The sequence below is a fragment of the Plectropomus leopardus genome, chromosome 12 (assembly GCF_008729295.1).
Source record: "Plectropomus leopardus isolate mb chromosome 12, YSFRI_Pleo_2.0, whole genome shotgun sequence".
Lineage (NCBI taxonomy): Eukaryota > Metazoa > Chordata > Actinopteri > Perciformes > Serranidae > Plectropomus > Plectropomus leopardus.
In genome coordinates this window covers 20,731,796-20,803,884 of record NC_056474.1, presented here as the reverse complement: position 1 = coordinate 20,803,884, position 72,089 = coordinate 20,731,796, and the positions used below count along the sequence as shown (strand labels likewise).

Genomic DNA, 72,089 nt, shown 5'->3' with positions numbered 1-72,089 from the left:
AACAGGGACTTGTGTGTGTAATAAATCATCAACAGAGCTTCTGTCAGAGGGCAGAAAATTCACAGTTTTGGTTGGCTGCACACGCCCGTATGACTGTCTTCCCCCCCATTTCTCTGCCTCCCTCTGCTGCGGTGACTAACTCAATCACAGCTTTTAATCCCAGTGCAGGGGCTCCAATACTTCCCCCGCAGGACACTGACATGCTCTCTTTGGTTTCTCCACTTAGTCCACCATTAATTGAACTTCTGTGTCAGACTGCGCTTTGATTGTAACGAGACCCCCTCAGTGTCAAGCTGAGTGAATTTGTACATTGAAGTATGTCATTATTGCCATTTTCCCCAAATGCTATGACAGAGGTTAATAAATGGGGTCCATTTCTAAAACTCTGACCACAAAGACCAAAAGTCACAAAGTGATTTGCAGGCAGACATGGTAAAGGGTAAGTTTGCTCAAACTACAAAAATGTTCTCACTTGAATAGTATCAAATTTAGATTTATTTGTCCTTCAGTTTGTCTTTCGAGCAGTTGTGCTTTTGTTACTCCTGATAATCAACAGACCAACAGTTTTCGTTTAAACTTTCCATTAGGGGTATGAATCACAAGTTTCATCACAATACGATATTATAGTAGTTGTTTGGACAACAATACGTTTGTCTGCTGTCACAATTTTGAGTTGATTTAGGGGACTGCTTATTGATATGAGACAATTGGTAAATGTCCTCATTATTTTTTTCTTGGCTGCTTGTCTGCTTGGTGCTAGGCCACTAGCACAGTGAAAGTCTAGGAAGACGATGTGACGCAGACGTTCCATGGGAATTTCAAGAAGCTTGAAGATGATAATGTTATAGTTTCAGTTAAAAAAAAAGGATCCAAATGCAGTACAGTGGGAAGGCAGGTAAACAATAAGCAAACTTTAATGCGGCTGGTGAAACACCTCCAAAACAAAAAGGCAACAAAACTGACTTATCAAAGTACGAAAGAAAGAAGCACCAAAAATAAACTGATAAAAAAAAAACAAGATGGCACGAAGAACATAGATGATGGATGAGCACATGGAAGCAATCCAACACAAGAGAGAAAAGAGAAAAGAAGTTATGTACAAAGATACTCTATAACAGAAAATACCTCATTACAAACTGAGCCAATCATACGAAATGGTATTCATTTCCGGTCTCCTAAGTGGGCATGGTCGTTTCTACCCCACTTACCCCTACCTTTTGTGTATGGATGAAATATGATTCAAAGCGATATAACAATTTATACAGTACAAATTTAATGTTTGTTGCTCATTTTGCAGCTTGTTTTTATCTGCTAGCCTAATTTCTAAAATCAACCGATGTCAGTTGTTGCCAAATCTTGTGAGAGTATATTGCAAAAAGATTGACATGTCTCAAAATAATTAAATTTATTCCTGATTTGTCTGTCTTAAAAAATACCATTTCAGTGTCAGTATGATCAGAAGCTCTGGGGTTTTTGAGAAAGGGGCCCAATATTTACTTAACTGACTATGGGACTAAGGAAATGTTCATAATCTGTACTTTCATTCACTTTTCCAATTGGAATAAATGGACTCAGGGCTGCCACTAGTCTCCTAAAGGGGCGTGGCGATGCGAATGGAGGAGGTGAATCTTAAGTGGGCCGTCTCAGTTAATCAGCTGTCTCAGGTATAAATACACAGAGAACCAAGAACAAGAATAAGACACAGCTGGGGTAGATGGGTACTGGCAATGGGAGGGAAACACAGTAATGGAGAGTATGGTACGTAGTGTGAGCAAACAAGACTAATAGAAGACACGTGTGCAAGGAAGACTCTGGGAAGGACTAACGAGACAGATACAAAGCAAGACATGACACATGAGGAGATTGACTTTCAAAGTAAAATTCAGTTTATTTATTTTTGACATCATATTTGAACTGCTCATTGACTTATGCAACCTGTGGTCCTATTTTGACTGACCCTGACTTGACCCTATTATGTACCAAATTGTTCTCCAACTGTTTTCATCAATCTGAAATTAATTAATTAACTAACTTTACACCCCTGCAATCTTAAAACAGACAAAACTTGTGTGTTATTATGTTTAACATAGCTGGAGACGAGTTCACAGAATGTTTAGTGGACAAATCTGCTACATATGCAAAATGCATATGCAAATCAAGGACAGAGGAACATTTACTCAATTATATCAGATTTCTTCAGGGAGTAGCCTTGAGGATAGGATAAACAACATGGACAGATATTATCATCTGAATGAATAAGAGCTGAATATATTTTAAAAACCTAAGAGATTTGGGATTTGGGACTTAAGAGAAAGCATTCAGGGCTGGAGCCGTAGAAGGCACTGCATTGAAGAAGGAAATAACGAGAATAACAGGTGAACTACCTTCAAAAGTAACATATTTTCTCTTTAAATAATTGCTGTGTAGTGGATCTGGTTTATACTAGTGTGAGGAGTGGTTTATATGGATTTCGAAAAGTAACATAATTATTTGGAAAAATTAAGTTTTAAATATTTCTAGAAATTGTAAAGTAGGGCTGCCCCTTGAAAGTCAGAGGCTTGTATCATCAATCGAAGACCCTCAGATGACTGAGATTGCTTCAAGTTGAGCAGTTGTTTTCTTCTGTACAGTGTACTGTACTTCTGGGAATGTTTTGGTCCCCAGATTTTGCTGTGGAGTGAGTGCTCTGGAAATTGGTATAGCTGTAGGTGGGGGAATGAGCGAATAGCTGTTTTACATTTACTTCAGTCGCAGTCTCTTAAAGGTCCGTAAAATCACGAGGAATGATTTGTGAACTCATCCTTTAACTGTTTTGATAATGAGCTTTGAGTGTTGTAAAGAGTACAAGAGATATGACAGGAAAAAAGTATGCTTTTAATTTCCTTTTTGTGGTTAAAAAAAAGGAACATCTGAAAATCTGTAAAAAAAAAAAAAAAAGATGAGTGCGTAAAGAATTACCTGATCTGCCTCAGCCTATAACCTCTGGTCAGGTCAAGCCACAGGTTTTCATCTACATCACATGCGGTATTGGCTCTGTCCGGGTAGCACATGTGCAGCCAGGAGAAGGATTTCCTGCTCATATGTCACATACCTTCGCCTGCTCAGAAAGCCCTTATGTCCTTGAACAATAACAAAGTGAAAGAAACAGATTTGTCATTTTAGGCATGTTTATAGCTTTGTGGTGTAAGACAGCAGCGTGAAAAACAAGAAGTGAAAAAACATGGCTGCTCCTCTGCTCCTGTTGAAACACACTATCCTGAGGAGCATTAGGGCAAATCATCACATGTGAGGTGGCAGGGTCGCGGAGGAGCCCACAGCGGCTCACAGTGTGCCGTTTCTTCCATGCCAGCACCGCTTTGTTAACAGTGTCACATGAGAACAGATATCAGGAGCATTTGTCAGGATAATTTATCTTAATTGTTTACAGCTTTTCTCGGGCGCCTGCAGAGGCTGCATGAAGGAATTGTGTCCCAGTCTGCACTTGGAATGTTTGTATCTGTTTTATTCTCATGGAAACACGCTCCCTCGTAACTGACTTGCAAATTTATTTGCTTGTGGAGTTGTGGAGTCAAAAAATTGTGAACTCTCTTGTGAACCTCTTGTGAAAGCAAAAGGTGTGGGTCATGTGCAGGTCCTGCGGGCTCTTTACAATGTTCTTTTTGTGCATATTCATTGGCTGCAATTACAGTCCCTTAAAAGCTCAACAGCTCCGCCTCTCTTCTCCAAGAACTGCGCATTTAAGCTTAAAGCCAAACACCAACTAATCCATTAATCTATAATATTTTCATGGTTTATTGGATACTTCTGAATTTTATTATAGGAGTAAGAAATTGTGTGCCGCTTTCCAATGAGATAATTGCATCCTGGTCATATTAAGCCCCTTTTTAAAGAAAATACCTACACACTTTTAAAACTGCTACCTCTTCAAAAAGAGAAGAAGAATGAAGAGGATTTTTTTTATTTAGTTACTGGCATCTTTTAATGAAGTAATTTATTTATACACGGCAGCTGGATACTTAGACGCTGGCATTTTTACAGCAGCCAATGCAGCCTTAACAAATGTGACATTTAAGAGCACTCTCTCAGTGTTTCTAATTACATCTTTAACATACATTTACAAGTGTGTGTGTGTGTGTGTGTGTGTGTGTGTTGACTGTTTAATGAGTCAATCTATTAAAAAGGATACTGAAGATGGTCTCTTTCTCTTCTGCCCCCCCCCCCAATCCCAGAGTCCATTATGGATGGAGACAGTCAGAGAGGCTGCTGGGGTGAGTCCTGTGTTACTTTTAGGTGCAGCTGTTGAATTAATTGTGGAGAAATACTCTAACATACACAGACTGTAAAACAGCTTTCTGACTTTTACTGTTTTTTCAGGGCTGCTTTTACAGACTTCAGACTGTTTATTGATTTTAGATCAGATGAGTGTGGAAATTAATGTGGCTGTGAGCGCGAAAGCATCACAGTAGGTCCAGAAACAGGATAGACTGTTTAAGGAACAGTGTAAATACTGTAGATAGACAAATTATTTTAGTGTGTTCAAAGAACTTTATCGCAGGTGTTTACAGTGTACTCAGTGGTGGGAGAATTTTACTGAGTATAAGTAGTAATACTACAGTGTATACTGTAGTGTACTCTGTTAAAATAAAACTCCAAAAGTATTATGTTCAAGTGATCGTTTTTCAGTTAAGTTTGGTTTGAATTAGTTATTTAATTCCACAAAAAGGGGGTTATCCACCTCGAAGGAGCTGTGTGTGCCAATCTTCAATGCCATCTTCAATGACTCTGTTCGCGATTGGTTGGACGGGTTTTTTGGCCAGAACTTCACGACCGAAGAGCTCAGTGCTGTGCAGACTCTGGTTTCGAATGATGCTACTAGCTCAAGATGGCAGTGGCCCTATCTCTGATATTTTGGCTTCACTTCAGTATAGCGGGGGTAATTGAGGATGTGTCATCCATCTTTATGCACAGTCTATGGTCTAATCTGTGTAATGGCAGCAACATAAAGTTTTCTTATTGGCAGGGAGTCGGGATTGTCCCGAGAGCTGGGGATTACACTTGCTGAAAACGACTTGCTACAGCTACTGACTGAAGGTCTGTGCCTTGCAAAGCCATTTGAGATGATACACTGTGATTCAGTGATTTAGCTGGTGAACATTAGCTATATGAACTTGAATTTGCTGCAGCTGTGAGTCTTTGGCTGCAGTTAGCAGATGGATAAACTATTCGCAACGTTTTGTCTTTCTCTTTTAAATATTTCCCCAGCAATGACATATTTTTTATTTAGTTTATTGCAGGACTCTATTTTCAACTTTTTTTGATGAGTCAGTCTTCCTTTTTTTGGGTTGCTGTGCAGTGTAGGGAGTTGTTGCAAATGTTGGAATAGCAACTTTCCCAGCAGGATTCTCCACAACTGAATCAGGTTTTCACCATCTGAAGGGACATGCACCCACATCTGCATTAGTAGAACAGCCAATAGGAATGCCCTCTTTCTGAAACGAGCTGTGATTGGTCAAATTCTCCTGTCACAGGCTAGATTTTTTAAAGTCTGAAAACGGAGCCAAGAGAAGGAGCAGATGTCTAGTGTTCTTTTTCCACTTAAATAACAAGGAAGCCAAAATAAAACTACCTATCCCAGCTTTAAACTACTAAAAGTAAAACTACTCATTATGCAGAATGGCCCATTCCACAATGATGTACAACATTTAATTGGATTCTAATTATTAATCTGTAAATCAGTTTAATGATGCAGCTGGTAAAAGTGGAGCTAATTGTGGTATGAATTTCCCCCCAGAGGATCAGTAAAGTCTTATCTTAACCTGTAATAATACATCATATTTTATTGCATTATTAATCTTAAGTAACGAAAGTTATCAAATAAATGTATTTAAGTAAAAAGTACAATGTTTCTATCTAATTAAAGTAGAGTCTAAGTCTATAGCAGAAAATGGAAAAACTTAAGGAAAGTATAAGTACCTCAAAATTGTCCTTTCATGCAGTACTTGAGTAAATAGTTTTAAATAGTTTTACATCCCACCACTGTTGATACTTGATGCTTTTAATTGTAAATATGAGCAGAGATCCTCAACATCAACACCAAATTATAACAGCAGCAGTCTACTTTAGATCTGAAACAATTAGTCCATTAGTGAGGGAATATTACTCTGCAACAATTTAGATAATCGCTTCATGATTTAACCAAAGAGGCCCCCTGAAGATGTCACCTTTGGTTTTAGGAAACTGTCATTTTTCCTTGTGTTTTATAGACTAAACTAGTGACTGAAAATTCATATTGAAAATAATCTCCAGTACAACAATCACAGCAGAGTGAAGTGAGAAGCATGAGCCCACTGGCAGTGTCTGGATGACTGTTACATATTCTGAGAATTTTTGGCAGCATATAACAAGCTGCATAAACTGTCAGCTGTTTTCAAGTGTTACATCAGTTTATATGGAGGTCATCTTCAAAAAGGCATAAAGAACAGATAAGTGCTTCAGGCTCAGAGTACAGCGAATAGAGATAAGTATGATATGGTACATTCTGTATAAACTCTGTCTTTCTTAAAAGAGGGACATCAGGAAATGAGGACATGTTTTGAGATGTGCTGTTGATCCTCGCTAAGGCGAGACAATTTTATTTGTATAGCATGTTTCGTACACCAGGATGATTCAATGTGCTTGACAGGGTAATAAAATGCAGCAGAGATAAGAGATTTACAATTTTAAGAAAAGTGTAAAGTAGAGAAAGTGATACAACAGAAGCACATTTTTAGAAGTGAGCTTGTGCAGTCAAGAGAAACTAAAAATAAAATCACTGAATTCATAATAGACTACAGTAAATACCCCCATATTTAGCTGCACACGTAAATTAAATGAGAAACAATTAATGGGTAGGGTATGCAATTTGAAAGAGAAACATGTTTAGCTTTCACTTTAAAGTGGTCAGAGTTTAGTTTAATATCATCTTGTTCCAGGTCTGTTGAATGACGACAAAATGCTGCTTCACCGTGATTTGTTCTAACTCTAGGGGCAACCAGTAGACCAGCCCCAGATGTCTTTAGGGACTGTACTTTTTTCCTTTCTTTTTTTTTTTTTTTTTTTTTAAATCTTGGCCGTCTCCGAAGCTACAAATATTTTTTTCTTTCCCTCCTTCCACCATAACTAATCACGGTTATTTTTTTTTTTACTCACAACAAATGTAGCTAGTATGAGAGCCAATGCAATGAGCAAACAACACGGAAGTAAGAGTTATCAAAAAATAAACAGCTTATTTCATAAGCAAAATGCAAGTCCTCCTAAAAAATGATGCGTCGAAAAGAGTGTCAAAAATTTTAAACATTTACGCTTCTGGCCATGAAAAGTGGTTTAATTTTAGTTGGTCTTAAAAGAAAAAAAATCCCTTTCAAACATGCCAGAGGAATTTGGGGTTCAGAGGGTATTTGAAATAAATACAAATTACAACCATTTAGAACTGTATGCCCCTCCCCTAAGATAAAATAAAAAACAGTCCCTCCCGAATGTTTAAAAAGTTATTTGACATGCCTCCCCTGTTTTGCACCACCACTCGCCCCACATAAATAACAAACAGTCCCTTAGGGTTCCTACAGGTTTATATGACACAAGCATATCAGAGAGATATTTGGGCCCAGCCTTTGTGTGACTTGTGTTAATATTTAAGGGTGGTCAATAACACAAACAGTTGTGGTTTATTTTTTACCACGGATGTTATCTTTATACTTTACCCTCTCCTTGAAGGGCAAGTTTTTCCCGTAAGCGTGAGAAAATTCAATGACCCTTGGACAAACCACTCAGAACTTAATTGGAACCCATTTCACAAACGATACTTCTTGTAATCAAGCTGAAAACAACACCGCTGTCTTGGTTTCTGAAAAGCAACAAATATTAAACGGAGTGTCATGCTGGTAGACTGCAGGACTGACACTGTGCAACACTGCTGGAGTTATAAACTCATGACAGGCTTGTGGTTGTGTCATTAAGCAGGCAGATTTCAATGAAGACAAAACAGAAAACACTGCATGACAGTGAACAGGGAGATTTCAGGATGACCTAACATAACCCCAGAGCCATGCAGGCTGTATACTGAAGCTAAAGTAGCTGCAGCGCGGCATGCTGGTGGTGCGGTTTAGCCGTCTGTCCTCCTCAACAGCTCAAAACGATGTAATCCATAATTATGTTTATCCCCTCTTTTGCAGAGGCTGTTAGACTTCCTGTCACTGCTGCTGACTGTAAGGAAAGGGCAGCAGTGACACTCTGTCGTACTACTACCTCTCCAAACTTGGGTAGAGGCTTTTTTTAGATTGGACCACAGTTTACAGAAGAGTACGTAGCAGGGGTGCCAGTGATACTGGCTCACTTCAACCACTGAGAGAATATGCACATTAGGAAATTCTTCAGAAAGGTCTGTCAGGGATCACACATAAAATAGACTCGACAACACAGTTAAAGGGACAGTTCACCCCAAAATCCAAAATAAATATCCTTCATAGTCTGTAGTGCTATTAAACATTGTAGATTGTTTCGGTGTGAGTTGCTGAGTGTTGGAGATATCTTCCATAGAGATGTCTGGCTTCTGTCCAGTATAATTGAACTAGATGTCACGTGGTTTGTGGAGCTCAAGGTCCCAAAAAATATATATTTGAAAACTCAACAGTAATGTCTGTTTCCAGAAATCATGACCTAGTGTTATTTGTGAAGAGGTGGGTGTGCCCATTTTCATACTTGTTTTCTGTGTTCTTTTTTTTTTATTGTGTTTTTGTGTGTGTGTGTGTGTGTGTGCGTGCGCCTCTCCTGGTGTCACCCTCCCTCTCTCGTCACCATGCAGAGTGATTGAGCACACCTATGCTCAATCTGCTGATTATGAGAATGCAGTATATAAGGGCTGAAGAAGCCCCGTGTCTGGGTCCTGATTTCTGGAGAGTGACATTGCTGCTGACTTTTTCAAATGCAGTTTTTTGAAACTTTGAGCACCACAAGCTGAGCGCCATTTAGTTCCATTATACTGGAGAGAAGACAGTCATCTCTGCTGCCGACTGATAAAAAACACTAAAGGCAGGAGGAAAATATGATTTGAGGTTGAACTGTCCTTTTAAGCATGCTAGTTTTGTTCTGCTCTTACGAATACTCCCAGCTGTGGTGAAACAACATCACAGCAGCAGGGAATACACAGAAGCATGATAAACAACACGCGGACAGCATAGCAAATAATCCCCCTTTGTATAATAAACACAAAATAAAGACTCTCCATTGAGGATGTATAAACAAATCCAGGGGACAGTCCGGGTGGGAGAAGCAGCAGTGAAATACAAGTCAGCATTATTGAGTTTACAATGTGAGTATGAAGGCCTTTAAGAAAATGTGACGGGGCAATACGCCTGCTGCATCGTAAGACTCAAAGTGTCCTGTCAGAACAAATTTATGGGTTAGACATTTCGGGAAAATCAACAACTATTTGATCCTGTGAAATTCTTATACAACTGTCTCTTTAGTTTTGGCTACTATATTGTTTTATTTCCCTTATTTGCTCTGCCATATAGTGAAGGTTCAGTTTTAGGCTCCTCTTCCAACATTACAAAAGTTCAGTGCGTTAGCTCCATCCTGCACGCACCACAGCCATCACAGTAACATGACAGCTTTGTTTACAAGCTCCCCTCCTGTGGGATAAAGCACTGGAGGCTCTATTTTGAGCCTGTGGCTGACTTTATACAAAATGAAACAAAATCTGACATTTTAACTCTGTCACCTATCTGGTCTTTTGTCAGCTAAACATGGATTACAACACACAACACAACTCAGTCAGTTGTAGTCTGAAAACTTGCCCCGAGGCCAGAATAAAATGATGTTTGTATGTGCAAACCGCAGATAAACTATGTCTTATTTATAACATAGTTCAGATTGCATGTGTATGAGCTGGATTTTCTGGCGGTTCTCATGCACTGTTCTTATGCATAGTACAAAAAGTAGTGCACTACAATTTGTATATAAGACACACTGACATGAGCCAATAATTTGTGTATAACCCGCGTACCCATGTACAACCTACCCTCGAGAAGGCTGCAGTCACAACAACCAATGACCAATGATCTGAGAGGATTTAAGAAAACAATAGTATAAGTCCGCAAGTCCACATTAGGATGCAGGTTAGGGTGGTGGATAAGTCAAACAAACACAGGACGTTCCCCCTGGAGACCAGTGTTTGTGTCCTGTGACAACTTATTATTTTAAGGTAAACCATCACCATGTTTCTTTTCCTACAACTAACCTACGTAACTTTACGTTAAGTACGTAACATGACCATGCCATTCATGGGGCGCTTATTCATTACATCATACAAATATGTGCTTAAGATATCATAAGAACTATTGTTTAAGGATCCGTTGTGTGACACCGAGGGGAGACAGTGGCCAAGCAGCAGATAGCAGCAGACCCCTCACAGCTGGCAACAGATGTATAACAGAGTATATTTCAGAGAGACGTTGGTATCCTCTGATGGACAGATGTTAAATTTTGGTTGTTATTTATTTTGTACTCACTAAACTTTTTGTTTAGACTTAATCATTTATTAATACATTTCAGCATTTGAAAACCTGTGACAGAACTTGTGTAACTCTAGTTTTATGCCAAAAAAAATCAGATTTAGTCTAACAAAATATTAGAATCATCCTAGAAAAACCCAACATGGTAATATTTGTGTATTATGTACCCCCTTTGTAGGCTACATTATAATCATTTATACAGGGCTCCTGCAGCTTAAGGGAAGTCAGATTTGAGACTTTTTTAAATGCCATTTGGAATGAAATTTAAGACCAATTTTACAATAACCAATATTGGAAGAATTTTAAATAATTTATACTAAAAGACTTGTTTTGCCAATTATTTTGATAATATACAATTTAACATTAAACACAAAGATTAATAAAATCCTACTTTTCATGTCCTCACATTTTAAAGGCTTCTGAAAGATTGATTTGACATTTTAATACCAGTTAAGGCTTTATTTTTAGATTAATTAATTAAATGTTTCTTAAGAATTTCAATTAAACCTTGACCTTGGACAAAGAACAAACAACCCTGTTCTAAAAAAAAAGTTCATACTGGCTTTTGTTTTGAGATATTCCTTGAACTGTTTCATCATCAACAAGAGTTGTTTTTTTTTTTTTAGTCTTGTTTTTTTGCAGCTGTGCGTTGCTCCCGGTTTATCATGTGCATTGCATTGTGGGTTGATCTAAATCTAGTGGATAGTCTTCATTCTCAAAATCTGCTGAGAATAAGTATGTTTGGAGTTTTGACTTTCTGGCACTAGGAGGCGCTCATGCTCCACAACTAAATAATCCTCCACTTACAGCATGAGGACCTCAATACTGAAGCATACAGCAGGTTGCATCATGATGTAAAATTCCCTGTGTCCTCATGCCTGATAAAATCCCCAAACCAAATTCAGTTTGTGTGTAACGACCCGGCTTCTCCCTGTGCTACCTCTGTGTCACCACCCGTCGCAGGATGAGGAGGAGAAGAGGGCTCGGAGGGGGAAGACAGTCACATGTGCTCATCATCATCGCAGCTACCTTTAAATTTGGCTGTGGAGTCATTTCTGTTACATGCATGCTGCGGCAGCCTGCAATCCTCCCAAGGGTTTGGTCCGGCTAATCCGCTCAAACATGAAATAAACCTTTCTCAAGGCGTTTGACTCACGCACACACACACACGCACACGCACACGCACACGTGGCACACGGCATCACCCCGACCTCATTATGAAAAGGTTTCACAGAGCCTTCGACCCAGAGATTGACTCCTCTGCTTTTTCTCACAGATGAGGCCCACGAGGTCATGCTCTGTGGGCCTCCAGGTGAAAGTAATGTCTGTTTGATGCACAGCAGACATTAGGAGGAAGAAATCTTAAAGGTGTACTATGCAGGAATTGTCAGTTATTGTTTGTACACACAATGTTCACGCTTGGCCCCTCCTCCCTGCATTGCCGGTATGTAGCCTACGCTGCACACTACTGTTGCAGGAACTTTACATAGAAAAGCCGATATTTCATCAAGCTAACTAAGCTAACCACCAAAAGCAAAAAACAAGGCAAATTCTGTGTCTCATCTCCATCCTCTCCTTTAGTGCTTGCCTGTGAATGTGATAGTCATACCCAGATTTCCCCCTAATTTTCGAACAAGCATTGTTTGTGTGGCATTTCTCCTTGCTATACTTAAGTTTTTTCTGCACTTCAATGTTTGCTGCTACAACCTAATCGCATAGGAGTAGATCTCCGTAGATTAATATCTGGAGCATGTGCATTTGTAGAGGACTTTTAATGTGATGAAATTAAAGACATTTTCACCATAAACTGATGCATAACACTCCAGCAAAATGCAGGAAATTTAGAGTTTGATGCTTAGAATTTCCTGGTGGACAACCCCAAACTCTTCCCAACGATAAAATGAAACCTGCTCCCTTGCCTGATCGCTCTCTTTTTTCAAAGTCCTCATCTTACCTGCGCGCTATTTATTGCTGGGTGCTACATGCCCATTAACGTCAACCACTGCAAAATAATTTTAAAAAATAATTAAATACAGAAGAGCAGAGCCTCTGCAGATAAATGCACAACCACATACTTAGTTAGACGTAAGTGATGATTGATTACTTTTGTGTGACTTTTTCCTGCCAGTTTCCTCGTACAAAGCCCATGTTATGTTCGACTGAGCCCATGTGTGAATAGAGCAGGTAATTGTCTGGAGAATTCACATCAAATGAATGGGTGTGTTGATGGAGTTTCTATTGCTCACACAATGTCAGAAGAAAACAAACATCTCAGGATAAAATAAAGTGTCATTTACTAGAAGCTGGCAATAAAAATGTCTAACTGGGGAGATGAAAAGATTGTTTAACTTCTGTTGATAAGAGCCAAAGCCAAAAATGACAAATTCTAGGAATAGAAAGACACTGTTGTTTGGTGACTAAATTACAAGCAATCTATGTGACCGCATTGTAAAATGAATCACCTTTGCTTAAACCAAGCATTTAGAGTTAATAATAAAATAAAAATAAAAGTAAAATAAATACATGAATATAGGTAACAGGGTACGTTTTATAGAGTTGTATTGCTACTTTTACCACAGTAAATACTCCTATCACTGAGGTTAAGCATCCTGAGCCATGTATTAAATATGAGTGCCATTAATACAACTTAAAACATATTATTATTTAGGGTTACTGGTTGTTGTACTGGTTGTATTCAGCCTCAGGGGAACACATAAGCTCCCTCTGCAGAAATCTGCTCAGCCTGTGTGATCATCGAGTGCCTGAGTAGAACCTGAAGTGGAGGATGCTGCTGCCTGACTCAAAATCATTTTTACAGGTTGTTCAGGGCGAGGAAACACTTTGTAAGAGTGTAGACCTTTAGCTGGAACGACTGCCAAACCAAGCTGGGACACACCGGAGTGCCAGACAGTTTTTTTTTCCCATACTCCCAATAAGAAGTGTAAGAAGCAAAGCAGTCGGACACCAATTACTCCACCTGTGGGGGGTGGGGGTAGGGGAGTGGAGGGGCTGCTAGATAGTGCAGCAGACACCGCTTCCCCGGCCATTTGTTGAGGATTATCACATATGATGAAGAGGTCAAAAGCCCTCAGGTGCTCTAGATGCTGAACATTAGTATGTGTTAATAATAGATGTAGAAAACGCTCTGGATGCCACGACTCTCAGCATCTGTATGCATGAGACTCAGAGATGCAGCATTACCGGAAAATGAATTATACGATGGAACTCATGAGCACAATTGCATTCATTGAGTAAACAGAGCGATCTAACACACCTGTAATGACCACAGGGTACTTCAATCTGACCCGCTGTGGTTTCTCCATTTAAAGGAGCAGTGTGTACGATTCACAGGAATTTTGTGACATCTGGCAGGGAGGATTGTAGATTGCAACCAGCTGAAACTTCTCCCATGTGCCAAGCATGAACACTCGGTGCAAATTCCTTTGGTGTTCATTGTTCAGGAGGTTTTTATTGGGAGCCACATTCTCCGCAGAGGTCTCTTCCTCTCCAAAACAAACAGACCAGATGATTTAAACTGGCGAAAACACTGAGTAAAGCTGTTTCACATTAAAATGTTTCTCTGACGCTTTTCGGCTCGTCACAGGCAGACCGCTAGTGTAATGGTTAATGTGTGCTCACCTTGTATCTCATAACTTAAGATCCAGATGGAGATTTTTACCACGAGCCGAATCATCCGCAGAGGTGTCCGTCTTTCCAAAACAAATGTACCAGATGATTTAAAGCAGTAAAAATACTGAATGAAGCAGTTTCACTGTAAAAATCAGCATTTTTCTGACACTGCTTGTCGCAGAGGGTCTACTAACTCTGGTGGCTGACGCAAAAACAAACAGCTCTATCTAGAGCAAGATTTTGCTTTATCTGTTCTGGGTAACTGTAGAAACAAGGCAGTGCAATGTGGGAGACTGCATGGACAAGGACCTGCTTCCTATGTAGACATAAACAGCTCATTTAACTGTAGTCTCATCTCCACAGTGGTGTGTCAGTGCTAGAGAAATGACTAGAATCACACATTATCTTCCTTCTATGAGAGATGAAAAAATGCTCTGACTTTTTTGTATTTCTTTAAACCAATCACACTCAACTTGTGGCACCAAGCGCAGAATGCAGCAACAGTGATTTTGCAAAATATTGTTGAGGAGGAACATGTTTGCAGTCATGAAGAAAATGCCACAAAAATCAGTAACAGATGTATGTCAGCTGTGTGAATGAACTCTTACTGATTAAAAAGACAAACATAATTTTATTTATTCTGTGCTCCGGTGTTGTAGACAGATTATACTTTGGCTCTGGAGGAGCTCACTGGACCCGTTAAAACCCCAATCAATTTATGAGCTGTACGTGGCATTATCACGATGTCGCAGAAGCTGAGGTTGAATGGATCGGTACAGTGGTAAAGACAGTAACTGCTGCATGCCCTTTCCAGGATCAAAAGATGTGGCAAATCGATTCCAAGTGAGAGTCCTGTGAGACAGAGTCTGGACTTTTCCAAGGTGCGCTCACAAGTTTAAATCATTTAGATTCAAAGCATTTTTAACATTGGAAGTTATTGTTTCCACACAGATAGCAGAAGGAAGGGAGAATGCCGGCCAAAATCAGCGACCTAAGCCACAGTCTGTATCCAGTGAGTCAGACTAATTCTTAGTAAAACACAAAGATTCTCATTTTCAGGCGATTATACACTAAAGAAAACATACTTGTATATTATATTCCACTTCTGCCATTATACCCCCCCACCTACACACTGGACCTTTAAAGCTCAGAGGAGGCCAGCAGTTTGTTAACAACCAGCGTTGAGCTCATAGTTAAAACCACAAATATGTTTACAAGACAGGAGCAGCGGCGGAAACAGCAGGCGCGCTGTCTCTCACTCTCCGTCCTCTGTTATCTAATTTGTCTCACTCGCGTTTGATCGTGTCCCTGCTCCATCTCAGCTGATGAAAAACAATCGTCTGTATTCATTTTCTGCCTCCACTCTTCCCTCTTCCTCTCCGATGCCTTCCTGGGGGAGCCCGGTTGGCTGCGCTCTAGGCTGGTGAGGGATGTGAACACAGGAAAAATTAGCAAGCACGCCAAAGCCAGTAATTGTTAAATTGCAGTAAATAGACCCCATGTGACCCAGGCGAATAAACTCAGAAATCAACAAAAGCCTACCCAGACCCAGTTTATCTAAATTCCAATAGTATGCTCAGTAATGGAAAAACACTGTAGAAATGCCATTTCAAATAGACCTCGATGTAATCCCCAGCCCACTGGGGTCCATTTAATCAATGCTACAGACATGAGCATAGTGGAGGAACAGTCTGCAAATGGAAGTGGAGTTCTGAGTCAGCTCACAGGAGATTAAAAAGTAGAGGTGGATGAATAATGGAGGAGGAGAATGGTGGGAAAATTGCCGAATGTGGCGAATCATCAATAACGCCTCCTGTGAATAATTCTGAAAGAAAAAGACTTCTGCTGAAACTGTCTGTGCCCACTAAAATGGAATTGTTCTTAATTAGTTTTTTGCTGTGTGTTGCCTCACTCTGCGGATGAACGCTCATTATTTCACAAGCAGGCTTCCACTCATCTCACCTTAGATTGCCTGAAATCTCCAGCTGAAATCCGACATTATGCGAGCTGCTATAAGATAAGTGACAGCTTTCCGCTGATTAGCTGTGAAGTTTGGGAGTCAGTGGAAAGCCGGTGTTTGCTGGAGCTCTGCACCCCAACCTGGAGCTGCGGCTGACAGCTCCACGAGAAGAGTCGACTCAGGAGCAGCTCTCAGCGAGACGAACACGACGAGCTCACAGAAGCAACACCAATTCATATTCAATCAATCAGTGGTGCACAGGACCCAGCGTTGACAGCAGTTTGTGTGAAAAGCCCAGCGGTGCTCGCGCCCTTAAGCACCAGCTAACAGCCAGCTCCCTGTCTGAACATAATCATGTATCATTACTTCTCCAATCAATGAAGCAAAGCGCCACTCCTGCACTATTTCATGTGGTGTTTTCAGCAGCGCTCGTGAGCTCTTTATTTTGGCCTTGTTAGCAAACAAGGAGCTCAGACAGACGATGACAGATATTCAAATATATGCAGAGCTATGTGGAGATTCTCTGGGCAAAGTCTTCTCCTGATTGTTTTTCCCTCATTATCTGACAGTGTTGTCCCCCATTAACTTTGTCTCCCAGTGTTTGTTGACAGATCATTTTCTGGTTTTCTCACATCAGCAGCCCTAAAAGAAAACAGATGATCTGTCTTTGGTGTTGTGAACAGAGTGAATTTTATCCGTTTTATGGTCAGATTTTTTAGCAGCTTTGCCATGGCGGGGATAATATTTTCACTGTGGATCTGTCCAAAGGTGGGAAAAGCCTGCCAGGATCTCTAAAGCAACATGATTCATTTGCTATACCTTGTTAGTTTTATCTGCACAAAAAGCCACGTGTAAAAGTTGAAATTTGTGTTTTTTATGGGGGACTATTTTTTGGTTGGGTGCAGTGAGTTCCTGCTAGGTGGCTGCTGCTTGTAGTTTCATATTTACTGTATAGAAATGTCCACTACAAGCCGTTTCTACAGTAGCCCAGAACAGACAAACCTAACACAGCTTAAGATTGGACGATATGTGTTTTTGCATTGGCCACTTCAGTTTGCAGCCCCCACAATGAGAAATTCAGAAAAAACACTTGATTTTTTTTTATGTGGTTTAACTTTAAAAACCTGGATCAGAATCACTTTTCTTGTGCTGCATTCAGATGCCTTTCAGAAGAATTTAACCCTTTGAATTGGTTTGATTTCTTTGGAAAACAATGATGAAAGGCAAAGGGCAACTCAGCCAAGAAATGTCCTACAAATTGCAAGACATCAGTAGATTTAGAAAAAATATGTATATAAAAATCATGTTTTTTTCTGTTTTGTTTGTTTGTTTGTTTTTTTGTTGTTTTTTTTGTTTTGTTTTTTTTTTACAAAAAACTATATTTAAAATCATCATATTTTTATAATTGAAATTGTGTTATACAATTCTAATTATTTCAAACACTTTTGAAAAGTCATTTCCTTTTTTTTTTTTAAAACTTTCCTTTGTGCTATTTTTTTGTTTGTTTTTTTCTTCTTATATTGCTTGTTGCCTTCTTCCCATTTTTGGAAAGAAATTGAACTAATTTGCTCAGGGTTCAAAGGGTTAAATCACTTGGTCCATTTGTGTCAGAGAAAACTCCTCCTGAACAGTGGAGAAATTCTAACCGGGAGAAGTTTTAGACGGTTACAGTCTGCAATCCTCACCACTAAGTGCCACTAAATCCCCTAAATCTTGAATTAGTTTTTTTATGGATTGAAAAATAATTGATTTGAATAATTCCTGTCACTATCTTACATAAACCATTTGTTTATTGCTGTAGGATAATATTGTAAACTCTGCATCCAGGAAGAATATGAACCATAAGTATGAATTATTATGTCTAAGCCGATGACATCAGTAAGGATCCTGTTAGATTCATACAACATTAATAGAAAAACAGCTGCATGTGGCTCCCATAAATCCACACACACACACACAATTCTTTGTGCACATGCATGTTTATGACACGCAGTGTTGTCAGCTGGACAGACTCCATAATTCACAAGTAGTTTGCAGGAGACAGTCTGGCTTTGTGGGAGATGTTCTGTCATCCCCTCTTGTCAGCTTAACACTGCTGTCCCACAGAGCTAGTTTTCATTCCCTCCACCTCATCCTCGGCTCTTCATGTCTGCTCTCCATGCTCTGTAAAATATGTATTTTTCTCCTAGAGCCCGAGAACTGATTTCTCATCTGCAGCAGGGTGGGAAGACTCTCCACAGCAGCAATTCTTTATTCCACCTGTCGAGGCAACAACTGAACGCACACACAATCCCGGTCAAGTCAGCAACTGCAGAGGTTGAGATTTAAACGCCTGTTCATCATGTCTGAGAGGTGAAAGGTCACGCTGGAAAAACAGCACAGATGCACAGAGAAACAGTACAGATGAACTTGAAGGCATGACTGGGCCTTTTTACACTCAAAGTGATACAATTTGACCCATTTTTATCCACATAGAGGATACAAATTTCCCCACTGTGGGACTAATAGAGGATTATCTTATCAAATAGGCTTGTTATCAGTGGAAGTGGAAAGATAATGTGATATTATTATTATGATTATTATTATTATTATTATTATTATATATTGGTTTGGGGTTTTTTATTCCTTAACCTTTTAAAACCTGGAACGACATCACTTTTCTTGTGCTGAGCTCAGATATCTTTCACAGGTATTAAAACCTGTGAACCCTGAGCAAATTGATTTCTTTCAAAAACATGGGGAAAAAGGCAATAAGCAACATTACAAATTGTTCTGCAATTTGTAAAAAAAAAAAAAAAAGAAAAGAAAAAATATTATTTTTTAAAAAGCAAGGGGAAATTTATAACACTAAACTATATCTATAATTATCATAATTATTATATTTTACCCATCTAACACAATTAATTTATTTTTTAATGACCCTTCTCATGTCATTGACATGTTTTGGTGTTTTCTACTTTCCCATTTTCTGTTTGTTTGGTTTGGCTATTTTTCAGGTAATGTTTTGAAACCTTTTACTAATTTTTTGGGTATTTCTTAAGTTGAGTTAAGTTGAGTTGCTTATTGCCCTTCTTCCTGTTTTTTCAAAGAAATCAAGCAAATTTACTCAGGTTTCAAAGGGTTAATGATTATTTTCTGTTTGTTTGTGTTTTAAGACACTGAGGGAATTCAAGGACTGCTGTAATGCTGAATTAACAAGCAGATTTGTCAATTTTTGTCCAAAAACACTCTCTTGGTCTCTTAGGAGTGTCTTAAAAAACACACACAAACAAGCAAGCTATGAGGGATTTTTCACCAAATAAGAGCCGCAGCAGCAGCCACTGATTTTACATGACCTGGTCCTAATGACTGTACCAGTGCTGCCGTGAAGGACGCTGTCTGTCTTTTTTGTCTTACTTTGAATATCGCTGGTCAAAGAGAGCTGTCCATCACTGGTTTCAGCAGAGAAGGCTGACCCAAGCCTGCTGGGAACTGAACTGTAGTTAATTAGTGCACAAAGCCTCAGGGACAAAAGAAACTTTAGGGTGGAGGTGATGGGGGAGTCGCTTGGAAGTAGGGGGATAAAGCGGCGGATCTTGAGCTTGTAGCACAGAGGGACTTTTGGGGGGAAACTTTGTATGTGTGTGTTCCTGTGTTGGGGTGCAGCAGGAGGTTGGAGGGTTGGAGCAGTGGGGGCTCACAGAGGGATGAATTAGCAGTGTGAAGGGGAGCCTTGTCCCCGAGCTGAGACTACCAGCCAGCACACACACACACACACACACACACACTGACACACACAGTCTGTCTCCGCTGCAACCCACCAAGGGACAAAAGACTGTGTGGGTGTGGTGGAAAGGGACCTAAGGAGAGACTATGAGACAGAGACCACGAAAAGGTCAAAGTTTGACATGAACTAATGAGGGCAGGCAGTCTGTCAGACACTTTTTGCACTGAAGATATCACTTTGATGACTAAAACTGTGTCTTCTTTCATAAACTCCCTCGAGGGAAACCTGCTATATGTTCCAGAGGTGTTCCTGTGTGTCTGTGCTGTTTTCGTCAGATCTATATATAGACTTTTATTGTGAATTCAGGATTTCCACATATTTTCATGGACAAAATTTCAGTACTTTTCCATGACATTTCAAGGACACAAAATATATTTTTTAAGGTTTTTCATATAAGATAGACATATAAGATTCAATCTCTTTCAGACGTAATGCTAGTGTCCTTAGTGATGGGCTAACCGTTTTCTTAAATTAAAAAACTGAAAAAAAACATTTTCTTTCAGTTTTCTATAAAAATTCCCAAATATGTTTTAAAAAAGGAGAAAAAAGATTGCTGATTTTTTGTTTTAAAGAAAACACACCAAAATTGCCAACATTTTCAAGTTTTCTAGAAAATCACCAAGAAAATTTGAAGGACAAAAAAAAATCGCTGAAAAATTTTACAGAAAAACCCCCACACAAACAATAAAAAAAACTGGCAGTTAAATCAATACAATACTTAGCCGGTTAAAGTTGTATGCCCCTCACCTAAATCAAAATGTGCTTAAAAAAAGTTATTTGAAATGCCTAGTGGGCAGACATGAAGGAGAGACTGACTGTAGGGAAAAATGAAGAAACTTTTATGATTAAAACAAATAAACAATAACAACCAAAACTAGTCATATGTCGACACAAAGACAGAAAATAAATTTATGGTTACGTCACATAAAAGTCATTCCATTTATTAAACACAACACATTTCCATATTTTTTCCCCAAAACATTCAATGATTGCTATTAGTTCCATGAATCTCCCAGGCCTGGAAAATGTAATTTGACGTTTATGACTTTTCCAGGTTTTCAATGACCGTAGGAACCCCGTGAAATTGATTAAATGATGCTAAAATATTTGTGTGATATTAATTTGCATGATTTAATGGGTTTGCTTCAAACACCAAGAGTAATCACAGATGGTTATTATGCAGCATCAGTCTCAGGGCCACTCACTAACCCGCGGGAGGCGCTGTCTGTCCATTGTCATCGCAGCTCACATAAACGTCCTCCGCCACTGAAACCAGTCCCTTTAATAACACCATTGATCGGTATTTATCGGCGGGGAGCGGAGCGTCCAGGACGGTGTTACCTGCTGCCAGGACGGACAAACACTGCGGGCTGGTGGCCAAACAAGCAACCAGCCTCCTCCTCCCACCTCCTCATCCTCGCGCCCCCCGCCAGCCGCGTCAAGCTACACAGAGAGGATCAGAGTGAAACCGGAAGTGTAGCACCTTTTACTTCAAAATAAAATGTCGGTAGGAACCATTTTAAAGAATAAATTAGCAGATGATTACTATCGAGCTCATTACCCAGTCAGTGATGTCAGAGCAGGGCAGTTTGGCAGGTGTTCAGACGCACCTGCTACTATGATATCACTGGTCAGGATGAGGTCATTTTATGACCAGTACAATAGCTGCAGTCTCCGACCCGGTGTGACTCACCTTTGGATGACAAATTATTATTGATCTGAGGTGTAAAAACAAACAATGTTTCACAAATGAATGTTGTGACCACAGACTGAAATTATATTGTGACAAGAGCCATAAGGATGGTGAGATAGGCTTAAAATATTTGCTGGTCTGAATTAAAATAAGGTAAAATAAATAAGATGTCCAATTATTAGTGTAGACAGATAAGTAATTAGAAATTATAGAAAAACTCAAATACTATATACACACTAGAATACAATATTCAGGCAATATTATACATGACACAGGTCATGAAAAAAACATAAGTATACACCAAACATAGAAATTTAAAAATAATAAAACTATTAAGAATTAATACAATGTTTACCATATTGCAAATACTGAGTTAATAATAGAATAGAGATGTAAATAAATAAACAACAGTATTAAAAATGATAAGATATTATAAGGTAATTCTTTATTGGTCCCACAGTGGGGAAATTTGCATTGTTACTGCAGGAAAAAGGGAGTAAGCGCAAAAACTGATAAAAAACAAACAAATAAACATATAATCAGTGAGTTTACAGAAATTGTTGAATGGCTGAATTCAAACTATTACATGCAGGAAGTATAGATATTTCTCAGAAAATATTAATGATAATAATAATAATAATAAATACTTTTTAGATTTATGTTCTTTGCAGTTTCTGGCTATGATTAAAATGAGTGATTTTAGATATTTTTCAAAAAAAAAAACACATCTTCAAAAACCATTTGCAGGTTTTTAGATTCCGAGGGTACTAAAATGAAAACCAAATACAGGGCACCCACTGGTTCACCTGGTAGAGCGTGCACCCCACGTACAAAGGCTGTGTCCTCAATGGCCACCTGTGACCCTTTTGCTGCATGTCATGTTATCCTCTCGCTCCCCCTTTCATACTGAAGCTGTCCTATACAATGTAAGCAAAAGCCAAAAAAAATAATCTTTAAATAGTCTAAATAAACAAATGAATACAAAATACAACCATTTGAAATTGAATGCTCCTCCTCTACACCTACCTCCTCTCACAAATAACAAACACTCCCTAAGAAGAAGAAGAGCTAGAAATTATATATAAAATTTGGCTTTGGCTTTTTCTGGCTGAAATTTAGCACATTTACATCGCATTGTTTCCAGGTGGTCTATCTTTAATGAATAGAAGATAACGCACAGCATGCACTCTTATTGTGAAAATCTTGACCGGAAGCTTGTTGTCCATTGTTTGTGCCTTGCCGCCTCTGAGTCCCCAGCCCCTCTGTGTCTCTGTCCCAGTGTTGCCATTCCGACGACACATCCCTCACAGAGGAGCAACAGCCACACGGAGTTGGACAAAGTGGACTAAACGGACCTCTCCGCGGACAGAGACCCCCTCGCAGCCGGGTCTCCCTCCTCTGGCGGCGGGCAGAAGCCGGGAGATGCGCCCCCATGGATAGACGCTCGCAGTCGGTAAAGTCACATAATGAGACTGAGAAAGGGCTCCTGTAGCATTCACAACTCCGGAGGAATAACAAGGACCTGATTGAATGCGAAATAAAGAAGCCCTCGGTTATTTTTGTTGATTTTTATTTTATTTTTTTATGGTAATGGAGTTTTTCGCATGGTAATGCGGTCGGAGGAGAGCCCCCTCACAACTTGAAGACATGAGAATCGTTTCGGAACAAAAAGCTCGGCTGCGTTGGTCGTGAGTGAATGCTCTTTTTTTTTTGTCTTTTCTCCACATGTGTTACTTATGTTGCTCGGAAGCGCCTTGTCCATCCGAGGGGTCCATTGCACAGGGTTTGTTAGGGCCGCATTACAACGTCACGGTCCATTTTTTTTCGGGCTGCATGAGGAATGAGGTTAATTTCATTTTTAAAACTTGTTCTGAGTTTTGTGCATTCTTCTGGATTACCAATGACTGGGGGCTGGGGGTTTATACATCATTACATGAGCCTCAAAAATCAAGGAAAAAAAAGGGTTTGGGCATCATGCAATTTTTCTGACTGTTTCGGAGGTATTTCTCCTGTGCGATCGGTCATATTTTTGACATTTTCCATTAGGGAGTTGTGCATTCTTTGCTGTTCGGTTTCTAGACGAGGGACTCGTTCCCTGTTAACGGATCATTTTACACAAAATTCGGTTTCATCTGAATTCTATCTGGTTGATTTTTTCGGCAAATTCGGTCGGAGAAGATCATTTTCTTTTTTATGTGTAATTTTATGCTGAGCATGTCGGAAGGAGTGCCCCCTCACAACAGAAGACATGAGAATTGGGAGAGGAACAAAAAGCTCGGCCAGTTGCTCTGTGTGTGGGAGTCTCCATCCATCCGTGGGGTTCCAGGTCTGGCACCTTTCTTCATGTTTGCAAACGCCTGGTTTATGACAATGGATTACTTGCTGTGGGTGTTGCAGCCTCATTGTCCCCGTGGTGTGGCTGTAGAAGGAGCATGTGGCTTCATATTCTTTTGCATCTACTTTTGTCTCATGTGGATGAACATTGGACTGTTTATTTGGCACACATCATTGCCACTGAGGGGAAAAAAATGAAGAAAAAAAAAAAACAGTTAAGGTGTATTTTATCTGACAGTTTGAATCATATTTGGGTCAGTCAAACCAACCAGTTTTAAACATTTCAATCAGTCATTCTTGCTTAAATTAGATCCGTAAACCAGACTCCGTTCATGTTTCGGCTAATTAAAGCTGTTAATATAATGTAGGCTGCTAAACAGGCAATTCCTCTGAGTATCAATTTGCTCTGTGATTGTAATCCATGTACACATGTATCAGCACGCCCCGTTCCCTCAGTGTGTGGTGCCCAGTGTTCCCATTGCGGCTGAAGGACTGCCCTGTTGCTATTGTCCCTGTTGTTGTCACACCCACAAGCTGAATGAGGATACCCACCTGCCCCACCTTTCCTCCTCCACTCAGAGGTACACAGGGGCGGCCCTCCACTGAAACGCGCTCATATGATGCATGTCTAAAGGTTTGGAATCACAGCGGATCAATTCGGGGCCCCTGAAGCGCCACACATGTGAAACACATTAGATGGCAAGTGTGAATTAAAGGTCAGTGGCTTAACAAGTGTGCTGCAGCCCCCGAAGCTCCCTCCATCACCGAGGGATGTGTTGCTCAGGGAGAGAAGCCCACCATACCCACCCAGCCTCTCTGAGCTACATTTCTCTGCCTCGCCTCCCTCCCCGTCCAATCTGCCTCTCCTGGACCGTGGCCAGCCTGATCCCTCATCAATTCTGGTGTCAGCAAGTAAATCAATGCAGCGGCAGCAGCCCCTCCAAGTCCCAGTGGGCTCTCACGCCGCGATGATCAGCCCCGTCCCCCCCGCCCCAACCGGACCGCTAACTGTTACTCAAAGCTCAGGGGTTAACAAATGTTTGTCCTCTGAGGATAAACATGAAGGGCAGATCATCGCCGGGTTTAAACGAGGCCCCCTTTTTTTTTCAGTTGCATGTCGTTTTATTGAGCTGCTTACTCAGTGGATTTCAACACATGGCTTGAATCTGGAATTTGTTTTTTCAGATTGGCAAGTGTTTGCGCATGGATGATGCAAAGCTGGACTGCAACTTGAAGTGCTTATTTACAAAAGCTACAGTGATGACTTATCTCCGATTCTCACCAACAGACTGCAGTAAAAGCCTCAGCAACTGTGACATTTTTATGCCGTATTACTCTCATTTACAGTCAGCGTTTACTGTACTCTTATTTTAAAAGCTCGTAAACTAGATGGATGACCACTCAGGAAGCGTTTTATAAACTAATCTGCGGTGTGTGCGATTGTGGGAAAAAGCATTAAGCGTCAGGTTTGCTGATGAGTTTCACATCGATAAGAGAGCTTCATTCGCATTTCTGTACGTCAGAATATAAACAAGAATAGTTATTTGTTGACCTGTGATGGCAGATGCGAGCAGCCCCGAGGGGAGATTGAATTAGGTCAGCTTGACTTGTTCAGAAAGTGCTCAAACTGAGTTTCACACTCCGCTGTGATTCTATAGAGAGAGACATGCTCTCAAATACAAATGAACTTTGGCTTTGAAGGAGCCCAGAAGTCACATGTTTTTGGAGCCTGTTTTTTTTGCACCTATTTATAGCCACACATTTGATACTCCTCCGATCACTGATGATGACGTTAATATTTCATATGTTTGCTTGTTGGCAGCGAGTGTCAGTGTAGTACAAGGCGAGGCCTCCCTTTCATGATGCACCCGCTCTCACAAAGTGAATAAAACATTAGCATGTGTGAGCTCCCAAAGCGCACTGGGAATGCAGAGTGTGTGTGGCATTTTGGCTCCGGCGGACGATCAAAAAAAAGAAAAAAAAAAAAAGTTAAATGCCACGGGTGGTGATGCTCTAAAGTTCCCACTGCAGCATTGTTTTCTTACCCCAGGGGCAGAATGACTCCAGCGCTGCTGTAGTTTTATGGGAGATGGGGGAGATTTCTGGATTTGAGTTATAGCAGCGAGCTGATCTCAGAGGCACTGTAAATTTACCAGGGAGGGGGGGGGGGCTGTGGAACAAATGGGATCTTTTTCAATCTTAACTGGTTTCTAGGATTTAGTGAGTTGAAGATAACACACTTTGGTGAATAAAGTTGTTGGCGAACGATGTTCATGCTGGGATTTTAGTGTTAGAGCCGGGGCGGCAGTAGCTCAGTCTGTAGGGACCGAGCTGGTTCAAGCATGGACAAAGTATGGATTGAGGACTGGTAGCTGGAGAGGAGCCAGTTCACCTCCTGAGTCCTGCCGAGGTTCCACTGAGCAAGGCACAGAACCCCCAACTGCTCAGGGTGCCTGTCCATGTGCAGCCCCTTCGTTCTGACATCTTAACCCTTTGAAACTTGACAAATATTGATTTCTTTCAAAACATGGAAAGAAGAAAATGAGCAACTTAACAAGAAATGGCCCAAAAATGAACCAGGAATTAGTAAAAAGTTAAAGAAAATTGAGGGAAAAAAAGAAGCCAATAAGCAAAAGAAAACATTGAAAAACAAAGAAAACGACCGTTGGGGTTGATCCTCACAGTAATATAATTTTAAACATATAAAGATTATAAATATAGTTTTCTGGAAATGTTCCCTCTTTTTTATATCTAATAATCCACCCACAGCTAATTTTAGAGTCAGTTTCTTGTAACCTTTTGCCAATTAATTTTTGCAGTGTAACGGACATTTCTTGCTCCATTGCTGATTGTCTTTTCCCCATGTTTTCAAAAGACATTTAAACCAATTTTCTCAGATTCCAGAGGTTTAAATGCTTGTGAAAGGAGTCTGAATGCAGCTCAACAAAACTGAGGTAGATCCACGGTCTAAAGGGTTAATACTTCAGGCCCTGTTGTCGGTTTTGGGTTGGGGTTGATCCTCACATGACTAATAACCATCTCAGCAAATATCGTAGTGTCACGATATAACACAGTTATCATTATTATCCCTTTAACCCTTTAAAACCTGGAGTGACATCACTACTTCAGGACGCCTTTCAGAAGCGTCTAAACCTGTGAACTCGTTGCAAGAAATTAGTAGATTTTGAAAATTATTTTTTAAAAAAAGAGGGAGGAAAAAAAGAGAAAAGCTATGGAGAAACTGTATTTATTATTATCATAATCATATATTTAAAATTATGTTTCATTTATTATAATAATTAGAAAGCGTTTCTTTCCAGGCCATTTCCTTTTTTTATTTATATTTTTTAAAGTGTATTTATTCATTTATTTTATTGAATTTTGTATATTTACTTGTAGTTTTTACTTATTTCCTGCAGATTTTTGTGTCACTTAGTTTTTATTGCTCATTGAACTCCACCCATGTCTTTTAAGATCAAACTGATTTGCTCAAGTTTGTCCAAAGGGTTAAAGGAATGAAAACAGGAGGAGTGTTTGTGTTTTGGAGGAATTCAGTTTTTTGATTGGACACTCTTTACTGAACCATTCTTTTAATGGCGTGTGTGTAAAAAGTCTCCCTTTTAAAAATAACTAATGAAGGTGAGATTCTCCCTCTGGTTGCACTTTCCCCCTAATGATCACGCCACAGTACACTTAGAAACAGATATACTGTTGTAACCAAAGCGTTGGGTAGTTGGTAGTGGTCTTGGTATCCTGCACCGCTGGCACAATTTGGCCATTGTCGACTGTTGTTGGACAGATTCAGCATGTTGAATCAATGATGAGGGAAATCACTGTGATTGGCAGCTCGGCTCAGCGCACAGGAAGAGAGGCTGAGTGAGGAAAGCAAACATGTGACTGAAGTCAAGAGCGCGAGAGATTGAAACAAATGTGTTTCATTCATGGGCTGAGACATGGGGGCCCCAACATGCAGAAGGCCCCCACCACCTCGCCTAAAGGAGAACGACAGACTTTTTGGTGTCTTAGCATCTGTGTTGTTGCTGCTGTGCATCTCTTTCTGTTGCTTTGCGTGTCTTTATGGTCATTTTGTATCTCTTGGTAGTTATTTTGTGTCTCTTTGTGGTTGTTTTGCCCCTTTTTGTTATCCTATTGCATCTCTGAAGTGTCTGTTTCATTTTGCGTCTCTTTGTGGCTGTTTTGTCCCTTTTTTTTGTTGTTTTGCATTTCTTTGTTGTTGTTTTGCGTCTTCTGGTCTTTATGTGTTGCTTTGTAGTCATTTGATGTGTCTTTTTGGTAATTTTTTAAAGCTGTTCTGTAGTCAATACGTGTCTCGTCAAGTGACATTTTGCAGGCAAAGGCCAGAAGGGGCCCCTAAAACTTTGGGTCCCTGGGCCTGTGTCCGGTAGGCTCATTGAGTAATCCCTCCATTGGTTATTTAAGTTAAGAGTTTTTTTTAGCCAATGAGCCCCTTAGCTGTAACAGTTTGTAATTGTTTGTGTTATTGTTCACTAGCACACGGTAAATATCATATGTTCTTTCATCATCAGCTATTGTTGGTAATGTGCTAACTGGCTAACTTACGTACTGAATCCTTCCTGTCGTTCTTTTGTTTTCGGTTTTTGAACGCAGACCACCACCGCAGGCTGCTATGCAGAGTTATTTCATCTCATGCAAGCACTGAGCGCACATGCCAGTAGGCCGTCGGCTGTATTTGTGATGTGTTCAGGTGTAACTTTTTGGCTGAGACACAGGCGACATGAGGCAAAGCAACGCTGCTTTCGTCACCGCTGATGCCGGTTGGGTGTGAGTCGGCCTTTATTTGTAAAATAACATAGTGAAAAAAAATTGAATTTCACCTAAAGGGACTAATAAAGGAATGCTTCTGAGCAGCACGTGTGCAGGGCGCAGATGTTCAGCTTGAGGATGTACATTGTCATCCACTCCTGCTGGCTAATAACACTTTTTGTAAAATGATTTTTTAAAAATCCTTGTAAAGAGATTTTGTCCTCTCTTGCTCCATGGGGAGGTCAAAGGTCACACTCGGATAGCAGAGCACCTCTCAAGCTGTTGGGGATTCAGTATCTTGCTCAAGAATGCTTCAGCAGAGAGGAATCCCGCTTTCACAGGGGCTTGAACCCGGCTTTTCTCCAGATGTAGGACGGTCAACCTGCTGCTGCCGCTGCATGTGCATAGCATGAGGTGAAGCTTGTTTAAAGGAGCATCAGCTCCGGCCTGTGGTTAGCTGAGGCTGAGTAATTCTGTCTCTGTTGCCCCCGGGGGAGACGAGGGACGGGGCGACGCACCGGATCAGACACCCAAGGGACGGGTTGGATCAGCGGCGTGTAGTCCGGGAGCGTTCACTCAGCCGTGTGCTACGGAGGGCAGAGTGTAGCCAAGCAAAGACAACAGCCGCTGATTTCCCTGATTAGTTCCCCCTCTCTGGCTCAAGTCGTGCTAATCAGTAAAACAACCTTGTTCACAATCGTACATTTGGGCTCGACAAGCGCAGTTGTTAACTGCCGTCGCTCACAAGTACAGAAGACCGAGAAAGCTTTCACAAATTAATAACAGGGCTCGCTTTTGTATTTAAATCCCTGCCAGTAAATATACATTTTTGTTTGAGCATAAATATAATTCATTAAATATTATGCAGAGGAAAAAGTGATTTCCGTTGTCAACAAAGACGAAGCACTTATTTCTCTCTGAATTCAATTATTTTCACATTATGCAGCATCTGCTTATTTAAACTTTTCATCTCTTAAAACACTGTTGTCTGCATGTAAAAGTACCCCAGCTACAAATCAGATGCTTCACTAATGCTCACCATTAAGAAATAATCAAGTGACCATGAGTTCGCGTAATTAGTTCATTGTTAATGGATCGTCACTTAATGATCGTTAATTCAAAGGGACTCCATTCTCTAATTTATTTGCCGCCAAATTAGCTGGAATCCAGTTACAGAAAGACTCTTCTCAGAAACACGTGAGTGATCCGCTCGAAAACAGAGCTGCACCTGTTCCCATAGAGATACGAAGATGTTTATATCAAACCCACAAGTAAACATGTTGCTGCGTGACAGCGAGAGACGATCCATTAAGAATTAACGAATTGTAAAATGGTGGTTTCATCGTTTCTTAACAGTGATAAACAGGAATTCATTATACATCAGGCATTAATATACGTCATACATCGACAAACCAAATTGTGGGACTCATAATGCTGAAAGGATACTGAAAACATTTTGATAAATGTCAATCTAACTTTAAAAAATAAACAACGTGGAATGAAAAATAACTCAAAAAACAGCTTCACCCAGTTATGTTGTTTCTTAGTCTTTGTTGTAGCTGCTTTTTTTTTTTCTTTGTGTTAAGTTTTCCATCATATTCTGCCTAAATCTGCATAGCTTGTGACTTTGTGGTGACCCACAGCTGTCCCCGGTGGGAAACCTGCACTTGACCCACGTGCGCACAGTTTGATTGACATTTAAAAACAGCCCAGAGACGTCAGCCTTCCCTGCTTTCTTCACAGCCATCGGATGGGTCAGCCAGGGATAAAAATGCTGTGCAGATTGCAGATGCATAATAGGGTGAACTGTTCACCCTATTATGCATCATGCTATAGTTCATATTACCTAAAGGACAGTTCAACATTTTGGGAAAGATGCCCTCATGTCTGGCCAGAGATGAGAAAATAAACTTCTCTCATAGAAGCGAAAAAACTAGCAGCTGGCTACCTTAGCTTAGCATGACTGGAAACAGGGAAATAATACTAGCTTTGTCAAAAGGCAACAAAATCTGCCTGTACTCTTACATAAACCCCCATAAAACTGTGACTTGTTTTTTTACACTTTAATGTTTGTACAAATTAAATAACCATAATGTTTGTCAGTGAGCTGTAGAGGTAGTTAGCAGATGTTAGCTGTTTCCCTCCATGTCTTTAGCCCGCTCCTGGGATTGTTTCATATTTAGCAGACATGACATTGGTTTCAGTCATCTCAAGAGTGTTTTCCCAAAAGGTTGAAATACTAAGCCAATATGTCACAAATCTGATGTATTTAGACTCAACATAACAAAAAAAAGACTTGCAACTCGTCCTAGGCTGAAACAACAGTGACTTGTGACTTTACTCAGACATTAGCCTTTTGAATTGATAATAATTGATACCTCCCCCAAGCCCAAAGATTAAAAAGTGTGTTATGGAAAAATCATTAAAATTGAATGAATTTCTCTTGGTTTCCTGAATTAACTAACATTATGGCGGTTCATCCCCAGCAAGTCAATATGTAACTCCTCAGATCCACCTGGTTTAAAGTGAACTAACAGCATCCGGTCAAGATAAAGAGAGAACCATGAAGAACTACGGGCTACTTTAGTGATCGTAGTTAGAAAAAATGATACCGCAGATAATTTCGTTCACAACAAATTTGTAAAGGCAGACGTGATTTTTGTAAATATAATACAAAGTATATTATTACCACTGTCTTGCTATTATTGTTAAAATAGCATCACACTTGGTGAAGAGGGCACTATGACTTGGTTAGGACTCAAATTTAAAGTTTAAGACTTGGGCCTTACTTCTGACTTACAAAACAATGTAAAATTTATTTTATTTTTTTAAATCACATTTTCACGCTGTTTCACAATTATTATTATAATTACTAAACCAGTTTTTATGCAAGTATGCATAAAAAAAGTCCCCAGTTTGAAAATTTATGAAGGTGAGATTCTCCGTACAGTTGGATCTATTTTCTCAATAGATAAGCAAATGTACATGGTATCATAACCATCCAGTTTCATATCATAGTATGAAGCAGTTGCACTCCTGCAACCCTATTATTGGGTATTTTTTTTTAGCCTTTTGCCAAGGTGGACCATGAACTGTTAACTTATTTTAAAGGAACAAAACAGTCTGAGAACATCCCATAAAATCACCAGTGCTCAACAGCCAACTTCTTTTCCATTTACATACAGATAGGCTAAGTTACATCCAAACTAAGAAGTCTTACCATTGTCCTTTGATCTCGTCTGTAGCTGCAGTGTGAACGTGACCACATGGTGCCCTACTGGAACACCACAGATGTAATCTGTCCTGTTGGATGCACAGATCACTATCTGTTATCTCTCGCCCTCTAAAAAGAAGAAACGCCATTGTGGTTTCTCTAATGAACACGCAGCACAGACTGTAAACACTGCGCATTTCTCCAGCTCAGCAGCCACAGATGGACCACTGATCTCTCCTCTCAATCAAACAGCAACACTGTACTGTAACTGTCTTTAAAGCAAAATGGCTGACAACGTTACGGTACCACATCAGCCATGTTTGTTGGAGAGAGCGCTGTTGTTGTTCTACACAGGTCGTGCTATTTGTTTACCCTCTCACACCCTCCCTCGGCTCCGCTATCAACGACTTGTGAGCAAATGGTGCACAGCAGGCGTCGTGTCATTGAGTCTCCATGAAGAAAGTGTAATTGTTTTAGTAATTATGTGCTAACAGCAACAGAACAATGGGAGTCGACGTGGTCACAGCTGCATATAGAGAACCTAGAGAGGAGTTGCGTCTTCTGAGGTGTAATGAACTCGCTGGACCGCCAGTCAGGTGACGACTGATTGACACAACAATGCTCATTGATCCTGCTGTTTATTCTCCGCCTCTCCTGTGATCTTCTGCCCGGCTCGCAAACAGCTAGGTGAAGAAAACAACTGCTCGGATCACCTCAGATTTGTCAAATCTCAGTCGAGTGCCTTCACGCTCGCTGGTGTCTGGAGTGAAAGCCTATTAAACATCCCCATGCTTATATGACCTCTCTGAACCGCCGCAAGTTAATGGAATATTTCCCATCCCAAGGCATCTTGGGGGATGCTTTGTTCTTAGTTCCACAAATGAATATTGAAAGGAGTGCATTTGCGGGTGCCAAACACACACAGCGAGAAAGCCTTAATTAGGCGGCATCACAGATATGCCATGATTGTCAGTGCTTTCAAAAACTGAGTGCATGTGGGTGGAGGTTATGAAAAAGAGGGAGAGCGAAGTTTTACCTGCGTGCTTTTGTCAAGCAGAGGGAACCTGTGTGTGCTCCTTAATGCTGTGCAACAATTTGGTTTCTCCCCCTCCTCACACTGTTTAATTCAGCTTTGTCAACCTTCCTCCTACTCTTAATCTGCAGAAACCCTTATGGACAGTCGGTGGGCAACCACAGAGCTGGCATGGACCACGTTCCCGGAGAGCGGGGTGAGTTCTTGTGTTGTGTGTTCCCTGTTTTCTCTCTCTCTCTCTCTCTTCATTTAACATTTGTTCCATTTGCTTGTTAATAGAGCCCAGTCTGCCTTGAACAGCACACCTCCTACTGTTTTATATCTTTGTTTTTGCAGTGTATGTTTGCTTTCCTGGATACTAAAAAGCTAATGAGAAACACACTGTGTGACATTATGTGTGTGGAAGAAATCAGAGATTTCAGTATTTAGGGAAAAAAAAAAAAAGCTTGATGAAGGAATATTGTACTTTAAACAAACAAATGAGCAGAAACACAGAGCAAATCCCCACAGTTTGTAAAGGCTACCAGGTAGACTCTACCTTGCATGTCTCCCCAGGATAGAGAGCTTTATAATTGAAAGCATGTGTCTGTGTCTTTTATAATATGGGCCCAAGAGCGCATTACAGGCAGAAATTAAGGTTTTCGGTTGATACCCCCTATAGGAATGGTGAGAAAATAAAACAACATGAATTTGACCCCAGGGCTAACAGCCTGACAGACCTCCCCCACTCCCGGCCAGTGTAATTTGTCTTCGCTACGTGAGCGCAAAGTCAGTCAATGGAAATGGTGGGTTTCCATGGAAACGATCTTCGGCAGCCCTCCTCCTTCTTCCCTCTCCCCCTACAAGGGCCGGCTCTGAATGTCCTAGCATCCATGAAGTCATATGTCACGACTGGCGAGGCAGCCCCTCTCCTCGCTCCTGACAAGCCCATACGTTCGGAGGCCAGCAATTATCATATTTGTCAGGTAGTGCATCAACGTGTTGCTGGTGATTTACGACATCTAATGCTGACTCTTGGGCTCATCGTTTGGGAATAAATTGCACAGGAGCCTCAGAGACGTGAGATGAGTTATGCATTATTTTCTTCCAGTTGAAATAATCAATTTAGGGGACGCTCATTTGTTATGGAAACGAAGCATTCTGTCCAAGAGGGAATTAGGAAAAAAATCAAAAAAGATTGACTCCTCACAAGGTTATTTCCTAATGGACTAAATTTATTGACCAATGAAGTCATTTATCATCACCTGTAATGTTAGTTACCATGACCAAAAAAAACAAAAAAAAAACAGTTTAGTTCTAACAACATATAAAACTCTATACTGATGTGATTTTGTTCTATATTGACACACAGACAGAAGTCATGTTCATGTTACCTTAATCCTTGAAGCCGGGGTAGGCAGAAATCTGGAAAAGGCTAAAACAATGGCAGTATTTGAAAATACAACGTCCTCCTGCAGCTGTCCCTTCTTTGTCCTGAGCCCCTCCCACCAGACGACCATGGTCACATGCATGCACTTCATACAGTAACACAGTGTTTCCCATACATTGATTTATTTAATCTTACGTCACTGTAAAGTTGCACACGGCTCATTCCCTCAGCCCCAGCCACTGTTGCCAACTTTTTCACTATATTTAGCAACATTTCAGACTCTCCTTGCGACTTAATTTCTAACAAGCAACAAGCAACTAATGTAACCACTTATTCAGACCATCGGGGGGAAAAAATAACAAAAATATATTGTGATTCATTACCATGCATGTTGCTCAGAGTAATTGCAGTCCACGGCTGTTTTGTGCAGTAGGTCGGTGACAGGCTGGAGGGGAGGAGACGCCACTCTGACCGGAGTTCAGTTGTCGTGAATTTCCATGTTTAAGGTGAAGCTCTCGCTCTCTGCATTACAAGTGCGAGAAAGTGTTGCACTTAATTGTAACCGCCATAGCTCTCATGCCATTTAAATGGTTTCTTAGTATTTTTCTGTTGATTTTAATTCGGTTTAAAGTTTTAGGGCTTCCACAGATGCGTCATGACATCATCTAGCGACTTTTGAAACTAGTGCTACTTGGAAAAGAGCTGGAGACAATGGCCCCTGCTTATCTCTGTCTGTTAATCAGACTACAGATGAGACAAGAATTAGCAGCTAGCCACCCAACAGCCTCCCGCCGCTGCGGACTGTCTCCGTAGGAGCAGCTCGAGAGACGCAGCTTTGGTTGGCGGCTGAAGCAGCTCAGATCCAGCCAGTACAAACCTCCAAGTGGTGCTGGTGTCACAGCGGGCTGGTAGCCAGTGGTAACGCAGGCTCTAACAGGAAGTTTACGGATCCAGCAGGGAGTCGGGGCTGTCTCCTGATTTCCGGAGCTGGGGTTAGTGCCGGCTGGATTTGGGTTGCTGCAGCGGCCGCTGACTAAGGGTCTTTCTCCAGAGCTGCTGCCCGCTCTCGTCTCACTGAGGTGATTTGTAGCAGCAGGGAGCGTGGTGTAGAACACACTGTGATTCCAGGCTCTCGCTAACGTAAGCCACATAAACCTGAACTTGAAACTGCAGCAGTGAGCCTTTAGCTCCAGTTAGCAGCAGGCTAAACTATATGTGTAGTGGCTATATCACCATACAACAGTTTCCAGGCCACTTAGTCTGCAAGGTGTCTCGGTTTTCACTGGCGTCCCTGCTCCATTTTGTAAATCCAAATACTTACGTGGGGAAAAAAAACTTTGTTTGTTGAAAAGACTTTAACGAGGTTTATTTTGCAATGCAGAAAAATACAGAAAAACACAGCAGGCTTCCATAATCACATCTCGTCTGGTCCACTACAGACTTGATCTGCTATTACTCACAAAAAAAAGGTAAAACACATTCACGATAAAGCACGGTCAAAACCTTATATAAATCACAATGTCATTTTGTCATGCGTACTAAACTGCCTCACACATAACTTAGCCTGCATTTTAACAAAAATAATATAAGTAACTAAAGTTTAAGATAACTTTAGTTTAGTCTACAACTACGCAACATTCAAAACATACAGAAACCTTTGGAAAAACGTGAATATCTAAACCTATATATGTCAAAAACCAACATTAACGTTTTCACCAAGAATAAAATATGTGATTAAGTGGCTCTTAGAATGTGCAGCATTTCATGTCGATCTCTGACATGCGTCGCCTGTAATGATGTGTTTTTTTGTTTGGTTGGGGTTTTTTTTCATTTATTGTCAGACTCTCTTTTTATTGATAAGTCCATCATCTCTTTTTTGGCTTGCTTTGTAGTGTAGGCAGTGGTTTCCAACCCTGCAATAGCAACTTTTTCTGCAGGATTCTGTGACACTGAATCAGGCTTTCACCATCCGAACAAACATGCATCTGCATTTGCTGAACAACCAATAGGAATGCCCTCTCTCTGAAATGACCTGTGATTGGCCAAAGTCGAGTTTGGCCAATCAATTAGATTTTCTAAAACCTGAAAACTTAGGATGCATGTTAATATCAGCATGTCATTGGTATCGGCAGATATTGGCTTTAAAATAAAATATCGGAATCGAACAACATGCTGATTTTTGCTGATATGACAAACCTTTTTTTTAATGAACAAACTGAACAAACATAAAACATCAACCCTAAGTTGAAGTTTGTTTTTTTTTCACAATGAATGAATTTTACATACTTCAAAAAACATTGTATTTTATATTTCTCCATCTGCTGGTGAGCCATCACGTGAGTATGCATTATTTGATGTTAATTACATCACAAAAGAGACTTAACAAGCCCTAAATTAAGTGGCTGTATTGATATTATTATCGGTTATTGGCCAAATGAGTATTTATATATTGGCATATCCAACTGCAAAATAAAAAATCCAATATTGTGCATGCCCACTGAAAACAGAGCCAAGAGGAGGTGCAGAAGTCTCGTGCTCTCTCAGACCACTTGGATTGCAATGTGCTCAATGATATTTTTGCCCAGTGAAGCCAAAATCAAACTGCCTACTCCAGCTCTAAATGATCATTTTCAAAGCTACATGGTGCATAAAGACATAAGTCTACCAGGTATATTAACCACAACAGATGCAAATATCTGCTCTCAGGCTTAATGTGTAGGCCTGGGAAATATATACAGTATATAATATATTCTGCATTATAACCTGAAGTGCTCAGGAGTGCTGCCATAGAGCAATCACACTGACAGCATTGCATTTAGATGGCCATTTTAATAAATAACTCACTGTTTGCATTATAGATATATGGGGAAAGTTTCCATTTAAAGTGAACAGTTTTATGCTCTCATCTCTCTCCTCGCTCAGATAACACATTTATATGATATAGAAACCAAATCTCCTCTCGGGGCTATTTCGATTGCTCTGCAGCAGCTTTAACTGCTGCTGCTTCCTATAGGTGTGTGCGCAGACTTTGATAAATGCCTATCGGACACATTCGTGATGATCTTAGCCGCAAAACATCCATCTTTTTTTACAAACCTGATCAGCATCATGACTGTTAGTCAAACAGGCATAATGCGTGAAATGTGTTTTAATGGGAAAATGTTTTCTATTAATAGTCCCTAATGATTGGAATTTTCTGAATGATTCATGTAATTAGAAGCATTTTAGCTGCAAATTATTCCTCACAGGCCACATGCACACGAACGCACTGTGGAAATGTGTGTGTTAGCGTGCATGATGTGTTGCATTTTGATATTCTGTTTATTGCAGGCATCACTTTGCTGTTTCGGATGCCCTCTATGCTTGAGTGGTTTGCATTAGGATGCACCGCGTTTAACATAGCTCAATTTTAATTAACAACATATTGGATAAGGGAGTTTCTGCAGCTCAGTTGTTGCTGAATGAGAAATAGAACCATTGTCGCATTAATAAAAAGAATTAGATAATCAATTCGATTTAGCCTCATTTTATTCCTAAACCTGCTCTTCTCTGCTTTGTCTTTATCAGTCGTCCACAGTGCTCACAGTATTTAGCTGCTCCAGACTCCCTGCTGTCATCTCTTCCTCTGTCACACTGTCTTCCTGTTGTCTCCACAGTGGGAGGAGGTTAGCGGCTACGACGACTCCATGAGCCCTATCAGAACCTACCAGGTGTGTAATGTCCGACAGCCCAACCAGAACAACTGGCTCAGGACGGACTTTATCCCCCGCAAGGGCGTGCTGCGCGTCTACGTGGAGCTCAAGTTCTCCGTCCGTGACTGCGCCAGCATCCCCAACATCCCCGGCTCCTGCAAAGAGACCTTTAATCTGTTTTACTACGAGTCGGAGGGGGACACGGCCACAGACACCAGCCCTCTGTGGAGGGAGAACCCTTATGTGAAGGTGGATACTATCGCCCCAGATGAGAGTTTCTCTCTGCTGGAGGCGGGCAGGATCAACACCAAAGTGCGCAGCTTTGGCCCCCTCTCCAAGGCCGGCTTCTACCTGGCGTTCCAGGACCTAGGCGCCTGCATGTCTCTCATCTCAGTCAGGGTTTTCTTCAAGAAGTGCTCCACCACTATCGCCAATTTCGCAGTCTTCCCTGAGACCGCCACGGGGGCAGAAGCCACCTCCTTAGTGATCGCTCCCGGGGCATGTGTGACCAACGCTATGGAGGTGTCCGTCCCTCTGAAGCTGTACTGCAACGGAGACGGCGAGTGGATGGTCCCCGTGGGCTCGTGCACCTGTGTCGCTGGCTTTGAACCTTCGGCTGACGGCACTCAGTGCCAGGGTATGTGTGTTTAACAGACATTTGGACTTTTATTTAACCAAACCTCCTTTATATGCTCAGTGCAAGTCACCTCAGTCTGTGCCCTCTTCTCTGCATTTATTGTGTGGCTCCTGAAAGGGGGTGAAGGAGGGTGGAGGAGAGTATGAATTAATGAGGTGTTGCAGAGAGGAGCAGCATACAAATATTGCGAGTGCAGGACGGGAGGGAGAGAAAGATAGGAGGAAGGCACAAAATAGAGAGCCGATAGATTTGTGCGAGGAAAATGCAGATAATAGAAGTCCAGAGAAAAGAGATATTAACAGAGAAAGGGAGATAGTGTGAGTTAAAAGGTGTGAATTGCCAAAGATGGGATGGCAACAGCAGCCAAAAAGAGAAGAATGAAAAAGGAGGGAGGAGAGGGGGGGGGCTGCAGGAAGTCAAAGACAGAAGAGCGAAGCCTTCTCTCACCTGGGCGTGAGAAATAGTGTCTAACATGCGCCGTAGAGCTCATTCGTTGCCATTTGGCGGCTCAAGGTTAAAAGCTTGCCGCCAGCGTCTGATAAAAAGCCCTCCAGGGCTTCAGCCAGCGGTTTGCGATGAGGAAGTGTAATTTCCTCCACGGCCTCCCGTTAGTTAATCTACAGGCGGCCACACTCATTAACACCATTCAGACCAACGTGAGCCAACACTGCCACGCTAACATTAATCACTCAGACATTTCATTTCTTACCTCAGTCTGGCCGCTCGCTCCGCAGCCAAACGCCGCATGAGATGGAGAGAAGAGGAAGAGGAGGAGGAAGAGACAATAGAGGAGGGGGGGAAACATTAGTGTATCGAAAACAGGAGAATCATCGTGCCCTCCAAAGAGGTTAATGGATTGAAGCAAGACAGAGGCGTGATTCAGCAGCCTCTCAAAAACAGGCTAGGAAAACAAACAAATAAAAGAAAATGATGATGCAGTGTGTAATAGAAGAAAAATAAATCAGATCACAGAGTGTATAGAGCCTAAAGGTCTTGGTGAATCATAGTAGGGAAAAAAAATCATCTTATTGTCTTTTTATTGCAAGGTTTTAGAGCTACAATGCGGTGGCCATTAGCTGCGCTGATTTTCCCTAAAAGTGCCATTGTTGGGAATTAGGGTGGAACTTGTGTTCAAGCTGAAAGACCACTTAGCCTAACTAGTTAATCACACTCTATCTCTGGCTGGCTGGGGGTTTTATGAGCCCGCACGCTGACAGGACAGATGTTTGCCAGAGACCCCGCTTTTACACCACCAGTTAGGAATGTGGCAAACAGTGAAAAGTGGGGCTCTGGAGGCGGATATATCCAGACCTTTTGCTGCTAATCCCTTTTATCTGAATCCTTCTTTAGTGCGGGCTTATGCTGGTTTATCCTTAAGACTCGATATCAGCCAACCTTCAGCGTGACACTTTGGAATTCAAATGAATCGCTTGGACACATCGTCTAAAGATTACCCCACTTTGTATATTTTTCTGATAACTCTCCTGAGCTAATTTACGTCCGCTCTGATGTCCCCTTCATTTGAATTGATTTATTGGCTTATTATGGAGCTGTTTTGCATGCATGCGGAGGCCTTGTTTGTATGCAGCCGTGTGGTTTGGAGAGCTGAGGACACCACAGACACTGATTGATGGGTTTAGGGTGTATCCCTTTTCTCCCAAGCATTTTCCATCCCTGTTTGTCTGACAACAGCAATCTCCTGTCAGCGGTCTATCTTCATCTTCATCCTCCTTTTCCTCCTCTTCAACATGAGACTCAGCTGTCATCCCGGCTCTCTTTTTTGGGGGAGATTAATGTCACCCGGTGGAGGGAACGAAAATGAAAAGAGCACATGCAAATATATAGATAAGACCTTAAGTGTTCGCCATCTCTCACGCACGAATCAGCGTTTTCTGCATAAATATTGAGCTCCGCAGGTGCTTCACAGGAGCAGTTTTTGTTCCGTGACAGACGTGACAGCCGCTTGTCTTTTAGATAAGTGACAGCGCGGAGTGCCTTTGTTTTGTTTTGTTTTGTTTTGTTTTTTATTGTCCTTTTTGTTTTCTCTTCCGCCCATCCAGCTTGCATTCCTGGGACCTTCAAATCCAAATTCGGGGAGGGATCCTGCGCTCCCTGCCCATCCAACAGTCGCACCAGTGTACGAGGCGCCAACATTTGTCCCTGCCAGAATGGTTTCTATCGCTCTGACAGCGACCCCCCTGACTCCGCCTGCACCAGTAAGTCATCCTCCACTGCACAGGCTACACTCTTCAACTTGTGCTGAGAAAAGTCAGAGTAGTAGAAGTAAGATTCGGCAAATAATCAGTGCCAGCTTGCATCTGTCATCGTCTGTAAAGGAACATTTCAGCCACATCCATAAATTTCCTCTTACCTGCAGTGCTATTTATCTATCTAGATTGTTTTGGGTGTGAGTTGCAGGGTTTTTGTGATATCGGCTGAAGAGATGACATTTAGCTTGTGGTGCTCAAAGTTCCCCAAAAAAATTACATCTGAAAAACTTAGTAAAGGTACAGAATACCAGCCCTACTCAACAGCAGTGTCTCTTTTCAAAAACCATGCATCTACTGCTAGCTCAGCTAGCACCACTAAGCTAGTTAATGTTACAGCTCAGCCAAGGAGGACTTCATTAATGTTACACATCATGCTGTCACGAGCACGAGCCTCTCGTCAGATGCACGTTTCCTTCTGTGCTGTGATACGGTTGGCAGGTGTAGTTTGGTCGAAAGAAAAAAGTTTCTTCATGAAACTGCTCACAGCAAGGTCCATTTGTTATCTTTAATAACTGGGTCATGGTTTCTGGAAAGAGACATTGCTGTTGTTTTTCACATGTATTTTTTGGCGCTTTGAGCATCACAAGCCGAGTGCCATCTAGTTCCATTTTATTTTGAAAGAGGGCAGGCATCTTTACAGCTGATATTGCCAACACGTGGCAACTTATAACAAAATAATCTAGCCTTATAAACAGACTACAGGTAAGAGGAAAATATTTATTTTTGATTTGGGAGTGAACTGTCTTTTCGAAGTCCAACTAAAATCAAGATTTCACATTTTTGCTAAGAAAGCAGCACAGATGTCCCTGGTGTTTGTTTGTCTCTTCAAATAAAAACTTTAGTGCCTAGTTTTAGAAAGCAACAAACAAATAGGGCTGATTGAAATTAAATAAACGAACAAATTTAAAGCAGCTATAATTGATATTTTTAGACTAATAGAATGACAAATGATAAGAGAAAACAGTTGGACAGTGTGATGAGATCGCTCACAGTGGTGAACCTCATAGTTTTCAGGGTCTAAGGACAGAGGGATGCTGTAAAGCTAATAATGTGAGGCTAATTGTGATTTGTGATAATGGGCTTTATTAATTAAACTGACTTTAAAAAATTTACCCTTGGTTCAGCACCAGACTGAAGACAGACGCAGTCAGCGACTACCTGATGTACGTGGTGCAGTATTTAGTAGAGACAGACATTTCTCTCAGGAGTCGGTCCCTGTTTCAAACGGAAATTATCCGTTTGGTGTTAACTAGTCCGGTCTGGTGCTGACCGCAGCGTCCATGCTTGTTCTGCACGGACAGGCCTCTGAGAGAAGTTCCAGCAGTCGTGCTGATGGAGAGCGACATGTGCTGCCTTGACCGTGTAAAATCACCCCCCAGGGGCCTTCGCCGCGTTAAATGACACACAGGGCCCCGCAACTGTCTTCCCCAGATTCTCGTCACAGGAACACCGTGGACTCTGACATTGACCAGTGCACAGACAGGCGGGCAGGGACTCAAGCACCACCTCCGACTCAACACGCAAACACACACAAACACACAGGCCTGACAGTTCTGTCCCTGCGGTCTGTCAGAGCCTGTGCCAAGCAGCCTGTGCTTTGTGTTGGAAGCGGTGTGTTGCACAAGAGCGGCTCAGCCAGTCAATGGCCGGCAGCTTGGGCTCAGCGTGTGTTTTAGACGGGTGTCCAATTAGAAGAGCCTCCACTCTGAACTGTGTGTGCCTAATTAGAAAGGACAGGGCGAGTGAAACGCAGCTCAGGGCGAGCCGGCCGAGGAGCTGAACTCGGAGGACAGGCAGATCTGGCCGACAAGAGCTGATGGCCTGAGCTCCTCCTGTTCTCTTCCCTCTCTCTCTCTCTCTGCTTTGAGACAGGTTAGACTTTCTGCCGCTGGAAGCTCAGAGGGAGAGCCCTTCTCTTCTCTCACTGTTTAAGGATGAAAAGCAAACCAATCTTTGTTGCCTTCCTCTGCGGTTATCATACTTTATCCAGGTTTCAAACACTCTTCACTCAAAACGCAGCACTTCTTATTGAACCACGGTGGCCTTGGGTTATTCTGATACAAGAACATGAATTTCTATCAAGAGTGGATTAGCCGAGTTCCACGAGCACCGGTGGGGTTATGCATAGGAATGGACGCGTGCTACAGTGTGTAGGATTGTGCTTTTTATAAAGGAACATGACTCAGTGATGAACAGTGGTGTTCTGCTCGTGCATGACTATTTGGATTTATCCTCCTGTTTCTGAGTATGTTGATTAATTCATTTGCACCAGGAAGGATTCTTTCTTGCTGTTATGTTTTACCTGTTTACATTCACTTTTCTCCATTTTCAGGATTTGCTTCGGGGCATGTAAAGCAGTCTAACATGTTTATTTGTGAAAAAGGATTTTATTTAAGGAGTACTCTTACCCTATTGGGCCTGAGTATTATTTTAAAAATCATGATACCATTACCAATACATTCCCCTCAAGTAAAAAAAATAGAATACTTAATTTGATACTTTTTTTTCCTTCTTAATTTGACACCCATTGTGTAACGGAAGTATTCTGTTGCAGACACCATATGTGATATGCAGTGCGATATGTGATATTTCTGCCTTTTTTATGTTTTGGCAAATAACTTATCCTCATTTTAATGCTTTGTAAAAATAAACTTTATTGTAGAAGGGCAATGAGGCTCAGAAAGGGATGCAGTGTTTTTTTCAGCTGAGACACTCAGGTTGCATCTGATACAGAATATCTGCAGAAATAAAAGTGTAGAGGTAGAGTTCCTGCTCTAAATGAAGAGAAGGCTGAAGCACATAGCGAGAGAGGACAGACCCACCAATCTCTGTGGGTTCATTTTTCTCCTCCATTGTTGTTTTTATTCTGTAAAGTGACAGTCTTATGTGGTTTTTGTTCCACTCCTCCTCCACTGTGATTGGACAGCAAGGTAAAAAGTGACAGTGGTGAACAGTTACAGCGTTTTACCCATGCACTGTATAAATAATTGACGTAACTTCTGCAATGACATCCATCAGTTTGTGTACTTCCAGTTTGAAGCCTCAAGGTCAGAATTTCGGCAAGTGACATGTTGGTCTTTTGGTGCCAGAAGTGACCGTTTTTGGGTGAGAGGGTGGAGCTGTGGAGGAGCAAGTGGTAGATCTGAGCTACAGACTGTAGCACCGCCTAGCAGACAGCCTGTCACTCAAGCAGCTCCACCCTTAAATATGCATAACTTTGGGCCTTAATTAAATATAAACAGGTGAGTTATATGAAATTTCACTCATGCACAGTTGTCATAAATGTCAAAATTACCTATAGAGACCAAAATCTTTACTTGTACTAGGCTGTACATGTTTATTTCTGCTGGGATTTACTTTGTTTTGGAGCCAGTCTCAAATGGCCATTTGAGGAACTGCAGGTTTTGGCACTTCCACATTGGCTTCATTTTTAAGCCTCAGGAGATACCGCTTGTCAACAGTGCCGTATTACAATACTGCAGTTATCGCAACAGCCCTACCCAACCGTACTTGAAGTGTAAAATAATGGATCCAATCTATTAAGTCCAGCTGTCTGTGTGTGCAAATGTTTTAAATGTACTAAATGTACTTAAATCTGCAATTTTATGTCAATTGTTGAAACTCTGAGTTGCTGCTATTCTTGGCCTTTAAAAAATATTTTTGATCTCAGTGGGTTTAGCCTTTGTTTAACCTTGTTAAACAAAGGCTAAATCAATTTAAAAAAATATTTCTGCACATGAAATACTTCCATTTCTTGCCGTCTTACAGAGATATGAAAATGATTCTTGCACTGTTGAGGGAGGATAATGTAAGCACTGCATAGGGAACATGACTAAAGTCTCAGTTGTGTGTTTTTGCATTCTGCCTGCCCACCTTCTTAAACACCTACGTGTGTATGTTTGCACAGCGATCCCTTCTGCGCCTCGCAATGTTATCTCCAGCGTGAACGAGACCTCGCTGTCCTTGGAGTGGGAGGAACCCGAGGACACAGGCGGGAGGGGTGACCTCGTCTATAACGTGGTGTGTAAGAAATGCCTGCGGGACCGGAGCCCCTGCACACGCTGTGACGACAACGTGGACATCGCCCCACGCAGGCTGGGGCTGAGGCAGAGGAAGGTGGTGGTGAGGAATCTGCAAGCTCACACCCGCTACAGCTTCGAGGTGCAGGCGGTCAATGGGGTGTCTGGGAAAAATCCCACCTCCCCCAGCTACTCCACAGTCAACATCACCACCAACCAAGCCGGTTAGTAGACCAAGATCTGTCGATGACACTGGACGTGTCCGCAAACCAAGTTAATTCATAGAGATGCTCCGATCAATACCACTTAACGTTACGATGAAAGAGGCTGGTTAGTGGATCCTAAGTTCAGTCAATGTCAATGAGTGTCTTAATGAGCTCTTTGTATCCAGAGCAGTATGAACAGCAACGATAAACACTGTTGAAGGTGCTCAGGGCGAGCGACAGATGGAAAACTCTCAGGTGGAGCTCTGTTTTGCTGAAAGAGTTCCAGGAAAGGCAGATAAAATGTGAAGTTATATCTCCTCTGTCAGCACACTGTCAACCAGGCGTCTAACATTACATCACTGACAATGTCACCTTTCAGCATCTCCACTTAATATTTGCAGTGTCATCATCAACCAAACTGCTCAGCACCTTTCACAGACTGTAATTACTCTCCCTGTTAACCTGCACTTAATCCACCTTAGTGCAGTTTATGGACCCCGGACAATGATTGTCAGTCGAGTCACTTTCAGGCCTCACAAATCAATAAACTGCAGAACAGTGAAGGTGACACATGTACCGTTTTTCTTAAACCGTTCAGGTTGAAGGATTTCAACTAATAATTATCTTACTGTGATGGTTTGTGACTTCCAAAGAGAAAATCTTGGCAACTTAAAGCATCAATCCCCCCAATAACAAGTAAAGTAACTTCCTGGAACCTTAAAAGGACATTTCACCTCAAAATCAAAAATCCATATTTTCTCCTCTTACTTGTATAGCTGTTTATCAATCTGGATTGTTTTGGTGTGAGTTGCAGAGTGATGGAGATATCGGCCGTAGAGATGTCTGCCTTCTCTCCAGTATAATGGAACTAGATGTCACTCAGCTTGTGGTGCTCGAAGCAGCAAAAAAAAAATACAGTTGATAAGAGGGATGTTGATAGGTAACCACCTAACTGTCAACCAACAATTTACATTTTTGCAGATTAATACTATCATTTAAACAGTTAAAAAAATCAGATATGAAGTATAATATACTGCTAGAGATGATGAAACAGTGGCACTTGCTGCTGTGTATACTGGAGTCGAACACCGCCAGGGCAATGCCGTGATGTTGCTCCTGACAGACGATCACCTCTCAACAAGTTAATGACCCAAAGGCAGAGATGCTCACCTGAATCAGAGCGGTCAGTTCAACGTCTGCCTGATTAGCATTCGTTAACACAGCAACAGCAGATAACATCCAAAACAGAGACATCAAACACTGTCAACAAACTTGTACTGAAATGGTTCCACTCTGTCATTTAACCCTTCAGGTAACGTTAGCTGTGTGATGCAAACAGTTAGCCCTTTCACTGTGTGTGTGCAGGCAGGCCCGACTTTCAACACTCCTACGCAGAACTCACATTCCCGCAGCAGTAGTAGTAGTAATGATAAACGAAGAGAAAGAGAGAGAGTGACAGCAGGGCAAGGAAGCTTTGAGTAAAGCAATACGCCACATGCAGCTCTACAATGAAACAAGATTTACTTTAAAAAGCAAAACAAAAAAGAAAAGATAAGTCAATCTCAGCTCCCTACCTGCCAACCAAACCACTGTGCAGAAGGAAGCGTGCATGTGCTGCTAGCTAACCTGGCATCAAAGAGGTAGCAAACGCCAAAGCTCAGCCAAGGTGGACACCATTAGTACTTACACCTCATGCTTTCACGAGCCTTTCGTTCATGAGTAGATGCATGTTTCCTTCTGAGCTGATACAGTTGGGGGGTGTAAATTGATAGAGAGAAAATATTTCCCACATGAATTTCACAGCAAGGTCTGTGGATTATCTTGAGTAACCGGTCATGATGTCTGGAAAGAGACATTGCTGTTGAGTTTTTTAAATGTACGTTTTTGAACATCACAGCTGAGTGCCATCTAGTTCCATTATATTAGAGAGAAGGCAGAAATCTCCATGGGCTCAGCAACGCACACTAAAACAATCTACATTGATAAAAACACTACAAGCAAGACAAAGAACAAGTGTTCTTGATTTTGGGGTGAACTGTCCCTTCAAAGTCTGACTGAACTCAAAATGTGAAATTTGTTGCTAAGAAATTGGCACGCATATCGTTGGTGTTTGTTTGACTTATTAAATCATGTTTATTTGCAAAATGCACAATCATACACACTACAGCGTATAATGAACTGTGTCCTCTCTGATGTCCACCCGCAGCTCCCTCAGCAGTGCCCACCGTCCATCTGATGCGCTCCACCTCAGACACTCTCAGCCTGTCGTGGCTACCCCCTGAGAAACCCAACGGGGTCATCCTCGACTACGAGATTAAATACCACGAGAGGGTAAGCTCTGACTTTTTAGCTGGTGCCTCAATGTAGGTCACAGTGCTCACCTTATTGACTCTGAAAATCTGCTTTTCCAGCCCTTTGCAGAGAGAAGCATTTTTATGGATGCTGAAAATGTAATATTGAAATGTGAAGTGCGTGGGGGGATTGGCAGAGGCTAAAAACGCCTTTTGTTGGAGAGTATGGGCTGGTTGGACTCAGCGACTGGTGATGTAAATGCTGCGGCATTGGTTTGATTAAATCCTGAGTAAAGCCCTGCAGATATAAAATGGCCATTTTACAACCTTTGATGGCCGTAAGCTGAGACCCTTACCAGGCGTTCAAACTGAAAACAGCACTGCATTAAAGAATGCAAGCGTCTGCTTCAGTTCTCAAAAGACCAGTTTTAGTAATTGGTCCTTTTTTTTAAGCTTTGAAGGCCAATAAGATGCATTTACATGTATTGGTGTATTTTGATGAGCCAGTTTAGTGCTTTGCTGCATGACTTCACATTGAACTGCAGCAAAAAATTGAGCCACTTTTTTTTTCTTGGACAAGCAGGCATCTGGGGTCATATATTCAATATTCATATGAATAAAACCCCCCAAGCTAAACTGACTGTTGGATACCAGCTTGTTGCATCAGAGCTCCAGTCACTGCTGAGTGAAATATTGTGATATACATTACGTTAATGCTTTGTTTAAAACTTTTAAAAACAGTGAACTAAACATTGTATAGTGATGCCAATTATAAACGTAGACAAAATAGTCAATAAGGTACATTGTAGTCTTAAATATTTGAACTGCACTGAACTTAACATGATTATTCAGATTGGCAAAGTGATTCATTATTGCTACTTTCTTAATAGAGTGCCAATGTCAGTCTAAACATGACTTTAGACTCATTTTTGCTATAATGGGATGGGACAAGAGAAGTCATACAATTAGCAAACTGACTCAACAATGTCTGTCCCATATCTCTCTTAAGCTAGCCAACATAAGCTAACATTAGCCAGCGTCAAGGAGAAGCTGTAGCAGCAAAAGCTATAATCTTTATAACATTATACGGCCATATAAATGAGAAAATGTGCATTTCGTTGCTCGTGAGTTTAACTTTTCATTTGTTGAGGGAAGATTTGCATGTTTTTTTATGCTAACTCACAATTTACCTTTGACCGTGTAACTTTTGTTAAACAGCAGCCATTGTGGTGAAAAGTGACAAAATGAAATTAATATACTGAAGTATACCATTACCATAAGAAGAGTCATAAAATTAGCTTACTCAGTAACGTTGGTTAGCAATATCTATATGCATATTTTTTTTTTTTTTTTTTTTAAGTTTAGCTTTAAACTGTAACAGCGTAACTTTTGTTAAAAAAAAAGCCAGTGTGGCCACAAGTGACAATGGAAGAACCAAAAGAAAAGAAGTGAGAAAATTTCAGGTTACACTTTTGGTTTTAGTGCAGTAAAGTTAGCTCACATTAGCCACCACAGGCTGCATGGGTCATACCAGACAGAGAAAAGCTGTAGCAGGAAAACCTTCAAGTCAGTTGAACTGAACAATAGGCCTTTCTCACAGCAGACATTTTCACTTGTCATAGTATGAAACGCACAGGTGTTACTAATAGCGATGGCTTATCTATTCAAGTTCTCCAGTGAGTGACAGTGAGCAAGCGTGCAGGATACCAGGATCATGAAACCAAAGCATCTAAATTGAATTAAGCCATCATTATTTTATCATTTACTCCTGTGCTGTTCTTACTGTAACATGTCAAAATGTCTCTGTGGTGTGTCTTACTGCTCATGAATTCAGCTTTTAATTTGTTACATGAACAGTGTGTTATTTCCTAATGAAATACTTCAGAGCCATCTAAAAACCAACAGTGAACACTTGGCTCTGCTGCGTTAATGGTTCTTTTCCTCTTTCTTCTTCTTGACTTCAGGGCCAGGCGATGTCCCACACCGTAACATCCCAGCACAGCTCAGCCAAGGTGGAGGGTCTGAAGGCCGCGACGCCCTACGTGGTGCAGGTCAGAGCTCGCACCGTTGCTGGATATGGACGCTACAGCAACCCCATGGACTTCAGCACCAGCCTTCACAGTAAGCACCCCCTGCCTCCTGCTTTACAGTCGGTTCCTGATGATCTGCTGCTACAGTTCTCTTAATAAAGGCTCAAGCTTCGTAGTTTTTACCACCGCCTTAATTGGCAGACATTACACTTGCAGTACAGGCCACCCTTTAATCTCTTAAATCCGGTGTCTGCTGTTATTTACTCACTTGTGTCTGTGTGTGGCACTCACTCCAGGTGACCCTCAGAAGTCAGTGCAGGACCAGCTGCCTCTCATCATCGGCTCGGCCTCCGCGGGTCTGGTGGTCATTGTTGCCTTAGTGGTTATCGCCGTTGTCTGTCTTAAGTAAGTCTTTGATTTTTTTTATCACTGAAAGCCTGAACTACATGTTTCATTTTGTTAGTTAGTCTCAGAACAAAGAGGCTCATTAAATTTTACCATTCGTTCAAAGGGTGTATACTTAATCTTTAGCTTCAAAAAGGAGCTCTCGAACAGGGAAAAAAATCAGGGCTGCCCTGTGAGTTTCATCTGATAGCCAAGTTAGATATTAGTTTCATTCGGCGTACCTGGAAAGGGTCAAGACTGATGATGTGAATGTGACTTTGTTTGTGCGCTGCTTGTTTACAGGAAGCAGCGCAGCGGCTCGGAGCTGGAGTACACTGAGAAACTGCAGCAATACAGTGAGTCTGTGTGTGTTCAGCTTGGGAAAGCTTTGGTCATGCCAGTACAGTTAACCAACTGATTCAATCAATTATCCAATCACCTGATTGAGTCAGGGAACCATTTCCCTATTTGCTTAGAGGAGGTCCTGACCACGCTGTCTGCCTCATGTTAGTCACAATACTCCTTCATACATGTGATCTTTGTGAGAAATGTTGTTTTACTGTATTTTTATGGTGTATTTTATACATTTGGCCCAGGACAGCATATAAAAATTAGCCTTCAAGGTAAACTGGCTCACTCACAGTCCATTTTTTTCTCTGTTCTCAATTAGCAATGTCCCTGATTAGGGCTGTACGTTATATTGTGCTTTTATCATCACTGCATCACGGAAGACTGTAATATTATAACAACATATTTAATTACATTCTGTCTGCTATTTTGTCTGATACGCACCATGCTGTTAACTCTTTGGCCAATAAAACGAGCCTTAGCTGTTTAACATCGCCTGATTGGTCATAATCTGCATGCACGCATGTGAGTTTTATTAGACCGGTGCTGCCGTACTGCTCTGCATGGTTGTAGGAGGGAAGTGTGACAAGATGAGTGCAGACAAGCGTGCAAATACCAGAGAAAAACTCGTAATATTTTGGATGCAGGAGAGACAACATGGCACAAGCACAGGTACTGTGCAAGACAAGAACTGAGTACACTTTAACATCTGTTTATTTATCTCATGTGATATCATCAGCGCAATATTCAATAACGTTATCACTGATCACAGATATCGTGCAGCCCTATCCCTCATCAATAAACCAATACAATTAAGTAAACATCAAGCAGATCCGATGAGCTGTAAAGTTAAGAGAAGACAAATGCACTGTACACCTGGCCAGTGGATCAAAATACATTTTGGTAAATATGCTTATTTGATTTCTTGTCGTGAGAAGATCAATACCGCTCTAATATCTCCCCATTAATGCTAAAGCAACAGGAGAGTTAGCTTAGCTTAGCATGGAGGCTAAAAAAAGCTAGCCTGCCTCTGTCCAAAGTTTTAAAAACCTGCATACCCGCCACTTTTGATGCTTACAAATTAACACATATCAAATTTGATTAAAAAAAACAACAAAGATGCCAGTTGCAGTAACTTCCTGAAGTCTTGTCGTCGCTTGTTCTGAAGGCTCATTATTCCGAAACCCCGATAGTCTGACTTGTTGCCTTCATTGGTTGGGTCGGTTACATTTAGGAATGAGGACAGAGAGTGAGCTCGGTTAGAGTTAGGATCAGAATATCAAGGTAAGCCAATCAAAGGCAGAGGAGGGCGGGTCGTGCTTTTGCCATAGTAGGAAAAAAAGTATTGTGGAAGCTGAGCTGTTGGACCTCCCGGTCTGATATTTAAAGCTAACAAAGCTTCTTCCCTGGTTGCCTTAATGTAGCAAATAACGCAGAGAAATGGACATTTGTTTTCGGGATAACGGGCTGTCATAGAAATGGGCTTTGGATCCAACCATTTCACAGACTTATGTGGCATGGCAGCGTGAGTTTTCCAGCCAACTAGCCCAGATTTCAGGAAGTAACTGCACCCTGCCACAAAAAAGTCCAGCAAGCAACCCCGCAAAAATTGTTGTTTTTACACTCGAAATAAAATCTGACAAAAAGTGAACTTTGCGCAAGCTATTTTCTCCGTCTCCCAGTCCCTTTGCCAAGCGGAGCTAACCATCTCTTAGCTTTAGCTTCATATTTGACGTAAACACATGAGAGTTGTATTTATCCTATAATCTAACTCTCAGCAGGAAAGCATATCATTCCCTAAAATTATTCATTTAATGATATTAATCAAACTTAACATAGTTTTGATAATTTTATATTGTTGTTTTTTGTTCTCTTGTACATTTGCAGTGTTTTGTTGTGTATGGATATAATAATATTTGCTCTCAACATTGTGACATTGATTTCTTCCGTATACCAAGCAAGTAAGATGCTGACTTCTCTTTTTGGCTGCCCCCTCAGTTTCTCCAGGAGTCAAAGTGTACATTGATCCTTTCACCTACGAGGACCCCAACGACGCCATCCACGAGTTTGCTAAAGAGATAGACATCTCCTGCGTGAAAATAGAAGAAGTCATCGGTGCAGGTAAACAACGCCGTTGTTTTTGTCCAAGGGGACGGCGAGGGATTCAGGTTTATTAATCATTCATTCGAGCAGGAGTGTGCCATCAGGCCCTGAGGTCTGTTCTGTAAGAGAGTCCTCTCTGGGAGAAAAGAATTCACAGAGTGTGCATGAGAGCTGCTGGTGGGAAGGATTGAAGTGAAAATCTTCTCTGTAGCTCCTCTCCCTCTCTAGTTTTTTTTTTCCTCTCCAGCAGCATGTTGTGTCCTAGCTTCACCTCAGATGACAGTCTGCTCCTTCAACTTTCCTCCTTTCTGTCTCTTTCTCTCTCCCTTGTAAACACTCGTACTCAGGCACCAAATGCAGAACCCCCAAGTTCCTCGCCCGCCCTCTGTCTCCCTCCACCGCTCCCAGGTTGCACACTCGATCAATGCGGCTCACTCCCTCTCTCCCCAACATCTTCGACCCCTGACCTCCTGTCCTTTCCTCTTCTCTTTTCTAATCCTCTCCTTCAGTTGACGCTGACCCTCAACTCTTTCAAATCAGCTCCTTCACTCCCGAATCCGACCAGTAACGCTCCCTGCACTTTCCCCCAACTTCCTCTTCCCCTCCACCCCTCCTCTTCTTTCCTCCCCCCCCTCCACCCCCCCCCCCCCCTCTCTCCCATCACCCTCACCACCATCTCCCCCTCACCCCCACCTTTTTTCTCAATCCAGGTGAATTCGGCGAGGTGTGCCGCGGACGTCTCAAGCAGCCCGGTCGCAGGGAGATGGTTGTGGCGATAAAGACACTGAAAGCCGGCTACACTGAGCGGCAGAGGCGGGACTTCCTTGCCGAGGCCTCCATCATGGGCCAGTTCGACCACCCCAACGTGATCCGGCTGGAGGGCGTCCTTACGCGGAGCTGTCCCGTCCTCATCATCACAGAATTCATGGAGAACGGAGCGCTCGATTCCTTCCTCAGGGTAAGCTTGGCGGGAGGTGCGTGCCGCAACACCTCTGACAGAGAAGATTACTTTCTGTTTGTATCAAAGCTGAGAAGAACACACACACACACACACACACACACACACACACACACACACACACACACACAGACAGACAGTCATTCACGACACCTCTGGGTTATCGGAATGTTTTACTCTCTGTGAAACACCCTGAGGCGCTCACTTGCTGAGTGATAGAGATTAAATGTGCAATATAACGCCTGGAGACAGGCATAGTGTCTCTGCTTGACGTGACTGACTGATGCTGACAGGCTTTCCAATGCACAAAGTCCTGGTGGAAAACTGTCACACAGCAGACCTTTGGATAGGTTTGCTTCAGCGTATTAGAGAGTCTTTGTAAGACTACAGAATACATTACTGATCAGAGTTTTCTGTTCAGACCACCGCCACCTACACAAACGCTGAACAAAGGCAGGATGAGAAATGAGGTGTCACACAGTACATTTCCAGCAGCGTGGGGGCTATTACATGTCATTTACATTCAATGAGATGTGTTTTCCTGCATGGCTGCACTGTGAAGAAGTCTACTTACTGTTACAGTTTGGCTGGATGAGGCTGCTAAATGCTTCTGGTGAATCGATGCAACTCTGACGGTTTTAAGAGCAGTTTATCTTTAAGTGATATACAGCCGCTTCTTTGCATAGATGATGAATCAATGATATTGATGAGCTTGTTTTAATATCGCTTAACTTTTGTGGGCTTGATGCCATATGACCGTCAGTGGTTCAGCGCTGGCTGAGGACTTGTGTTTCGTACCAGGGCCGGGTGCTGCCTTACATGTTTTGATATTTGTGCCTTGTTTTATGTAGGGATGAAATGGTTAGCAGTTCACCGTAAAAAACGATCAGTGCTTCCCACAGAATTTGAGTCGCAGCCCTGCTTTTCTTAATATATCTCTCTGTTAGTGTTTGATTTGCGAAACATAAACATGTTTTTAAGCAAAAAAAAACAGAACATAAATAAGTAAAGTATATAACTAATATTTATAACTTCTCGAATGTTAAATGTTATAATATAACGTGATGTGTAGCCTTATAGTAACTAGACTAAATACATTGTATTCTAAAATTGGCAGAATTAGAGTAAAGTTTGTAAACATATGATTAAATTAAAGTGAATAAGACTTCAATGCAGACGTAAAAATGTATTGACAATGGTAACAGCCCAAACATTAAGTCAATTAAGATGAAATTAATTAGCAACCATATTTGTAATTGATTAATTGTTAAAGTAATTTATCAAGCAAAATTAGTTTTGCTGCTACTAACTAAAGTTCATGTGTGAATTTGCTGTTTTGTATTGTTGCTCAAACAAAGGGACTATTTCGACATAGCTCCAGCCATTATTTTCATTATTTATTTTTGTCCCACCTTGTCCTCAAATGATGAGTTATCAGTCATTCTCTTTATGACATGTCAGGAAAAAAGTGAAAAGTTTGTTGTTGTATCTGCCAAAGAAAAGCATTAAGTCCACACATTTGAGAGGTCGAAGTAAATATTAAACTTTTTTTCTTGACTTACCTCTTGACTTTTGGGATAAATCAATTATCAGATAATGGCCAATTAAAGTTTTGTTGGAAACACGGACACTATCTTATTTCCTGACATTTTATAGACCGGATAATGAATCTGTTATTTGAAGATGATTAATCGATAATGACAACAATCATTAGTCGCAGTCCTACATCTGAGAGTCCAGCCTGAGCCTCTTCCCTCCTTCTCACCCACTCCTCTCAGTCAGCTGTCCCACAAATAACACAGACAAACTCCGCGGCCTGTGCTGTCCTCACCCCCGCTCCCGCCAGTGTCACACTGCCTGTGACTCAGAGGAACTCGGAGTTCTGCTCCAACAAGAAGACTATACAGTTAACTCACTCACACACACTCTCAAACTCTCCATGTGTGTCACGAACATGAGACCTTGTGCTGCAGCTCCGAGGAGACACAGGCACACTTACACACACGACATATGCACATGTAGATCCATAACAACACACACACACACACACACACACACACACACACACACACACACACACACACAACACACACACACACACACACACACACACACACACACACACACACACACCCCATGGCTTTGAAGGCCTGCTATGAATCATGGCTGTTTACACATCCATCCATTCTGCCTTGTTTTGCTGTCAGACTTCATCGGAGTGTGCCGACTACAAAGCAGAGTGTTTATGGTTTTGTCATGTCACGTCTTGTGTTCTGTGCCTTCTCTTTGTGGAGTCAAAGAAGGGATTGATTATGTCGAAAATAGATTTTTTTCTGCTTATTAGATATTCAGGTCATGGAAGAAAACCTCAGAGCATACTTTTAGATTCATCCTGGTCTCCAGAACCGCTCCCTTTTTTAATCACATAATTGTGTATTGAAATGCGATTGAATCATTTTAATTCTAACCAGGGATGCACCAGTTCAGCTGAACATCAGTATTGGCTGAGATTTGCTTTGTTGATTGTCATTAGGCAGTGGCCGAGGTTTTCTGTTGTATCGCATCAGTTTTGCTAATTCTGCATTACATTTACCTCAGAAGTTGGAGCTGGGAATGACGTCACACCCAAATTTCCTGAAATCCAGCACAACCAGATGTGCAACCAAGATACTGTTAACAATACCAGATATAGCCAGATTAACCATTATTATCAATACCAGCTGATAACAAAGCATAACACTTTATTTTGCACATACAAATATCATAGCAACAGACAGAGGTTGGACAGTATTATGTGGACAACTTTTTTAATGAGACAAAAATAAGACAAAAGAGCTAATAAACTGTGTCTTGCTATAGCTCTGAATATTGTTGATGCGCGGAGCAGCCATATAGGATGTTGAGGTCGGAAATACAACTTCGGGGGCCTGGGTTTCTTTAATTTTACGAGTCAGAAAAACAACTTCAAGGGGTGTTGCATCTGAAATTTATGACTTCAAACTCCAACAAAGCAAATGTAACACAACTTAACTGCGTCCTGTTGTCCTGGAGACAATAGAAAATGTGTTTGGGTAGAGTAGAGCTCTTCATTGGGTGCCTTTCGGACAAAAGGACTCAAAAAAACTCACTCACGATCAAAACTCACTGTCTTCACATCGGAGAACACAGCCTTTTGTTTCCCTGATAAGGCTACATTGTGAACAATGAATCTGTGCTGAAACCAGCAGGAGAGATGATGAACGTTAGCTGTTAGCAGCTGGTGGCCATGTGACAAGTTAAAAAATAAAAATAAGCCTGTTTACTAAAAGCCTAGAAAGTTTAGTTAAACTTTTTTTTAGATATTTAATTCTTTAATATGGTTAAAAACATGCCTTTATGAGTAACAGTTTAGGAGGATTGGCTTAAAAGTTGTTTGTATTATACTGTTTACTTTATACTTTATTGCCTCCGTCTCCAACCACATAACTGCAGAAGTCGTGGTATTTTAAGCTCTCACTAAGGAAACATCATTTTCATTTATGATTATTATTTCCCCTTTTCATGGGCACAACAGCCTTGGCTAACAGCTAACTGAGGTTGCACGGAGTTACATTATAAAGCCTTCAAGCTCTTTTCAGTAAAAATGAGTATTGGGTGAAGGTAAATTATAACACTGTTGTGAAAATTTAGCTTTTGGTGAGAAAATGGAATAAATACAGTTGTTTGAAGGAGAAATTGGTTGATAATTAGACAGAAATGTAAAATATATATTAGAGAAGGGAATTATGATTTATAAAATGTAAAGGATTTGGAAACAGTTATTTATAGATGTTTTTAATGTAACAGGTTATCTTAAAATGTTTCATAAATGTCTATAATTGAATGTGTGGTCATTTCAATGTAGTATACTGAAGGGCTTAATTTATTGAAAACAGTTCAGTTATTTATTTAGTTATTTATTATTATAATGAGGATTTCTTTGTATCCCTGGCACAAAAGTGAGAACAAATATCAGCAACAAGCTATTGGCTAAATTGTGATCTTAAGTATTGGCCCAGAATTTATCGATGCACTCCTAACTGTCGCTGTTCAAGTTTCGTCACAAGCCCTCCACAGTTTGGTTGCTGATCTGGAGTTCATCCCACTGTGTCACGCTTCATACACGTGAATAATTGTACATTAAACCCTGAAAGCCCTAATCTCAGATTTGTTTCATGCTTCTCAAATGTTAACATGAAAGGGCCAAAAAATGTTGCAATTCAGGGACTTTCAAATAAGGAGAATAAGCTTTGAGCAACATGCCGTTTTAATTCAGTCGACGGGACGAATTCGCTTTAATGTTCGCTAGCAAAAAAATGCAAACAAAGCTTTGTGTTAACAACCGTGCACCGCCTGTACCTGCAGCGGGTTTGTAACTCAGTTGCAGAATGGAAGAAAAATACCTGCATTTGTCTGGTTTTGATTTCAGCGCTGCAGCTCCCTTTTTGTTTTTGTGTGGAGTCAATATAGAGCCTTAATGGGTTTAGTACGACAGTAAAGAGTCTAATTAATCAGCTAATTGGACAGCATGCGTGAAAAGGTCAGCTGTCAGTGACTGTCAGGAGCAGCCGTGAAGCGTTATGACAGATGTCATGTTTATGTGGCCTCAGTGACTGATTGGCTCTCTCAGGTGCTTTCTCCTCCTCCTTATCTCCCATACTCTTTGTCTGTTTCTCTATTTTCCAACACACCCTTTTTTTCAAATTTTTTACTCCTCCTCATTCCTCCTCGTTCACTCACCGCCTCTCCTGCTCTCGCCTCCCCTCTCGCTCATGTGTTTTTGTAGCTGAATGACGGGCGCTTCACGATGACACAGCTGGTTGGGATGCTGCGTGGCATTGCTGCCGGCATGAAGTACCTGTCAGACATGAACTACGTCCACCGAGACCTCGCCGCCCGGAATATCCTGGTCAACAGCAACTTGGTCTGCAAGGTCTCTGACTTTGGCCTGTCGCGCTTCCTGGATGACACCTCCGCTGACCCCACTTACACAAGCTCCCTGGTGAGTATATGTGTGCTAACACAGTGTTTGCACACTCAGTGCATGTTTAATTGGGCTTGTTAATCTGATCCCCTTCACTTGTTTCACATGTGCATATGGATGCATGTGTGACTGTTCATGTGTGCCAATATTTGCGTTAGCGTGCGAGACCGTCTGTGAAGCGTCTATTAGCTTCTGCATGCGTGTGTTGTTATAAGACTGTTGAGTTTCCCAGGATGCTGACACCATCCCCCCTCTGTGTGTGTGTGTGTGCGAGCAGGGAGGGAAGATTCCCATCCGGTGGACGGCGCCAGAGGCCATCGCCTTCAGGAAGTTCACCTCCGCCAGCGATGTGTGGAGTTACGGCATCGTCATGTGGGAGGTGGTGTCCTATGGGGAGAGGCCTTACTGGGACATGAGCAACCAGGATGTGAGTTAAGGCTGATTTATGAATGTGCATAGGCCCTGCGCTGTTGTGAGCATTTATGCTTGTGCGGTTGTGTGTCTTCGTTGTTCTGCAAATACACTTATACACAAATCCCTAGTTGGCGGTGGGCTTTCTATACCACGATTGAGTTTCTGTGAAGTGCACTTAGGTTTCACTGTTTTAACTAACTCACCTAAAAAACGTATAAAATATGACTTAATGGGACAATTTGCTGATATTGAACCAGATTTGTATAACAATGTGGGCAGTGCTGTATATGTAAATGAACTGTTGTACATTTCCCTCCATTTTACCAGTGCCCATCTCCCCCCTCTTTTCGCTGGCTCTCAGGCTGTTGCTTGCAGTACACATTGTACTTCTTCATTTTTTTGTATGGCCACCCCCACAGATAAAGAGTAGAGAAGCGGATTGCGAAAGAGTACCACCTCTCTCTCTATTTGTCTCTCTCAAACTGCGATCAAATGATAAAACTTTGAAGTGCTAATCAAATATATACCAAGATTTTGTTACTGTTTTGCCTATTTCTCGCCTAAAATGTCTTCAGAAACATATTTTAAGTTTAGCTCTGTTTGGCTGTAATACAAGAATTTGGAGCATGAAATGGGCGCCATAACATTTCATGTTTTCTAAAAACAGAGGCTGAAAAAACTTAGAGGAAACAATAAAACTAAGGAGCATGGATTAAATATATATTGTTTGTTACCAGCTGATTAACACATTGATTCCTGTGGAAAAACAGCCAAGCTCTCATTACATCACCACCAGCGGAAGTGTTCATTGGTCCAGTCAGTGCAGTGCACTCTGGTAGTTGTAGGTTTTCTACTTCTTGAATGAAAGCACTCGCTGAAGCCCTTTTCCTCTGTTTTCTCTGGTCATGGAGCACCAATTTCAAAAGTATTTTTGTCTTTCTACTGCATAGACAGCCCAGTTTAACATAAGTACATTATTCAGCTCCATTATAACTCTTAAGGTTCACCGACAAAACAATTGTCTTTTGCTAGACACTTTTTCCCCACAAATACAACGTGCTAACGTTATTATTATTAGCCTATGGCATTTTAAATGACATACATTAGCCCAGCTGACCTTTTCTCTACTCTAATGAACCCTGGAACATTGGCAACATTTAACAAAGGAAGTGTGACAAAATATGGCTCCATTATTAGGTCTCAAGGTCCACAGACCAAAAAAATACCCTTATACAAGTGACCCCGCCCTTATATACGTGTAACTTTAAACCTCAATAAAATGTAAGCAGGGGAATATATAATATAATAAAAGAATGTACCTGTCATGATGTTACGATTAGCTATAGGGACTAAAACTGTTAAGTTGCACCAGGCTTTAAACATGGTATTTTCTGCTGTAAAGTCGGGCATTTTAACATGGGGATCTATAAGAACTGACTCTTGTTTTGGAGCCAGCTTCAAGTGGTCGTTCAAAAAAATGCAGTTTTTGGCACTTCCTTTTTGACTTTGTTTTTCGAACCCGGAGGCTGCCAGTTGGTCCAAGCAGAAGTCGGTTCAACGCAGAAGTATAAACCCCACTTCAGCCTGAAAGTCTCATGTTACAGACATATATCTATAGAACAAATGCACATTCGAGGAGTTTTATGTCTAAGTTCAAGGCCAGCTGAGAGTTTCTCTGAGCTGCTGCAGCTTTGATTTCCAGCGTGACATGTTGGACCTAGGCCTGTTCTGCTGTCTTTATCTCCTCGTTGCAGATGCTGGTGCAGCTGTGTGTCTGTGTTCTAGTTTTTACCACCTTATTTACAGCCCTAGCCTGCCCACCCTCTACAAATCCATACTGCAAAGCCTCCCCAACACACACACACACACACACACACACAAAGGAGAATTCAGGAACAGTCTTTTTTTTTTTTTACGGGCGTTGTTACCTGTAGGCTATCTGCTCTGCACAGACATCGTAACTACAGCAGAGAGCTCGCAAGGAGGAAAAAAGAAATCTCTTGGTTCCTCCTCCCTGAACAAAGTACTGAAGCAGTGTGTACACCTCCACTTTATTCTCCGAGGAATATCTGCTCTGTATTGTTCTTCAAAAAGAGAGTTGTAACGCTGATAGCAATAAAGAAAAAAAAAAAAAAGCAGCCCAAATGAAAAATGCCAGTAATGTATGTATAACTTTCATAACAAAACCCACATGCAGTAATGAAAGCATCAAAGTAGAAGCCCTCTATTGTTCCCAATAGCCTTTGTGCCACAGTCATCGCTCAATAAGCAACAGAGTCAACAAATGCGAGATATAAACAGAGGTACTCGCCGGCTGGAAGCACGACATAAAAATCAAAGGACAAGCAGCAGGAGAAGAGGGGTGCAGCAGAAATGTTTTATTGTTCCCAAATGGCAATTTTTTATTGTTGTGGGGAGTTAAAACCCATACAGAGCTTATGGAGGGAAATGCTGTTGCTAGGCGAAATCAAATCAATGAGCGAACGTTTTTGTCCTCCACTTATTGTTTTTCCTATCAATCATGCCAGTTTTGAAGTGACAACCTTGAGAATATTGTTTTTAGAGTTTTATAAAGATGCTGAAAAGAAGATTGGAATGTGTGACAGCGTGAGCCGAGAAACTGTCTAATGTAGGACATAATACAGTAACAGGGGATTATTCTTCCACCACACTAACAAAGGCCAAACAGAGTGAGCATAATACAACTGAGTCACAGCAGAATGTTAACACTTCGTAAAAGCAACACATAAAATGTCCTTAAATCCTTGTATGCAAGATATTCTGCGTTCGTATTTGCACTTCACTAAATGTGAATTTTTGTGTTTGTTAGCCGTGCTAGCAGCGCTATGTTGGTTGACTACTTTGTTTTAAAGTGAAATATCTTTACGATTTTTTGATAGATTGTGAATTAAATTACTATTGCGTTCCTCTGACTTTTCCTCTGGTGCCATGAGGAGTTGGACATTTGTGATTTCATTGATTGCCGGGAAATTAGCTACAGATTTTCAAGTTCCTCGGAGGATAAATTGAAATAACTTCGGTGATTTCTTAACTTGTCCCCTAATGTCATCCTCATGTCAAAATTGAAACGTGTCCAATACTTGAGACTGTCTCTGCCTCATACTACTGTTAGTTATTATATCATTTTAAAGACACACAAACAATCACAGCAGACAACAGAAATAAAATACATTTAGGGATACGGCCTGCTAGTAAGCTAGCTGAATGTTTGGCTTCCAGGCAGCAAACATTATTGGCATCAGTTGATGGTGAATTGCGAACTAGTTAGCTTCTGTTAAGACTGAGTTGGTACAAATGACTTATGTTAATGTATCACTAAGCAATTGGGAGTTTGACCCACTTGTTTAATCAAAGTTACAGATAATGGTTAAATAATTTAAGAAAATGATACTTGAGACCGAATGTATAGTAACTGATTTCACAAACGGGACAATAAAGCAGCCAGTAAAGTTACTGGGCAAAAAAATGAGGGGTCTGCAATCTGATTCAAGTCCAGCACTTTAATTTCTGATCCAACACTTATAAAACCAAAGACATCCCCACCATCCTCAGCTGCCCTTTATGATCAGTGCTACACAGCAGCTGTTAGCATGATAACAGGCTTAACTCAGATGATGAACAGTAAACGCTGTATGCCCAACATCAGCATGTTAGTGTCATCATGAGCATGAAGACTTTCAGAGTCCCCCTCCACTCAAAAACATTTAGTTTATATCCCCAAAAATGTCTGATCTTGACTCTGCCGACTTGTTTCGGTGCAAAGTTTGTCACAAGAGAGGCGTTTTCACGTTCCTCTACTAAAGAGGGGGGTTTTTGTGTGTTCACTCGACTAAAATCTGAGATTCAAACATACGCCTGGCAAGTTGTATTTGGCACGTCACTAATGCCAAAGTAATTGCTGTCTAATACAGAAAACACATATTAACAGCAGACCTCAACAAAACACCAGCAAATAAACCTGAAACGTCCAACGCAGAGCGGACGTGTCAGTACAGAGAGCAGAGTTAGCATTAGCATAGTGAAAGTTTTGACAGCAAACATGGCAGATGGTGCAGTTTGTGGATGTAAACCGACCCTGGAGCTTCCCTTCACTATCTACCAAAAACCCCATCTAGTAGATAATATTGTATGTTTCACAACCACCGACACTCTGTGAGCCGCTGCCATTTAGCCAGCGAGCTAATAAACAATATAAATAGAAGACTCTAACTACACTTGGCAGCTCAACGCGTCTGCTAGTTGCCAATTTTGGTTCATAACAGACTCTTCATCTTAATCTGACTGAGACTCAAACATGCCTGACTAAATCTCTGGGATGTTTCCTTAAATGCTACCGTTGAAGCACACCTAGTGCAGTCAGCGGTGATGGAGTTTCTCAATGAAGAAGAGAGAGCAGATCTGTTTCTGGCCCCTTGTTAGAGCTGATACATACTTTTAAAACGTGTCTGGAGGGGTCTTTAAAAATGACTTCCTGTCCCTCAGGTGATGACGGCGGTAGAGCAGGACTACCGGCTGCCCCCGCCCATGGACTGTCCCATGGTGCTGCACCAGCTGATGCTGGAGTGCTGGATGAAGGAGAGAAACCTGAGGCCCAAGTTCTCCCGCATCGTCAGCACCCTGGACAAGCTGCTCCGCAACGCCGCCAGCCTCAAGGTGGTGACCAGCACCTACTCAGGGTGAGTCCACATGAAGGAGCAGAGGAGGACTGACGTAACTCTCTCCAACACTTTTCTTGAATAAAGGAAGAATCCTGTCACAGTTTGTGCCGTAGCATTGTTCTCAAATTGCCTCTCTTTCATTGAAGTGAATGGAGAGAAGTTTCAAGGCGGATGGAAAGTGTTTGCGCTTGGAAAATGTGTCATATCTCAGCTCTTTTTAGGAAGCACTTCACTGTTGCCACCTTGACAAGTTCACTGTGAGATTTAGCAACTTTTTCAGACAAACTTGCTGAATTTACTTTCTAAAAGGCTGCAGAAAAAAAAAAATCTCCCTGGGTTTCAAGGCTGTGTGTGGAGGGACACTTTCTTGCAACTTCTGACCATTCTGACGAATCTCAGTTCACAAAAGCAACCGGAGTTTTCAGCAAATGCAAAAGCTAAGAGCAGAAACGCTCAAATATTTGCTAACGAATTTTCAGTAACTTTATAAAGTCTGTGGTATCGGCTGTGCAGTTTGTTGTGCTGTTAGCTGACGTGGCAGCTACTGAAGCAGACCTTTGTTAGAAATATATGCATTATTCTGCTGGGTTTTCCATATAGGCACTTTATGCTTTTGAGGGTTTTTTCCACAGTAACAGCTGAATGGTGCAAGCACAACGGGCGTGATGCAATTCTCTCTCTCTTTCACCTTGTGTGAAATTGCCCCCTGTATTGTATATGACGGCTGTGAAGTTCAGGATGAAGACTCCTCCCGGTGCAGAGACGAACGGCGCTGTGCCTCCGGGTTGTTGGAATAAGATGTCACAGTAAAACAAAATATGGCTGGCCTAAAGAGAGGCACACCAAGGTTCATGCTTGTTGGGTTTGGTTTGTTTTATGCTTTCAGTTGATTTGGGAGGATATTTCTTTGAGCTGTAGGCTTTTACTGCCAGACAAACGTCTGTCTCTTTCTCTCCAACGCCTCCCTTGGAAGTGTAGAAGTTGACTTATTCATAGGTAGCCGCCCTCACGTCGCCGAGTTGTTTTTCAACTTTGTTGTGAGCGCGGCGGCTGCAAATGTTCCAGCCATTTTTACTGACGTGTTTGTTCTGAATTTTGTTGGCCCGGCATCCAGTCAACAGTATGATTAGTGCTGGTTTTAGATGCAAGATCCTCGGCTCTGTAGTGATGTATAATGAATCAAGCGCAGATCCTCGACTGTGCGGCTCTGACTATGCGTTTCCTGTTTCCGACAGGCACAAAAGGCAGAATTCATACATACAGTATCCAGGTCTTGTGCCAGCTCCTTGGCTCACAGTTTCACTCCAACACAGAGCCCCAAGGGCGATTCCTATGCCAGGATTTGGGCTCAGTGAGGCTAATTGTGTGTGGAAATGTAATGGCTGACCTCAGTTTAATTCCCCCTATACTTGGCTGGATGCTGGAATGTAGGTGATAGGACAGACAGCAGCCAGAGCTGCTGATGTGGAAAAGCAGGAGGTGATGAAGTGTGAGTAATAAGGGAGATTGAGGAGAAGCTAAAAGAGAGGAATGTGTTTAATTAGGTTGCTAATGAGCTTTTTAATGCATCAGGGGAGGGCGCGCCCAATGCTGTGATGGGCGAATAGGAAAGGGATATACGTGCGTGTGTGTGTGTGTGTGCATGTTATGCTACGTGTCGCTGTGTGCAGATGACATGCCAGTGATTAATTTATGGCCTCATCTTTATGCAACAGCATGAGAGATAGACAGAGGAGCAGGAGGAAGAGGAGGGGAGAGAAAGGATCATGTTGTCAGAGCATGATTTAGAGAGTGTCTCCCGTGTTTGCGTGTGCGCCTGAGCGCTCGCCCCAGCTCACCTGCCATTGGCTGCGAGATGATGTTGGGGCAGATAACAGAGGGAGAGAGAGGATATGAGATGCAGCGCTATCTGTAGAGTATCTCCAGCCACGAGGGCCTCCAAAACAAGGACACTGGCCGAGCAACAAAGGACACTCGGAGGCTGCAGCGCTTTTTTTCAAAGATAGCTGAGAAAAAAAATCTGTTGAACTTTTATTAAATCTCGAAATGTGATGAGTAGATTTGGCTTTGAGTTTTTTTTATAGCAGATGAAGCTCTAGATCAGCAGATTGGAGCATATCCTCACGGTGCTGTATCTTTTATTGTTTATAACCATGAGGTCGTAGGTGTATAGATACTGTGCAGAATTTAGCTCCACTGACACTAAGATGGATTAGACCTTTATCCACCTTCAATGAGAGCACTTAGCGGCGTAATAATGAGCCGTATCTTTTGTTTAAAGTGGCTGTGAACCTGCTGCTGACCTGTGCGGCTTTGTGTTGGCAGGGACTTGCTGCGGCTCGGAGGGACGCTGCCGGGACACAACAGGAAGAGTCCGGACAGCAGTCAGGAAATCGTTCGGCAACAGATGAGCCAAACTCTCCCCATCCGAGTGTGAGAAGCGGAGGATACAGAGCCAATAGAAACTACCTAGAAACTCTGACGCGAAGAGCCTGTTGTAAAATAAAAAGAAGAAAAGAAAGAAGCTACAGAGGGAGAGAGAGAGAAAGAAACAGGACCAATTTGGAGATTTCCTTCCGACTGGACTGGAGACATTTAAAGAGAACTGTCCATCGCAGTGTGTGTGTTCATTACTTGACACTTGTGGATTTGTGACTATTGACATAAAGCCAAACTTCCTATTGCCCCCTCTCAGGTTGTGTTTGCATGTCTGCATGTGTTTTCTGCTGGTTGGGAATCAGTCTTTCCTTCTCGTCCCCCTCAGAGGACCGGAGAGCTCACACACACACACACACACACACACACACACACACACACAGACACACAGTAGGATCCAGTGTCTATATGATACGACAGTGCCAAGATGAAGCAAACATTTGCTTTTAAAATAACTTTTACTCGACATCTTCAATCCAACCAACCCTTTTCTTTTCAACCCAACCTCTTTTATTTTGCTTTTTTTCTTTTCTTTTTTTCTTTTATTTCAGGAAACAAGAAAAAAAAACCCACAACTTTCATCTGCTTCCTCTTAAATACCGTCTTCCACATGTACTGGGAGAAATACGTGTTACAAATCTGTACAAAGCATCCGAGTCTTCACACTGTCTCTCTGTCCGAGGAGAGACGTATAACTGACACTGTGCTGGACACGTCATGTGCATGCCAAAGTGGAAACTTCTTCATGAGAAAAGTACAAATAAGTTCCACATTAACTGTTGCTTTGGTGGCATTTTTGCTGTATGGACTTTAACGTCCATGTTTTCTTAATCTTATTTGATTCATATACGCATTGTTTTGAATGCTAAGTTATTATCTATTATTGCAGAGAGAGGTGTTTTTCTGTGTGTTTTTTTAAAACTTTTTTATTACAATGCTTGTTTTTTCACACATTAACAAACCAGACAGACATGAATGAGTGAATCCAGGAGTGAAATGCTCTGCTCAGACAGAATATTTATGACTGAAAAGCGCCTGTGGTCGTGCCGTGTTGTATATTTTACTTTGGCGAGTGTGTTGCAGATCAGTGGGAATTAAAAAGGTCAGTATCCAGATGATAGCTCCGTGACCTTAATATTGACCTGACCTTAATGCAGAACAAATCACTCATTGGTTTATTTCTCCTGACATGTGTTTCCTTCAGCACGCCAACTGTCAGCGCAGTTCCTATCTAAAACAACTGCCTGTAAATAATACTATATTTCTATTAGAGCGGTCGGCTCAGCATTTACACCCACCTGACCTGATTCTGGCCTCTCTATGACCCTTGTTTATATGCTTGTTTGTTTATCGTTGAGGAGCAAGCAAATGGAGAAATAACAGTTCAAATGGTCATTACATATCCGAAACTATATGTCACAATGAAAGAAGAAAATGTGTGTCTGTTAGGGCAGACTTTTTCCTGTGCAATTAAAGGTGTATTAGATTGTAAAAAGAACAAAAAATGCCAGAAAACTAGAACAAAAATAAGCATTTCTCTTTCAGTATTTTTACGATAATCATATGCAAATAAATTATTAAACGGTTCTGTGGTATTCTCTTTGATTTCTTGGCGGGTTCACCAGGATGAGGTTCCGGGTCTCCTCTCATCCGGACGAGGGATGAAAAGAAGAAATACCGAGCGCATTTTACCTCCTCAGTCGGAATATCACAGCAGCTTTGGACGAACTCATTAAGATTTCAGATTAATCGAAGGCTGGTCCACGCAGCTCGCCAATTAGCGAGACCACAGGACTATTCTGGGGATTTCAGTCTCTATTGCTGCTGGAGAGGCTTCAAGGAGGCAAAGTTAATCTGGCTTCACACCAAATGTCAGTGTTGTTTGGCTTTAATCCGTCAGCCAGGACACAAACCGGGTCTCTTTCCATACCAGTGCAGATGAGTGAAGCTGTCACCTTCTGTTTCTGCTGACTGAAAGTGAGCTCTTCTGTCGGGGGGTTCATATTTACCCATTTGTGACTCGCTGCTCAGACAGCAGCCACATCACCGGCCACCAAAGGGAGGACTGGTGATGTTCTCTACATGTTCTCTAATCGTTTCTGGCGCTCTCACAGGATGTACACACGGCGGGTCAACACAAAGGTCTCATGACGCACACAGATCGAAACGTGTTATATATGCAGAAACGGAGCCACTGAGTGTAATTCCACTGGGTAACCCACGAAGCGTGGCATTTATCATTTGTGTCAAAGCTTTGCAGCTAGATTGCAGATAAATGCTTTGCGGTGGTGCTGCTGCTCTTTTCGTTGATGCAAGATGATGATGTGCAGAAAGGCTCGACCTTGGAGGAGAATACTAGCCATACGAGCCTGCTGAGGGCCAAGTCTTTCCGTGCAACACTTTATTTTTCTTTTCTTTTGAATGGGCCAAGCTTTTAAAGGGACACTTTGATGATTTTTTACCAGCTATCATAATTGTTGGCAGTATGTTTGAAATGCATTTTGGTAAACTTTCCTCCATTTTCCCAGCGCCCAAATTTCCCTGCTCATTTGCAGTACTACTCAGGCATGAAAAAAGGAGGAAGTACAATTTGTCGTTCAAACAACAGCCCCAAACTTAGGGAAAATTTGATGAATTTTTATTGGCTCTAGACAAGCCCCCAGAAAGTGCGCTGGGCTTTGAGGCCAATTTCCGTTGCGGCCAAACAGTGGAATTACATATGCCATGTTATGCTTTGTGGCCCAAAAAGACTTTTTTTCCCCATTGTCTCACATGGCCAAAGAGACATCTGTAAATTAGTGGATTCATTAGTTACACATTAGAAATTGATCAGTTGGGTCAGATAACATTTGAAAATGCCTTGAAAAAGCCACAAGGTTGAATGGTGTTGTACCCAATCAAGTTAGCAGAGCGCTGAACTGGCTTGGCTGGTGGACGTCTCTCGTGCACCTGCTCTGTGAGCCACACAGTACAGAAACAGTGCCATCTGGGGAATTTTATACACAGCAGTTGGACTGTTTTTGGTTTAATGAACCAAAGAGCAGTTTTTATAGGAATAAACTGGAACCTGCCTCCAATGCTTTATCCAGTTCTCTTTATACATCCTTGGCTTTAGGGCTGTTGCTGAAACTACAGATTGTACTCTCTCAATTTTGTACACCTGCCGACGCTACGGACAAAAAAACAACAGAAGCTGATCAGCCGCCCTTTAAACTCAGTCCAAACAGTAAAACTAATCACTTCTGTTTGAATATAAACCAAGATTATGTTATTGTATTTCCTTTATCTCACCTAAAATATTTTAAGAGACATGTTCCAGTGAATTGTTTGGCTGCAGTACAGGAGTTTGTGAAAGGGTAGTTGACACCATACTGTTTTCTGTATTGTACAAAATGGGAAGGTCTGTGTGCGGCAGGAGCAGCTGACTGCCCACCATACCTGCACGATCAGCCCCGAAACTCCTTGGTGCTAAGTTGAATGATAAGTTATCCTATGAAGCATCAGGTTAAAAGAGAGGCAGTTAAGGGTAGTATCGCAGGGTATGTGTGACTTTTTGTGCTTGTATACGTATGTGGGTCTACTCCTCTCCTCACACTTAAGAATGCACCTTTTAATCAGTTTGATAACTCACACCTGTGATGATAGGCGCACTGGCTGAGTGTGTGGTCTCGTCTTACACAGGTGTGTAGATGAGAAGGGTGGCAGCCAAAACACAGCATGAGGAGCACTGAGAGGTGCAGCTAGACTAAGGACGGTGGTAACAAGTGAGGAAAACCCCCAGTGTGAGCTAAAAATGGAGGCATTACCACTGAAGGAAAAACAGGAGGAACAGTGGATTCCCCGTGGCTGTTTGGGGGTGAGTAGGTCGACCTTTGGTGGTTCATTAGTCCCATTTAAACAATAGAGGAAACACTAAACAGGGGTCCCCTGGGTCCCCAGGGGTACATGGTGCAAGGCAGAATTAAAATTTGTCTTTAAATCCTGCTACATCATAATGGGAAGGGTCACATCTTGGTATTTGTACAGTAAATCTTCATGTACAATGAATAAAGTAAATAAGTAAAGTAGATTATTGTTATGTTTGGCCTCAAATTTAGTCACTACAATGTGGCGTTGTAGAAGGGTTCAAATGTTGCGTTAGTGGGTTTGTCTTGAAAACTGAGATCAACAGTAAAAGTCAGCATTGCTGATCAATTAGGGAGCTAGACTCTGTTACTGGGTTGTCTATTTCGCTCTAAGATGTCTTCTGAAACATATATTAGTGCATTGTTTTGTTGTAATGCGAGATTGTTTGTTACCAGCTGGCCACTAAATTGGTTTCAAAGAGTTTCATTATTTCGCCCACAGTGTTTATTTGTGTAGTGCAGGGCAGTGCATTCTGGTAGTTGTAGGTTTTCTACCGCTTGAGCAAAAGTAAATGTCACAGCCCTTTTTCCTCAGTTTTCTCTCGTCGTGTCGCACCACTTTCAAAGGTATATATGTCTTTCTGCTGCATAGACAGCCAAGTTTTGTAAAAAAAAAAAAAGATCTTTCCAGCACTTCTTTAAATAAGGCTTTAAAATCCAAGAGGGGCCTGGCATAGATGTGTTTGCTTGGTATTTCCCGTTGCATCTGAGATCTGACACAATGTCAAAAGTGAGATTTTGCATCCTGTTTACCATTAAACATTTGAAGTGTCTCCAGCTTTGCAGGCCGCTCTGGCTCGCTGCTCACCAGAGAAAACACTCGCAAATCTCCATCTCCGCTGAGCAGGATGTGATGTTTTCCACAGCCACATCTTAAAGATGATGCAAAATGGCAGCGAACCTAAAGGAAAATATCTCATTATCGTATTACAGACCATTAAGCGATGAGAAATCAGCTGCGACAGTCGCTCACAGAGGTTTTAATGAGCGCGCTCGATGGCGGGAGGACTGGGGAAGTGATGGCAGGATGACAGACAGTTTTTATTTTGTGGCTGCTGGTTGCTCGTCAGTGACCAGACAATCTGCGGTTCAACGTCAAATCCCTACATCACCAGAGTGATCCCCGCGATTAGTGCGAGATTAACAGGGGCTCGGACGTTATACTGGATGTACATTATCAAGCACGAACCTCGGCCAAAACATCAGGACACTACTAACACAAATGCATAACTAGACGCTCATGTACACTCCGCACTTACACACAGATCTGCTGGATTGGCAGTGATTTGTCAGATTTAGCTGCATCTACTTGTGTAGGCCTCCTGAATGCAGCAGTCAGTTCTCTTCCAAGCTCAAAGCACTCATTTGCCATCCTGTCCAAAGCAAGTTTAATGCCTCCAATTACAGGGGGTCTGCAAGCAGGCAGATTTGGAGCGAGGAGGCTTGGCAGGAGAGTTTGCTACGCATCAGGGCCTTTTAACAGAGTAGTGATTTGCTGCTGCTGGTGCTGAAGCTGCCTGCGCCGGCTCATCAATGGAAAACTACCCTCTTTATGGTGAAGCGCATGCAGCACTAAGCCGAAACTGTGAGGAGAGACACAAAAATATCAGGCTTCTTAACGACATGGCACTGGCTCCTCTCTTCTCTCAGTGTGGAGGAATTTCTGCATCTCTGCACCGCAAGCACAAATGGAAATCAAAGTCTTTTCAGCAATCATTTTTATGTAAAATGGGCTGTATTTTAATTGAATATTCTAAGATACCGCAGCGTGTGATGGTGGGAAGGCAGCAAATGAAGGAAACAGCTCACACAGACGAGATAGCTGCAGTAATGCTGAGACATAACGTGACGCGGTGCATTAAATATATATGACAGTCAAGGGAAAACTTTCATCTCCAATATCTTCTATTTTTACTCAGATCAGCTTTGATTTGGCTTTGACGGTCACGCGTTCTTGAGTTCATCTCTAAAAGGTTAACTCTATTGTCTCTAAAGATTCGCATGCATAAATCCTAAAGTGGTGGATTTTTTCATCCATAATATCATTGATAATATGCAGCAGAATTAGAGACTTGTAGAGTAAATATCCATGAAGCTCACCCTCTGCAGGATCACTTTCAGCACTCTACATGGCATAAAAGATTAACTACTGCAGTTGTACTTTACTCTGACAACTTAAAGTTGTACTCATGTATGTAATGCCTCTATATTACTCACTTAAACTCACTGAGGACATTAATTTAATTTTTCCTATTCACATACATTAATTAAACATTAAGAAAATGATGTATAATTTCTAAGTTTTCCCCTGATTTCACACTAAATCTATAATTCAGAATAAAGCCACAAGTTATGAGACATTCTTTTTTTTTTAATCCAAA

At 41.6% G+C, this 72,089-nt stretch overlaps 1 protein-coding gene across 1 annotated transcript; it reads left to right on the top strand.

Annotated features, from left to right (window-relative positions):
- Positions 1–14,923: 14,923 nt before the first annotated feature.
- ephb3a (eph receptor B3a) lies at positions 14,924–66,898 on the top strand. The gene is made up of 16 exons (XM_042497547.1): positions 14,924–14,953; positions 22,879–23,052; positions 33,090–33,161; positions 37,991–38,663; positions 40,724–40,879; positions 44,841–45,176; positions 47,365–47,489; positions 49,414–49,570; positions 49,776–49,884; positions 50,167–50,219; positions 52,210–52,332; positions 53,025–53,272; positions 58,077–58,292; positions 58,552–58,701; positions 63,192–63,385; positions 65,693–66,898. The coding sequence occupies exons 1-16, from the start codon at positions 14,924–14,926 to the stop codon at positions 65,802–65,804; spliced, it is 2,928 nt and encodes a 975-aa protein (XP_042353481.1). The 3' UTR covers positions 65,805–66,898.
- Positions 66,899–72,089: the final 5,191 nt, after the last annotated feature.

Bases quoted from the DNA above. Each gene is read 5' to 3' on its own strand.
- ephb3a (XM_042497547.1), top strand. From the start codon at position 14,924: ATGTCGCAGAAGCTGAGGTTGAATGGATCG. The intron at 50,220-52,209 runs GTGAGTCTGTGT...CTGCCCCCTCAG, and splicing joins TGAGAAACTGCAGCAATACA to TTTCTCCAGGAGTCAAAGTG. The intron at 58,702-63,191 runs GTGAGTTAAGGC...CCTGTCCCTCAG, and splicing joins GGGACATGAGCAACCAGGAT to GTGATGACGGCGGTAGAGCA.